This window comes from Mustela putorius, unplaced genomic scaffold (assembly GCF_011764305.1).
Source record: "Mustela putorius furo isolate JIRA1106 unplaced genomic scaffold, ASM1176430v1.1 tig00000224_pilon_pilon_pilon, whole genome shotgun sequence".
NCBI lineage: Eukaryota > Metazoa > Chordata > Mammalia > Carnivora > Mustelidae > Mustela > Mustela putorius.
Genome location: NW_025421321.1, coordinates 35,882,241 through 35,954,329, shown reverse-complemented (window position 1 = coordinate 35,954,329; position 72,089 = coordinate 35,882,241). Strand labels below are relative to the sequence as shown.

Sequence of the window (72,089 nt, the reverse complement as noted above, 5' to 3'; positions counted from 1 at the left end):
ACAGGCAATGGTGGGGGGGGCAGCAAAAAAAATGCCCAGACTGAGCAATCCAAACTGATTCAGGATGGGCTAGCGTGAGGGACTTCACAGGCCTAAACTTCGCTGAGTTTATTACATCTTAGGATATAAGGAATTATCTTGCAGAAACACTTTTTGACTTACGATAATACTGGGATCTCTGTAATGAAAGTCAATGTGTATTTTGTTTCATTTTAGGGAGTCTCAACAATAGTAGCCCAAAACACTTTAGAATACTCATTGTGCCATTAAGTCAGCAGCTGCCATAGACCTTAGATTTTCAGTAACTCAGCTAAGGGAGCTTTGGAACTGTGATGAGGCAAGTCACAAAGGAACCATTGGCAAGACTGTTAGGTCTAAGTGGCTCCTTGATTTAATAGCTCCTTGCTCAGATTCTAGGCTTTTCCCACCCTCAATTGTGAAACTGCTCTGAGTATAGTTTGCATACTACCTTTAACTATTTGGTTTTCTTTTCTTCTTTGACTTTGCCTGTTGCTGCTTGTGAAAGCAATGCCCTCATTAGTTTCTTTTGCCTGGGGCTTCAGTTAAATAAGAGATTTCAAACTCACATAATTGTTTTCTGACCAGGATAGAATCCTAAAAGAACTCCCTCTTGCCTGAAAAGCCATGTCATAGGCCTCGTGTAGTTGGTTTGTGTTTCTGGGCTCATTCTTTGAATTCTTAGTATGGAAAACCAATAAACAAGAACAATGATTTTTATGCTAACTAGGTTGAAATGGATTTCCAGCCCACTGTTAAAAATCAGAAATCAGTCAGACCAGAACACAGAGGCCAGCAAATTGTTAGGTGATCAGGGTTATTTACTAATGTTTTGACATCTCCACTTAGCATAAAGGTGAACTGGAGGCAATTCTGACCACATAGGCCCCCCCCCATGATGTTTTATTGGCTTGGCCAATTTATAAATCCTATATCCATGAGATAATTGGCAACTCACTGCTTCACAGATGTGGATTATGCAATCAGGGTGGGAAAAAGATCCACTGAAGCTGACCTGCGGGAAATCTTTACTTTTAATCTATAAAATATAATGAGGTTATGAATATAAAAGTATGGCCAAATACTAGTGTTTTGTATTATTAAAAAGTATACAAATTTAAGGAGATATTGTGAGCATTATTAAGATCTGTCTACTATTAAATATTAAGATATTTAATTTTATGACTCTATATTTTACTTTTTTGCAAATAGTTCTCCAGACCTTCATAGTGCAGTCCAACTTCAGTTTCAAATACTGTTTGTAAGGATTTTTTTAATGAGTAATTTTCTTCTGTTTACTCATTCTTTATTTTGATAGTGGGTCTTATAGATCCGTACTTATTCATCAACTGGAAGAGTAAATGTGATACCATACACAGATGAAGGGTCAGATTGCCAGCTGGCAGCAACTGTGAAAAGTGGAGTGTGGATATGTGTATGTGTCATAAACTGCTCTGCATGATGATCTAGCCATTGTTATTTGCAGAAAACTTTCTATTTTTGTTAGGTCAAGAAACCTGTAATTCTCCAAGTGATCCCTGAACCTTATTTAATGCAGCCAACCACAAAAGGAGCTGGGTTGAACTTTGGTGTCCGCAAGTTAGAAAGTAATAACTTTCTCATCTCTTCTGTAAGTGACTTATGCCATGTGATGAATGCAGACCCTTCCCTCACAAGGGTTTCTTGATATTATACACTTGTCGCAAATAAGGTTAGAACCTTTAAAATATAGCATTTAGTAATGTGCTGGAAATAGCTTCTTCTTGATTCCTTTAAAGGTCACCGCATTTGCTTTCCAGGCGTCCTTTTAGCTCCAGCCTCTACAGAGTGGAACTGAGAACATGCTTGCCTTCACGCCTTCAATTTTCCCAAGCTTAAGAGTAAAATGGCAAGATCTTTCACGTAAAATGGAGCGCCTGTGTGTGCCTCTGTATGCGTGTGTGTGTTCTTGTGAGTTCAGACGTATAAATGCATTAACAAGAGAATCTTAACGTTGGTTATATACATGGACACTGTTTTTTCAGTTGGAGGTAAGGTTATTGGCTTGTATTATCCTCAGTTTCGAAGCCAAGTCAGTGGGATGAAATTGAGGCAACATCTAAAGGAAAGCAAACTCTGGGGAAAGCTGTCAATTATTTGTGCTTTTCCTGAGCACTCCATGGACCATACTTCACCAAATCTAAGTATATTAACAAGACCCTCTCCAGATAAATTAGCATCAGCCCACAAACTTTTCTCCTATTCCATTGAAAAAAAAACAAATTCATTAAGCCATTGATATAAAGCAAGAAAAAAATAGCCCATTGCAGCATTGCTATCAAAATTAGATTGGGATGGCAGATTGAAATGAGAGACTATTTCACACTAACTGATACAAATCAAGTCCAGACTGGCAGAAAGAAAATGGCTTCTCTTGTAAGGCCTATTTCACTAGAATCATCATTGTCATTTGTTAGTGCTGTCAGGATCCTTACCTCCTTCACAACTCCATCGTTAGCATCATTGTTAACATTATGATTGTCCTGTATATAGTCAGCAGTTGTGCTTTTTTAAGAAGTACACTAAAGATTAAAAATGGTCCATATCTGCTAATTACCTGCACTATGTGTTCACCATGCCCTAGCTAATTCTGACCCTCTCCCCACCCACTAAAATCTCAAATAAAGCCAGTCTAAATTCTTTCTTCTTCCAGGACCTCCCTTCTGAATTCCCCATAGCAGCCATTATTAGGCTACTACTGATTGTTCATTTAAGATTATCTGCTTTGGTTATTAGCAATCTTTTCAAATGTGCATATTTTGTTGGTCCAGCTAGAATATAAGGGTCTTTGTACATTGGGGTAAACACCATACTATTTAGATTAGTGCCTCCTATGTAGTATTATGTAGTATTTAATAAATACTCAAAAAATATTTATCAGTAGATTGCAATTGTATGGAGAAGTTGGAGAATGTGTTCACAGTCAGAATGTTCCTATAAGTGGTGTTAATTTAGCCAGAGGAGTTTGTATGTGGAGATAACACAGTATGTACTTATGGTGGAAAATATCATGAATGAGACGTCAAGGACGTTGGGATTTGTACAAAGTGGAGATGTCTCAGAAGAAAGAGCAGTTGGCCTATTTTTTAAAATGTTCTCTGCATGAAATCTATAGGTTTGGCAAAGTGTTTTGAGAGGGTTGGAGAAGATTCTATGAGAGGATGGAAACATGAAATCAGAGGGTTAAGCCAGCAGCACAAAAAGTGAGAGAGATTAAGTATGGGACAACTGACTGGTGAAACAGCACTGAAAATCCGGGTCAGGAGCTTGCATTTGGGCTACATGGATGACAACTGTCCTTAGAAGATTTTGAATAACTGGAGTATCCCAGCCATGCAGCACCGTGTTCATGTCTGTTTTAGTGGGAACAGAAAGTGAGCAGGGAGAAGAGATTGCCATAACTCATGGATCGAGTAACCTGGATCTGAGCAGGTGCATGAGAGACGAATGGCGAGAGATGAATGACACACAGAACTGCTTAGACTTGCAACCTGGTATGTATAAGTAGCAATAGAGGAAGAAATTGACATTGTTGATGATATTGAAGCCTTGGGAGAAAAGAAAGAATTTGCTTTTTTCTATCCCAAGGTAGGAAAGGTGAACAGTGAAATAGTATAATCCCAGTTAATATAGAGAGTGGGTAGATAGAAGATCATTCATTCCCTCATTCCAGAGAGATCTTTCCTTAGGCTTCAGCTCAAGGACAATAATGGGAAGGCTTAGGGTTATACAGACTTTGGACTTGTGAGCTGAGATATCTTTAGCCTTTTAGCAGAACGGAGGGGATGCGGTGCAGAAAGCCACTGATTAGAACTCAGGAGTACTGGGTTCTAGACTCACCATGTCTTTTAACTGGAAGTCTAGATTCTCTGAGCTTTTGAGAAACAAGAGGAACAGACTAAATAGTTTCTAAGCAAGCCTTCATATTTTGTCTTTACACTCCATTTCAGCTCTCCATTGCCTGAAATTTGACGGCACGGTGTTGGTTGAAAGTATAACTTTTGTGGATTCAGCCCAGATGGCTGTACAGAACTCCTATTTGTCAGAGTCAGAGAATCAAAGAATATCTACCCAGCATCTGCATTTTGTAATATATATTGATTTACATCAACTTTTGTTCCAGGGATGTTTCTTTCAAAATCATTTGTAGTTGACTTTGCTGCCAGGGAGCTAGTCAAATATGACAAAGATGGGAAAGATGAGGGTATTAGAAGGCGAGCAGGGGAGAAAACAGACACCTTGAAGGGAGAACTACATTTTTAGCCTGCTTTGTTCATGCGGGGCTTTCAGGAGTGTGCTATGATGTAGGTTGATCAATGAATCACCAAGAAATGTGTTTACATCCTTACAAATGAGTCAACAGTACCTGTGCTTGCAGCCCCAAATTCATGCAGTTTCTTTTCCTTTGACTTGGAAATGTTAGCTTGTGTGAGTTTTAGAATAACATCCTGCCATGTGAACTCTCTCTGTTTAAGTTATTTATTTGCTGTAAGTGAATGGCACCTTACTGCAGCCTGGAATTTCCTAGGCACCTTATATCTAAGACATTATAAGATACATGAATATATATCCTTGACTAATGGTTCACAATGCCATCCACACCTGAATCTGATGAAGCTTTTCGCTCCAAATACCAGTTTACAGGAGGGGAGAGAGGAAAGTGTTAAACAGTACCATGGGGATGCAATAAGCTACATCGGACTATGGAAAAATCTTTAGGGATTATTACTTGATTTTTTTTTAGCAAACATATTACATGAACGACAAAAGAGAAATTAGATGGAACCCATAAATCAAAGGATATTAAATATTTACAAATAAATTGCAATATGTGGATTTCATTTGCCTCCTAGTACAGGCATACAAATTTTAAAATTGTGACAATTACAAGACAGTTGTAGATGTGAACATTGACTAGATATTTGAAAATTATTTAGAAAATATTGCTAATTTTAAGAGCTGTGATAATGGTATTATGATTTCTTAAAGATTCATTATCTTTTGGTGGTACATGCATTACTTACTGAAATATTTGCAGATGAAATGATATGATGTATAAGTTGCTTCAAAATAACATGGGAAGGGAGAATAGCTGAAATCAGGATTGGCTATGAGTTTATTGTTGAACCTGAGTGATGGATACACAGTAGTTCATTGTACTATTCTGTGTTTGAAATTCACCACAATAAGAACATATTTTTTAAAGCCATCAATTTGCATTGAGCAATGTTTTTGATTCTTGGAGCTTTCTCAGTACTTTTTCAAGTGACAGGTTAGAGTATCCCTAAAAGAATAGGATATAGATATTGTTGCCCTTTGGGTAGAAGGTGTTGTTAAGACTAAAGAGGGGAAAGCATTCTTAACAAAAATATTTTTTCATTTTTTAAATTTGTACTGTACTAATGGATTCCTCTCCTATCCCCTCAGTTTCTAAACTGGGATTGGAAGGGGAAACAAAGAAGCTGATCAGGAGGAAAAGAGAACCTTAATTTTTCTGGCATTGCTGTTTGTATCAGTCAGTCCTTTTGGCCTTTTTAAAAAGGCAAATTCCTGATGAAAAGGACTCCTATTCGCTGACCAGTCCCAGCATTTAGACTCAGACCGAATTCTTCTGGATTCCATGTGATTTCCAAACAATAAATATACTTTAGAGAGGCAAAGGACGTTGGGAATCCGAATCAAACAGCTGTGGCTATGGGTTTCTCGAACCTTCACTTTCTGGAGCCCACAGAAAGATGGCGTAAGCAGTTCTTTGCATCTCCCTCCTGGTGCTAACTGTAGTGGACATTTGTACTAAGAATAACTTTTGTTGATATATTCCTTTCTCTCCTCCATCCTACCAATGGATTTTAGAGTCAGCTGACCTCACTTCCTGCTCTAGGGTTGAGCTCAGATTGGTTTAACCCACTCAGTACATTCTGTTCCTTCGGTTTGGGCTGTTGGTTTTGGGGAGAACATTCCCCCATGTGAGTTCATCCAGTATATTTCTCAGCACTGTTGTAATACAGGGGTAAAAGGAGTCTCTCCTACTGGACTTGAACAAAGACAACTGTATCTCTGACTTTGTTAAGCAGTTATCCTGCTACCACAGGAGAGTGGGTATTAAAATGGGGCTCAGATTGAGGATTGTTGAGCAGAAATATGAAAAGATATTTGGTCTTTGGGAATATGACTATTATGCTAGACTAGTTAACCATGACTATGCCTTTCCTTTAGGCTATATTTATTCTAAGGGTCAGTAAGTCTTGATTATTATTTAATCCAAATGAAATGTGTTTTATCTTATTTGTAACTAGGAGCATCTTAGTACAAATGGAACTTTCTTACCCATTGACATAGAAATGATGGAGATATAATATTTTGATGAAGATCCTGGGATAAGAATATACTGCTCACTTTGCCTCTTGAATTGGCCCCCTATCAGATATATTCAGGCAAGGTTAGTTGGAGACATCAAATAAACATGTCATGTGATTAGACAAACCTAAAGCATAATTTTGCTGAGTCTAATCCTGTCTGGGGAACCTAGGAAATTCTGAAGAGTGCCAAGTGAAAAGGTAGAGGTAATACTTAAAGATCTGCGCAGTAACCTGTATGAAATCATTAGGTGTTGGGGGCTAGGAGAGAAGAAAAGCTGAGTTTAGCCTTACCATTTCTGTTCCATCTTTGGAAAAAAACCATGTCAGCTGTACAGATCAGTATGCATGCCCCAAATGGCACTAGATTGCTCCATGGGGATGAGCTATGTTTGCTTTATTTACCTTCGTATTTATTAACTATATTGATTGACTACCAGATGTATGTTGGACACTGGTTGAAATATTCTAGTGTGAGAAGATCAGACAGTAAGCAACTAAACAAGTAAATCTGTCATTTCTCAGGTAGCAATAAGTGCTCAGGAGAAAAAGAAAGTAGAATAAAGCAGTCTAGAAAGTACTAAGGAGGAGTAACATGATATATAGTGTTCAAGAAGATGACACTTGAACAGAAATCTGAATGGCATGAAGGATCCTTCCAGAACAAGTTAAATTGGGGTTATCAACCATTTTTCACACACTTTTTAGTTTGGAAAGGGAATTCAGTGTATTTTGTAATTGCTTATAAAACAGGCAAAACAAAACAAAAGTGACCAAAAAAAAGACAAAATCTCCTTCCTAATTTATTTATTTAAAAAAAGAGGAAGAGGGAGAAAGAGAATCTTAAGTAGGCCTCTGTGCCCAGCTCAGAGTCAGATGTGGGGCTTGATCTCACAACCCCAAGATTATGACCTGAACCAAAATCAAGATTTGGTTGCTTAACTGACTGAGCCACCCATGTGCCCCCCAAATTTCCTCCCTTTTATAACTCCCTTTCATTCTCCCCACTTTAAACATTTGTCCATCACCCTGTCCATGGAAACAGAAGTTAAAATTTGTTGGGTAGTCAACTATACCTTTTTTCTAAGCTTATTCAAATTTATACTCCCCGAAACACACATGGGATATGTATGTATGTTTATAATTATTTCTATTTCTTATAAAATTAAGATTATATAACGGACTATTCTCTGCAGTCTGCTGTATTTATGTAACAATATTTTGTTCACCATGACAATACACATTAACAGACATCTAACATAGTCCTCTCTGTCTTGCCATTTGGTTGTTCCTCCTTTTCTTACATTTCTCATGCTAGATAATGGAAAATAATAAAACCTGCAATGTAAGTAGGTTCTCCTAAAATTTTCTCATACTATGTATTCCAGATGATGAAAGTCAATGGAAACAAGAAATTATTTCATATAAGCACTTTCAGTGCTAAATTCAATTTTATATTTGTCTATCCATCGTAGGTTTGCACAGGCCTCTAAAGTAATTTTGCCAAGAAATTTAGGATAAAAGTTGGGACTCCTGGGTGGCTCAGTTGGTTAAGCAGCTGCCTTCGGCTCAGGTCATGATCCCAGCGTCCTGGGATCGAGTCCCACATCGGGCTCCTTGCTTGTCAGGGAGTCTGCTTCTCCCTCTGCCTCTGCCTGCCATTCTGTCTGCCTGTGCTCGCTCTCTCTCTCTCTCTGATAAATAAATAAAATCTTTAAAAAAAAAAAAAAGAAATTTAGGATAAAAGCACAAAAGGTAAATATTATAGAGAACCATGAAATTTTAACATTGAAGTGTACTTAAAGTACTTAAGTATGTTGAAATGTACTTAAAATATCATCTAATCTAATCTTGTTCTATTAATTTAGTAAGTATAATAGTAAGTGTCTAACATTCAGTAGGCACCGTGAAAGAAAGAGTTGTCTAGGACATAATCATAGTCTTCATCTTTTTTTTAGAAAAGATTTTTTTAAAGATTTTATTTATTTATTTGACAGACAGAGATCACAGGTAGGCAGAGAGGTAGGCAGAGAGAGGGGGAGAAGCAGTCTCCCTGCTGAGCAGAGAGCCCGATTAGAGATGGAGAGAGCTCCATCCCAGGAATCTGAGATCATGACCTGAGCTGAAGGTAGAGGCTTAACCCACTGAGCCACCCAGGCACCCCAATTATAGTCTTCATCTTAACAGAAGGTCAAGCAAAGGCTCAAAGAGACTGGAAACCTTTCCAAGGCACAATAGGGAAGTGACAGATGTAATTTGAACACAGACCATTTGGCTCTGAGTCAGGGCTCTTTTCCATTGTATCTCATGGTCTACAACAGTTTCTTTAATAGTAAATAATTGAAAGGCCAGTCCTGAGTGTTCTCATTTGCAAAAAGTTTATCCATTAGAGGTCTACGCAATGAAATAAAATACTAGTTAGACAGCTCTCATCCATCCAAGCTGGTAATTTACTCTGAAAAATTTTAGCTTAAAAAATCTAATTTCAATCCATTTTCTCAGAGGGTAAATTTTATTCCATTTCCTTTTCTCAAAGCTCTGTCATTAGTATATTAGACTAATGACTGAATCAATTATTTAAAACTGGCAATATTTTTTATTATGTCTAATGAAGTGTTTAATCAGAGCATTCTGGTCTTTAATCCTCTGAAAACAGCATTTGCCAGAGGATTAATGATATGGATGGGTGAAACATTACTAACAAACCCTTTTACTCAGAGGACTAAGGAGGGAGCTAGAGGCTTAAAGGTGAAGGTGAACAGGAAGTTGTCACAGAAGAGACAGAAAATGGCAATAAACCTAATAGTTGAAAACCATGTTTCTGAACAGATTCTGACTGGGGAAAAGTAACTAACCTCAACTTGTGAAAAAAATATAAAATTTGTTAAAATGCTAAAGAATGATTAACAAAATTGAGTTGAATCTTGGTTTTGGATATGAAGTATAAGTACAATAATGTTATCAGTTGTCCTTAAACTATAAATTCAGTGCAATCATGTCAAAAATCCCTGTGGCTTTTTTGGTGGAATTTAATAAACTAATTTTGAATATTATGTGGAAGAGCAAAGCCCAAGGATAGTCAAGACATTTTTGGAGATGAACAAGATGTGAAGTAAGGAGAGACAAATCTTAAGACACATATAAACACAAAGAACGTGCCTTATAGTTTTGACCTAGGAATAGACAAAGAGATAAAAGAAAGAGAACAGAGTAGAAACAGATCCACTTATGTGGAGCTTTGGGGGCACTATAAATAAATGAAGTAATTATGGATTATTCAGTAAATAGTGCTAGGACATCCACTTTCCCTATGGAAAAATGAAATATTTTTATATATTGTGTAGATACCTACACAATATCATACACAGAAATCAGTTTCAGGTAGAGCAATGGCTGAAATGAGAATGACAAAAATAAATAATTTAGGAAACTGTTATTTTGGTTTTTTGGTAGGTATTTTTTTGTAAGTAAAAGCAAAAATAAATGCCCTAACTAGGACAAAATTTGATAAATTCAGCTGCATTAAAATGAAGAAATGCATGCAGAAATCTCATAGAGAGAGAAAAGACAAGGCCCACACTTACGGAAGATACTTGGAGTACATTAACTGTAAAAAAAGATTAATATGTAGATAATACAGATAATTTTTACAAATCAATAGAAAAGGGTACCTGGGCGGTTCAGTCAATCGAACATGTGACTCCTCACTAGGTGTAGAGATTACTTAAAAATAAAATCTCTAGGGGTGCCTGGGTAGCTCAGTCAGTTAAGTGTCTGCCTTCGGCTCAAGTCCTGATCCCAGGGTATTGGGATCAAGCCCCTCATTAGGCTCCCTGCTAGGTGAGAAGCCTGCTTTTCCCTCTCCTACTCGCCCTGCTTGTGTTCCCTTTTTCACTGTGTCTCTCTCTGTCAAATAAATATATAAAATCTTAAAAAACAAAAACAAAAAAACAACTGGTGTGGGTATTAAAGAGGGCACATATTACATGGAGCACTGGGTGTGGTACATAAATAATGAATCTTGGAACACTGATAAATAAAATAAAATTATTTAAAGAAATAACAAAACAAAACCAAATCCATTAGAAAATGGCCAACAATTCTATAGAAAAAGAAGCAAAAGATGTGAACAGGTATTTCACAGAAAATGTGACTGGCCTGTAAACATATAAAACTATGTTTAATATCATTAACAATAATAAGATTATAAAATAAAACTTCAATAAAATATCATATTCCACAGACTTGTGAAGCAAAAATTTTTAAGCTGTTAACAATAGGAAGTGCTATCAAGAATATGAAACCATAGGAATTTCACATTCATTACTGATGGAAATAAATGTGGTAAAACCACCTGGGGGGCGGGGGATTGTTCAGTCATGGCCAGTAAAGTTGAATATATCCATTCTCTATGAATCAAGAAATTCATACCCAGGAATGGTCTCTTGGACAGGTCTACCAGGAAACTCATTCGAAAATGTTTATAATAGAAATGTTTTTAAGAGCCGAAACCTGGGGAAAATGGTTCAATAAATAACAGTCCATTCACACAATAGAATATGATGTAGCCATGAATAGACAAGAGCTATATACATCAACAGAATCCACACTGTGGATGGGCTTACTGAGGACATTAAGCGACAGTGGTACTATAAAATGCCTTGTCACAGACGACAAAGGGAAAGCTGTGAAACCTGCCAGCATATCTACAACATGGAAATGGCTTGCACGTTCCGCTTCTGGATATGTAAGAATCAGGTAGATGCATGGCAGGGCTGCTGAGGCCTGTGGATAGTAGGCCCAGTAGGAAAATCCCTACCCAGCTGTCTCCTTTCTTCTTCCAATGCCATTTCTCCTACCTTTGTTATAAAAATGACCTGACTCCCCTAACCACCCCACAAAAAAGAATTATATAAGCTATATTATTTATTCAATTTAACAAACGTAATGCTCCTGATAAAGGAACTTCAACTCTGTCTACATTCACAAGGGACACTGGCTGTCATGCATAGCCATGTTAAGTCTGAATTTTCAGGATGTTCTGGTGTGTGTGCTAATGGTTGAAGTACTATCATTGATGCACACACACACACACATAAATAGATACCATATATTCATTCATATATACAACCACACATATGTACACACAAGTATATTTATGTCACATACACATATATGTGAATTTTATATATGTGTCACATACCCATATATGTGAACTTTTTAAATATGCAAGAAGAGAAACAATGCGGTCAACATCAAGAACCCTCTTATAAAAGCAGAAAGGTGTACAAATGGATTGTTTGTGATCTACTGAACTTAAAAACAAGAGAATTTATGAACAACCTTCCTGAATTAACCTATTTGTAAGTAGAAGATATTGACTACACAGATTTTTATTTAGGTGTAGTCCATAAATAAAGAAATAAATAAATTTTATTCACAGAATAAATAATGACTATGGAAAATAATATCTTATAAACAAAGCCTCAGCAGGACATAATTTCTAGTTAATGTCTATAAGGTGTTTATCCTGAATTGATTGGCTCTTGTACCACACACAGCCAGGTTGACTAGCCATTCTAAGCAACGGAATTGTTTAGAAAGCTCACTGTGATAATCCTTTTACAATACTCTGATGGACCATTTGTAAAGGGATAAATTTTGCTAGAACTAATGTGTCCTAAACCACAATGGCCTCTGCCCAATAAGATCACAATGTGGGCTGCTTGATAATTTCAGATTTATTTTTTCACCTTGAACTCTTAGGTATGGTTAACAGCTAATTTATCCAATGTCAGAAGATCTGTTGACTGTCATGTTTCCAGAAAAAAAAACAAAAATTCCCTGTCCAGTGAAAAGACCTATATGCTTTCCCTATAGTCCTTCAGGTCTTTCAGAACTGAGGCTCTGTAGAAAACACAAGACTTGTACGCATATGCAAGCTGGCACGCTAGCTCCAGATGTAATTGAAGACACATTTCTCCATGGATTGAAGTGTTTTGTTTAGAAATACATTTCCCATTATACTCTTTTGCACATTTAAGTTTTTTTTTTTTTTTAAGAAATGGTTTCTTTCATGGTTTCCTTTTTAAAAAAATATTTAATAGTTTGAGAAGAGGTCTGTTGTGGTTTGGGTGTGGCTAAACCAGTAGTGGCCCTTTGAATATTAATGTATTGGAATAATCACACCCTCTTTTACTGGAAGCCATTCTGTTTTTCTCACAAAAATTCACAAGACCTGCTTCTTCCTTTTTCCCTAAAGTTGGGTTGATCGGGAATATAAATTTCAGTCAGATTCTTGGCTTATACAACCCTTGAAGCAAAGTGGCCACATATTGTTTAAGAACCTCTTCCATGAGTCTGGCAATTTTGTGATGGAGTGTTACCACCTTTTCTCATTGTTCTCATCTAGGGTAGCCACTCCCATGTTGGGGAATGGGAAGAGTTGAATGTCTCCTTGAGAAAAGAAGCAATCAGCAAGTGGATGTCTAGTTCATTGTTCAGTCCTTCTCTGGTGAACAGTGCTTTTACGTTGCTGGTGGAAATTCAAGCGTGAAGCCAATTTTTATGCTCTAGATGGCAAAAAAATGCAGCTAATTCCAAAGGGTTTCTCCTTCTTCCCCTGGCAGCTGGTATGTTTGTATAGTGAAGATGAAAGGCTTGACATCTGTGTTTACATTTCTACGTAGCAGGATCCCCCAAACCCACAGTTAGGAATCATTTATATCCAAGCACCTCTGCCCCAGAATTACAACAGCAAAGTCTTTCAACTTCTTCTCGGCAAGGGCCTTTGATCTCCCTGTGCAAAATGCTCTCTTGATGAATTGTGATTGGAAGAGGAGGGCAGGGAAGGTTTTTCCTTTGACAGTTTCCTCCTCTCTCTCCACCCCCAATCATATCGGAGCATTACCCGGAACTTTAAGTACCCAAACCTCCTATAAATTCCACTGAATCATCAGAGTAAAATTAAAATAGATTAGTGCAACAAAGCAGTGGGTCTCTAAGAATTTGCATTTTTAATAAGTACTCCAGTTAATTTTGATTTCCGATTCCAGGTAGATCAGAATCACCTGAGTTGTTTTTCAGACATGGAAATTCTAGAACCCTCTGCAATTCTACTCGATGTGATCTCTAGGTGTGGTTGTAGGAATCTGGATTTTTCACATCTTGAGATGAGTCTTATCTGTATCTTTGCTTAGGAACCCTTAGACTAGTTGGTCATGGGGACAGAACCTTTAGTTTGAGGGCTAGGGTATGTTTGTTTTTGTTGCAAGACAGCATCTCAACCTCTGACCCTTTCAGTGAAATGACAATGATCTTCTCAAGTCAAATCAGTGTAAGTTGATAAAATCATCCTCTTTGAGTGTTTAAATGTCTTAATTTTTCCTGATCACATTATACTACTTTCTATTAATAATTTTTTGACTTGTAAATTGAGGCAAAGTAGCTTAGCAAGTCAAGAAATATTTGTGGAATCAGGACTTCTGAAATTTGGTCTTGGACCTGATCTAAGTTTTCATTGCTTGGATTGTACCATCATCTGTACCCCATCATCTGAAATGATAAGTTGCTTTTTTTAATAAAAATTTTCTATTGAAGCTTATAAATCAGAGATAGTAGATTCACATGCATTTGTAAGAAACAATACAGAGAGATCCTTTGTACCCTTTATCTCGTTACCCCCAATGGTAACATTTTGTAAAACTGTAGTACAGTATCACAAGCAGGATACTGACATGGATAAAAATCCACAGATCTTATTCAAATTTCCCCAGTTTTACTTATACTCATTTGTGTGCATGTGTGTGTATTTAATACAATATAATTTTATCTCCTCTGTAGGTTTGTGTATCTCCCACCACAGTCAAGATACTGAACTGTTCCATTACCACAAGGATTCTTGAGTTTCCCTCTTATAACCATACCCATCTCTCTCTTGTTCCCTCTCTGAACTCTTGGTAACTACTACTATGTTCTCAACTTCTAAGTTTTTGCCATTTAGAAAGTGTTATGTAAATGAAATCATACAGTATATAATCTAATAGGATTGGCTTCTTTTTATTATGTATGATTCCCTGGAGATTCATCCAAGTTGTCATATGTATTAATAGCTCTTTCATTTCTATTGCTGACTACTATTCCATGCTTTTCACGTACACAGTTTATTTAAATGTTCACTCATTGAAGGACACCTGGACTGTTTCCAGCTTCGGGCTGTTATGAAAAAAGCTTATGTGAACATTTGTGTACAGGTTTTTGTATGAATATAACTATGATAGTATCTTCCCAGCCTCTTCAACTTTTTTACTTTTTTAGGCTAATCACAAACCCTATCATATATTCCCAGTTAATTTCAGTTAATCTTTTATTATCCCCTTCTTGGATGTCAAAGCAACACCTACCTGTACCAAGCATTTTAGCATCTCCCTATAGTCAAATTATTTCATGTCATGTTTATTGACTTCTCAATGAGATTGTGAGCTCTTTGAGGGCAGGGACCATATCATATTTCACTTTTGTATAACCTTTACTACCTACTATAGCTTTAGACATACCAGCAAATGAGCCAACCAGGCAGATAATATATATATTTTTTTCATTTAATCTGACTTCCTGTTGTGCCTCCGGGACCACTAGAGTATATCATGCCAAATACTGTGTGGATATGAGAATGCATATTTAGGAAGGACATGGAACTTCCCCTTGGTGGATTTAAAATTTTGCTAGAAAACTAAAGCCAACACTAATGCATGTGAGGTTCTAGAACAATGAGTTTCTATGATTTTGATGCCAAATACATGGACAGAGAAGAGAAAGATGAATGTGGGCTGGACAAATTAAGAATGTTTCACAGAGAAAGTGGATTTTAAATCAGTACTTAAAGAAAGAGAGGAGTCATATAATAATTGGTAGAGAAGGAAAAGATTCTAAGTAGAAAGACTATCCCGGTGTTACAGGGGTGCTCTGTGGTGAGTTGCTCAAGAAAAGATGATCAGAATAGGTAAGTGAGGTGTGACCTGACTATGGCAGGTCTTGGAAGGTATGTATGATATATTGTGCTGGTTCCATCTTCTGGAATATAAAATTGGTGACAGGAACCCATAGGAACTAAACATGTTGAGGTAGATCCAGGCTGTTAGGCTGTATGCTAACTCTGTCAGACTTAGGACCTACTGTCCTCTAGATGTTCTGGGAATTTCTGTCCTTTCAAGAAATATTATGAAGCAATGATATTTATGTCTTGGTATACCCTTGACTTGCATGTGGTACCTGTTAGAAGGTATTTTAATTGGGTTCACAGACTTGTCCAATGCTCTAGTAGTTGCTAAGGAAGTCTGCTTAGGAGATAAAACAGCGATGCACTCTCTCTACCAGAGGAAGCATCAGGTGCTTCAAGGGCTAGGTGATGAACATAAACAGCTGAAGAGAGAGCATGGGTCCTAGGTATGGAATGAAGGTGCACCTCATCAGCTCCTGTCACTCTCAATTCCCTTTCCCCCTCCTCATAACATCTGGGCAATTCTGCTATGAGAAAGTCCTATGAAAAAGCTGATCAGAAGGAGCTAAAGGAGCTTGCCTGTCAGTACAGTGGTTGAAAGTGTCAAGAGGTCAGAAGCCCAAGGGAAGAACACTAGATTTACAGCCAGTGGTCCTGGGTTCATCCAGGGTCCACAGAGCCAAAGATCACAAAAGCAGTGGGCATCCAAATAAAGCTGTGTTTGTCACCATTATACCACCACCAGGACTCCTAGAAAAAATCATTTGGAAGGGAGATTCTGCATAGGGCTCAGAGGCTTAAGATATGTGCTATTGTTATAAAGGTAATATGGTAGTACTCATTGAATGGTGAAGCCTGGGAAGGGATGGTTCCTGCAGCTTCTGGTATCCAGTGAAAACTGAGTAGTGAATGTCAATCATACCTTAGATACTGGCTATGCTAATTTGTGGCCAGCTGCAGAGGACATTGCCTGTACCAACAGCAAAAAGAAGTTGATATGTAAAGGGTGTTCTTGATGGTTCCATCCCTTGCACTTCTGTGTTTGTTTCATTTCCATTTTCAATTGTGAAGGCAAGTCATTTATTAATAAATGCCTAAAGAGCTCTATTTGTAGCTTTGGAGGTCTGCAATAGGAAAATGTTCATAGCCTAGAGGTCTTACAGTAAAAAACAAAATATGTGTAATTCCTAAATACTTATGGAATTTCAAGCCCACATTCACTTAGAATATTAATGACTTTAGTGAAGACAGACATCTAACTTAAAATCAACAAATCATTAGATTTGCAGTAAAAGTGTAAGCAGTGCCTAATTAATATACTTGTTGATTGTTTTGCTTGACAAAAACATTAGTTGTTAAGTCTAATTATGCCTTAAAGATCAACTGAATAGTGAGAAAGGAAACCAGCCAATAACTTCAAATCATTTAACCAAAAGAGTATTTTTTTCCTAATCTCCTCCATCAGAATAATATCCATTGTTATTATTATCATTATTTTTGTATTATTATCATTTGATCTAGCTTTGTTTATCTGAATAAATTAAAACAGTCTGGAATACAGACATAGTCTCTAAGTACTTTATAAAATAAAGTGAAAGACAGGGTTATATTAGAAATACTACTTGTTTTCTATTGTTCTTGAATAAACCCCTTTGGGTTCAAGTTGTACTCTCAAAGGAACCTTCTTTTCATATTAGCTCTGGCCCACAGAGAAACAGGTGACTACCTTACCATTGTTGTGGGAAAGATTGGCCCCATTAGCTCTGCTTTACACACGAGGAGTTTATATAAATTATCCGAAGGTAGTGTATGGTAGAACTGAAATTAGAAGCTAGGTCTGTGTGACTCCAAAAACTCCCATTATTTTTCCTGTACCATGCTGAAGAAAGATAATCAGGATATATGATTCACTAGTCTTAGCCCTCTTAGCCCCCACCAAGCATTTTCCATATTCTTAGAGTAACTCTCTCCCTTGAGAAATAAGTAAGCAAGCAAATTCCTTGAGGAACACAAAATATTTCATTGCTATTCGTCACTTCTCTTATTCAGGACAAGATTAATTAACTCTGATCTTTTCATTTGCATGGGTCCAATGTAGATGGCTTAATAATTACTTCTTTAAAAAGAGACTCTTCTGAGAAAATACCATGTGAGTAAATCTAAACCTTTTTTACTCCTTCCTACTGCCTGAACTTGTTTTAGACAAAAGAAGTCTGTGACTTTAAAAAAAAAAAAAAAAAAAGCCAAACATTTCAAATCTGGTGGTGAAAACCCTTTTCACCATGCTCACAGATACCATCAAAGTCCAAGAAATACTGCAGTGTATTAAGATGTATATTTTTGAGCTTAAAGTAAATGACAGGATCTCAAGCTGCAGTGTGATTTCAGGCCAAAACTAAAGACAGTTCCCAAATTCCTTAAAGTTACACCCTGGAAGAGGCATTGCACTTGGGCTGTTGATTTGTCAAAAACTCAATTTTCCATGACAACCTCCATTGAGGACTTAGGAAAGTCAATATCCTGGGGTTCACATCACCTTGGACAGCGGCTAGAAGATGCTACAATAAAAAAGGAGCCTATAAACTCTGATAAGCAGTAATTTACCAATTAGATGTGAGAAAAATAATCATTAAAATGACAAAATACCATGAGTCATTAAGGGTTAGCCTAATTAAATAATAGCCCAGTGTAACCAGAGATTTATGATCTACCAGCTGCACAATGTGGATTTATCAAAATAATGAAAATTGACATATACTATATACACAGCCTATCTTTAGCTGCCTTTTTCAACAGTTCTCTGGAGGTCACCTAGGAAAATAAGCCTCCGACCTTAACTAGTTACTATATTCTTCCTGTTGTAACCTAGTCCTCAGTACAGCATTTATTGCCGCCTCCTACGTGATGGACAGAACAGTGATTTTTCTAGTCTAGTCTTATGGCTTTCCTCTACTGCAGGCTGCCTTTATGTGTTTGGCTTTGCTCATTCATGTTCCCCAACAGCATTAACGTCTGAATGCTTCTTTTGGCAAAATACTGAGAGCAGCAAGGCTCCGAGTGTTGCCCTTTAGGGACCTTTGGAAGGGCGTGGATTGGGTGGGATCCCTGCATGTCACTGGTACTGCACACTCTTGGCACTTTACATATGCCAGATGGAGCTGTGGACACATGATCATGACCGTGTCAGTTGGTGACTTGAGTGAGGGGATAGCAGCTTCAACATGTGTTATGCTTTCTTCCAAAAACAGACTCTGTGTACTGCTTCCTTTGTCCTCCTAGACTTCTGATTTCCCAAGGCCTAAAGGTACATGGGTTTGCATGCAATATGACCACTATCAGTATAGCCTGAATATCCACCATTTGAGGTGTAGTTCTGTTTATTCATTATTCAACCTATATGGTTTAAACTATCTATTTCCATATCAGCTTCACCCCTAGCCCCTGTGCTAGCCCAGGCACCAGCAACTTCAGGTCTTTTCGACAGTGTTGGCTGTTCCATACTTTTTATCCCATCCAACTGCCTGGTAAGCTGATTAATAATGTGTAGCTGTGGTCCCTTCCAGGGTATTTAAATCACTCTAGGTGGTGGTAACACTTTTGAGAAGACTGCTACCTCCAGTCATTCTGATCAATTTCTGAAATAATAATGTGATAATGAGTGCCAGGCCCCTGTCTGACAAATCTCATCCTATCCTTGAGTCTAGCACAAATCATACCCATCCCTTGGCTCTCCCTTTGGGACCTGCATGCAGGTGAAGGACCAGACAGTATCACTTGACTGGTGTGTTCTATTTGAAGTGCTACGGAATTTGGTAGCCAGAAATGTAAACTCCCCAGCAATACCACCCATGTGCGTTAGTGGTTAGACTGTTCTGATCAGTCATTAAAAACTGGATAGCAAACTATGAAGGTGGATTTGACCAACTGGTTCCTACCTAGACACAGCCTCAATAGCTCTGTTTTCCAAAAACTTTGTAAATATTATCTTGTTCATCCAAGTGGTTGGATTGAGCCTGCACTCCTCTTAATTCTAATTCCTTTTTGGCCCCGAACTTTTCAAGGTTTTTATTATTCCTCTGTGATGGGGAAAAAAAAAAAAAAAACTGATGAAATTTTAGTAAAGAAAAGCAACCTAATAGCAGGATACTATAACATGTCTATTAATATGCTATACATTGTGATAGACTCTTGTTATAGTCTGGTGAATAAGACATAATCACTTCTTTTTTTTTTTTTTATTTGACATAATCACTTCTGATAGTCTATTGGGTAAGATAGACAAGGAATAGATAAATAAACAAATACATAGTTAAAATTATTAAAAGTATGTGGGTAAAGCACATAAAATAGTCCCTGGAACATAGTTAATGTCCAGTAAGTGAAAGTATTCTTTTTGTTGATAATAGTTATTATATAAAAATTATATAATCATTATACATAAATAATATTATAATGTGTTATTATTATACAATATAGTGGATATTCTGGTTATCTATTATTGAATAACAATCACTTTAAAATTTAGTGACTTTAAAAAAAAACTAACACCATTTATTTTACTCATGAGTCAGCAATTTGGGTAGAGGTCAGTGGTATCGGTTGGGACATCTCAATTAGAAATTGGAAGATTCTCTTCTAGATGGCTCAGTCACATGGCTATCAAGCTGTGTTAGCATTTAGCTAGGCTGCTAGCTAGAGGCCCATGCTTCTCTCCGTATAGGTTTCATTGTGGCGCTGCTTGAGTTTCCTAACTGTATGGAGACTGGGTTCTAAGAGTATTTCAAGTGACAGAAATTAGAATCCATCCCTAACATCTTGGACCTGGAAACGAGCCGTGTTACTTCCACCATTTTCTATCAGTCAGGCAGTCACAGAGTCTGTCCAGTTCCAAGAGGAAAAGCTACAGAAGCTTCTTCTCAATTGGAGGAGGGTCAAAGAATTTGCAGCATCTTTAATGCAGCACACTGGGTTAAAAATGTAAGCGCTAAAATGTGTCCATTCTTTTTTACAGAATACGAGCTTATTTGACTATAGCATTTTTACACTTAAAAGCAATTTCTTTTTTCATTTTGGATCTTTGTATGAGATACATGGAATAGATGGTGTTGCCACCCCTACATAGGGAATTGAGACAGAGGGATTTTGACTTGCTTAAGGTAATAGTCATACTGTAGAAAACCTAGGGAGCTTTGTTTCCTTGCAAACCCCAGAAGTTTCCCACAGTTTTGTCCGGCAAGTGATAGGGCTTTGACTGGTCATACACACTGGCTTGTGGCTTTAAAAGAATATAGGTTTAGTGTTCATAGCAGTGCACCACTGGTACCTAAGTTTTATGATATCCAGCTGCAGAATGCATCATTTTGTCTCTGAGGCCTCACTTATTGAGATCATTGTTCAATTCTGCTGTACCATCTGTTGTCCGGGTCTTCCTAAGTGATTTTCTGGGCTGTCTTCCCCTTTCACTGGGAATGGAAAGAGTTGTCAAAAGCCCAATACATTCTTTACTGCATTGTAAAGCCATCAGGACTTAATTAGGGAAAAATTCTTCAGCAACAATTGATTTGTTCAACTATCATTCAATTTGTAGTACTCTCTTTTTATTAAAAAATGCTTGAAAGTTAATGGATGCCCAGCTTTGCATTTTTTTGAGTATGTCTCCATCTTTTTTACATTCTGTCCTCAGCAAGTTTTTAATAATTAGATTGTAGTTTGAAAACTACTTCTGGTTAGAATTTGTTTGAGACTTTCATTTGACTCTGATTCTTCTTAGATATCTGTAAATTCTGATAGCTAAGCTAAAAAGAGTTGATAAAACCTGGTAACTTAGAGTTTTCAGAAAGTGTTCTAAACCACTGCCCAGCAGCTAGGCCTTTGGAAAATTAACTCCACGTTTGTCTCTAGCTCCTTTCCCCTGAATTTTTAGTCTATTTTGTATGTAGAGAAAAGTTGCAACCATATGTTTCTGATTCATTTATAGCTAACATTTAGAGTTAGCTCATGAAGCTTTGTAAGAACATGTACTTTAAAGTGTTTGTAATGCATTTTAAGTCCTTTGTCTTCTTTAAACAAGGAAACAATTCTTTGTCAGACTTTACCTCAAAAATCAAAAATTGGTTTGTTTCAAGATGCTGGAACCACTAACAGCATTTAGGACATTGCCCCAAACTCTGCCTCTGTATTTGCCTCAGAATCAGTTCACAAAAGGGTACCTAGGTGGCTCCGTTGGTTGAGCATCCAGTTCTTGATTTGGCTCAAGCCATGATCTCAGGATCGTGAGCCTGAGCCCCATGTTGGGCTCCACACTCACCAGAAAGTCTGCTTGAGGATTCTCTCTTCCTCTCCTTCTGCCCCTCCCACTGCTCTCCCTCTCTCTCAAATAAATAAATAAATCTTCTTTAAAAAAAAAAAAAAAGAATCCGTTCCAATAAAGATGTGTAATCCTTTAATTGGATCATTGGACAGTGCTTGACCAGTTTGCAGTTGAGGATTCCCCAGGAACTATAGAACATTAGTTTACCTGGCTATACACCTATCTGGTTATTGCAAAATTTCAGAAGCTAGAAGAATAATGATTGCCCATGGAAAGAGGAGCACCTAAAAGAGAGCCAGCAGAGAAGTGGTGAGAGTGGGGTGAGGAATGGATATTAGAACAGTGGTTCTAACCAGAATTAATAATCAGTCACTTGGATGAACACCTGTTTTACAAGTACAGATTCCTGGGTCTCAGGGTGGGTAAGTTTGGGCATCTGTATTTTTAAAAGCTCCTTAAGTGATTCTGATAATCAGCCTCGTTATTGGATATAATTTGTGAAGTCTTCAAACACATGTACGCATGCACACACACACACATGAATGCATAATTATCAAGGGGAAATTGAAGTCCAGTCTGGACCACAACACTCTAATATCCCCTGAAACCTGACTCTGCTCAACCTCAGACTATAGGAATAGATCTTAGGTAAATCAGCAGCTTTACGTCTGTGTTCTTCTACGCGTATTTCTTCCACGAGGTCTCAAACCAGGACCTAGGTCGGAGAACAAAACAACACAGATAGCTGTAAGATTTGTAATTATGAAGAGGTGTTTCCCTGGCATTCATTTAGTCTTTTATTTCCAGCTCGCAACTTTGCCAAATACTTAACCTTGAAAGTCCCGTGTCCTAACTGGGGCATTGACAGATGCTTAAATCCTTTATATTAGGATTATATTATGTACTTGTTATTGTCATTTGGAATTGAGTCTGTGCCCTCAATGGAATTTATCCATTGCCCAAATGGAGTTGAATAAACAAGTTGATGGCTTCTCCAAGTTCAGGGAGTGAAGCAGAACCCTAAGATGTTAATGTTGTAATACCAAATTATGTCCAGTTAGAATAGTGCCTTCCCAACATCTGCCTTGAGGAACACCTAGCACCAGGATTGATTGCTTATCTCAAATAATGTTGGGGAACAGGTCCAGTTTGGTTTCAGCAATTAAATACCCCAGATAAAAACTCTTTTCATGGTTTTACTAGACTAGCATTTTCAACAGCCATTAATGAGCCAAGCACTATGCAATTTTATAAGTGAAGGGATTCAGGCTATCATTATGTATAAGCCCTCCCCAAATAACCTGCTCTAGTCAGAAGGCATGATCTGAAAAAAGAAACGATAATGTTTTGGAAAATGATGACATTCTGTAAATACAATCTGGCAGCAAAAGTTCTTGGAAAAACTAATACTCGAGTCAACATGCCTCACTCTATTGCTACATGAATCAGAAATTAATTTTTCCACAATCATTCTTACATTTCTGAACTGTGACATTGTTAACAGAGTCTGAACACTCAAAGGTACCTAGACTCTTAATACAATAAGCCAAAATGAATATAAATGGTTGAAGAGGGTAGTAAACTAGTTTTCTTGAAATTTTCTAGAAAATTGAGTTTACAGTGACTAGAATGTATGAGGCTGCCAAAGGGTATGGAGGTTGGGGGATGGGAGAGGTGGAATTATAATGACTTTCACATCCATAGGGGCATTTGTGTTCCCTGGGTAATAACATTAAAAACTGAAAATACATATTGGCAAGGAAACATTATTGCTTTAGCTGTTTTGCATATAGCTTCTTTCATCACCTTTTTCATCTTTAAGGGGTAGTTCATGCTCTGAATCCGCTTCTGAAGTCCTTTCCAGGCCATCTCCCCTTTGTTTACTAACTTTCCAACTAAGTGTCAGAGAAGTGTAAAAACATCCAAGTCTCCTGCTTCAGAAAATACAGTGGCTATTGATATTGTTTGGCAAAACACCTTAATAGAGGTATTTGGGCTGTGAAAAGTTAAGCCTCAAATCAGGATCTAAAGGAAGGAAGCAAAATAAAGGAGTTGCCAAATTGCTCTTCGGTAAAAAGATGTGGAATGTTAGTGTGAGTGGCCTGAAAGAGGAAATGAGGGACACAAAATCTGGAAGCATTGAACTTCAAGGAGATCAAAGAAGAGAGAGTGGTAAGACAACATGTTGGATATTGGGGCTGGTAGGGGTTAATGGGTAGGGCTTTTCAGAACAGCAATTTGATATTACATTTTAAATTTTGCTGCACTGTCCAGTGCTAGAACATAAGCCCCATGAGGTACCACTGGACTTAAGTAGAGTCAGCCACACATAGCTCCTTATGTTGGTGATTGCTTGGTAAAAGAATTAGAAGGATTTGGGGCTGCATTCCACATCAGGATCCACCTAGGCTCATGAAAAGATTGTCATAGGAGATGGACTCTCTTGGTAGAGAGTCAGTATTCAGGTGAAGCAGAATCTAGAGGAGGAGGAAATTAAGAGACAGCTAAGCCCCTGAGACTTCTCTACTCATGTCAGAGCTGCCATGTATCTCATAGGCCCCACTAAAATAATCTCTCAGCTGGTGTTGCTGTTCTCCCTCTTGCCCTGTTACAGTCTATGCTCTATAACAGCAATTGGGGGAACTTTTAAAAATGTAAATTAGCAGGTGGTGAAATAAGAGTTTTCTAAAACATTCATTTTGACAACCACCTACAGATGAGAGTACTATTGTGGGAGTCCAGTAGTCTAGAGGAAGAACTAGAGAAAAAAAAATCCAAGAATAGATGCATTGAGGATGGTAAGAAGAAAATATAATGGAAAAGATAAAGTTTTACTTTATCCATGCTGCCCCTTCCCCAAAGCACCACAGTTTCGTGCCAACAGAAACTCCCACAGCCTCTGATTTCTCCCACAGAGGAAAGTCAGAGCACAGTAAATGAATGCCCATATTCCCCAGCCAGGCAAGAGTCTGCTCAAGAGACCCACTTTTTTCTTGCCCCACTCAGAATACTTAAGTGATGGGCACTTCTAAAGGTAGGGAGACACAGGGAACAAAGCACCCAGGACTCAGAACTCATCAAAGGGTTACAGATATTACTAACCTGCTTTGTGGATGCCATTGGGAAGTTCCTCACAGCTGCTTGGGACTCAGCTCCTGTGGACCTCTCTCAACTGGTTCACAGTCACCCCTTATTCTCTGCATGATTCACCCACCTCGCAAGGTTGTTTCCTCAAGTGCAACCCTGCAAACAGTAAGTGCAAGTCTTTATAGATCGTTCATGAGCACATACAGAAATCCAATTCTGCAGGATTGGGAGAAGACACAAAAACTTGAACAATTCAGGAAACTTCCCTTGGGAGGGTCTTAGTACAAGAATGGCTTTGCAGGATTGAAAGAAGACATATAAGTCTTGGGAATTTCCCTTCAAAGACAGAACAGAAGGTATGGACACTATAAAAACAAAGAAACAAATGAACTATAGGCCACTATCACTAATGAATATAGTTACAAAAATCCTCAACAAAATACCAGCAATTGGGGGAACTTTTAAAAATGTAATTTTCAGCATCACAGTAAATGGATTATATACCATGATCAACTGGGACTTATCCTTGGGATATAAAGATGGTTCAACATATGCACATTGATAAATGTAGTACACCATATTAATAGAATGAAGAAACCATGTAGTTATCTCAACAAGTACAGAGAAAGCATTTGTCACAATGCGGTATTCTTTCATGATAACTACTCTCAATGATTTAAATATAAAAGCAATGGGTGCCTGCGTGGTTCAGTGGGTTAAGCCGCTGCCTTCCGCACAGGTTGTGATCTCAGGGTCCTGGGATCGAGTCCCGCATCGGGCTCTTTGCTCAGCAGGGATCCTGCTTCCCTTCCTCTCTCTCTGCCTGCCTCTCTGCCTACTTGTGATCTCTGTCTGTAAAATAAATAAATAAAATCTTTAAAAAATACATATAAAAGCAATGTCCTCAACATAATAAAATATACAACAGGCTCACTCCTGGCATCATAATCAACGGTGAAAAGCTGAAGGCTTTACCTCTAAGATCAAGAACAAGGTAACACTCAACTCAGAAGAGTGACCCACTCTTTTTTTTTTTTTTTAACATTAGTAATAAAACCCTTTTTACTTGATAGCCTGTTAAGTTGAACAGATAGGGAATTTTAAGATTAAACGGTTTCTGTGTATTCTTTTCAGAGAAGATCTGTATTTATTTATCTAATAAAAGTGTCATATTTAATTATTTGAATAGATAGATACTTGTTAGTAATATCACCAAATCAAACTATACTTGAAATGTAGTTGAGGGAATTCTTTTTGATCCCTAGCCTCCAAATAATGAAACAAGATGGGATTGGGAGGGAGACAAACCATAAGTGACTCTTAATCTCACAAAACAAACTGAGGGTTGCTGGGGGGAGGGGGGTTGGGAGAAGGGGGGGTGGGGTTATGGACATTGGGGAGGGTATATGCTTTGGTGAGTGCTGATTCACAGACCTGTACCCCTGGGGATAAAAATACATGTTTATAAAAAATAAAAAATTTAAAAAAATAAATAAAATAAAATATTCAACATTATTAAGAGTGACCCACTCTTACCACCTCTACTCCACATGGTACTGGAAGACCAACCACAGCAATTAGTTAAGGGAGAAAAATAAAATAAAAGATATCCAAATTGAAAATGAAGTAAAATTTTCTCTTTGCAGAAAACCCTAAGGACTTCACCCAAAAAACTATTAGAACTAATGAATGAATTCAGAAAAGTTGCAGGATACAAAAACAACACATAAAAGTCAGTGGCATTTCTGTACACCAACAACAGACTACCCAAAAAAGAATTAAGAAAACAATTCCTTTTATAATAGCATCAAAAAAATAAAATACTTAGGAATAATTTAATCAAGGAAGTGAAAGATCTGTACACTGGAAACTATAAAATGTTGAGGAAAGAAACAGGAAAAAAAGCCCACAAATAAATAGACAGATATCCCGTGTTCATGGATCAGAAGAGTTAATATTGTGGTGAAGTTAATATTGTGAAGATCTACCCAAAGCAATCTCTATCAAAATTCCAGTGATGTTTTCTCTGAAATAGAAAACAAACAAACAAACAATCCTGGAATTCATATGAAACTACAAAAGATCCTGAATAGCTGGAGCAATCTTGCTCAACTAATCTTCAACAAAAGCACTAAGAATATGCAATGGGCAAAGGATAGTCTCTAATAAATGGTGCCAAAAAATGGATATCCACATGCAAAAGAATGAAACTGGACCCTTATCTTACACCATAAAGAAAAAAATCAACTCAAAATGAATTAAAGAATTAAAGGTAAGACCTGAAACTATAAAACTCCTGGAAGAAAACAGAGGGAAAATTTCCTTACCAGTACTTGACAACAAGCATCTTGGCAGTGATTTATGTTTTTTTTAATTTTTTTTTTTTTTTTTTTTTTGGCATTTGACACTGAAAGCACAGGAAATGAAAGCAAAAATAAAGAAGTGGGACTATGTCAAACTAAAAAGTCTGCACAGCAAAGGAAACCATCAACAAAATGCAAAAAAGAAAAAAATTCTTCAGAATGGGAGAAAATATTTGCATACCGTGTATCTGACAAGGGATTAATACCCCAAATACAGTGCAATATAAACTCACTATAGAACTCATATAACTCAATAGCAAAACCAATAAATAACCTAATTTTTTTAAATTAGCAAAAAGCCTGACTAGATATTTTTGCAAAGAAGACATTCAGATGACCAACAGGTGTATGTAAATGTGTTCAACATCGCTAATCATCAGGGAAATACAAATTAAAACCGCAGTGAGATATCACCTCACACCCATTAGGCTGGCTGCTATCAAAAAGTGAAAAGGTAACAAATGTTGGTAAAGATGCAGAGAAAAGGGAACCTTTATACACTGCTGATGAGACTGTAAAAAGATACAGCTATTATGGAAAATACTATCTATGTTTCTTTAAAAAAATTAAGAATTGAACTTCTCTTGGTCCAGCAATCTCATTCGTGGGTTTGTATCCAAAAGAAATGAAATTGGTATCTCTGGGAGGTATCTGCATGCCCCTGTTGATTAAAGCATTACTAGCAGTAGCCAAGATATGGAAACAATCTGAATGTCTGTCTAAGGATGAATGGACAAAGAAAACGTGGTGTATATTACACAATGGAATAGTATTCAGCCTTAAAAAAGAAGGAAATATTGCCATTTGAGATGATGTGGATGGACCTTGAGGGGATTATGCTAAGTAAACTGGCCACAAAAAGACAAATACTACATGTTCTCAATTATATGTGAAATCTAAAAATGTTGAACTTAGAGTAACAGAGAGTAGAATGATGGTATTGCAGGGCTGGGAGCTGGGAGACATGGGGAGATGCTGATAAAAATATACAAACTTCCCATTATAAGAGGAATATGTGATGTAAACCTAGTATAAATCATGGTAAGTATAGTTAATAATAATCTATTATATACTTGAAATTTACTAAGAGAGTAGAGCTCAAGTTCCCTAACACAGACAGAAATAAATTGTAGCTGTGTCAGGTGAGGTGATGGATATGTGAGTTAGCCAATCACAATAATAAATTCACAATGTATACATATATCAAAAACATATACAAGATTTTCATTTGTCAATCATACCTCAATAAAGCTGGTGAAGTACTATAACTCAGATCATGATGATTTCCCATTCTTTTTAGAATAAAGTCCAAATTCTCTGCTTTGGTCAAAATGACCCCATGTGCCCTGGCTCATGGCTGCCCCTCTGGCCTTGTCTCTTATACCCTCCACCTCCCTCCTGATTTGCCCACACTGGCCTCCTTGTCACTTGTCCAACATGTGAAGGCCCATACTATCTCAGGGTTATATACATTGTTATGTCCCCTCTGCCTGCTATGCTCTTTGTCCAGATTCTGGCATAGCTGGTTCCCAAATATCTTCAAGATCTTAGCTTTTATGTCACCCATGTATGATCCTTTGACCATGCTTCTTCCTCAACCCCTGACTTCCTTTTCCTGCTTCATTTTTCTTCATCGCACTTTTCATCGCCTTCAGTTTTTATTTATTTGTATACTTCTTATCTGCCTCTCTGTGCTTGGCAGCCTCAATGATCCCTGTCTTCTGGTTTATGCTCTTATGCAAATTCCTACTATCTTGACTTTCAGCTGGAGCTGGACCTAGTAATTTCTTTCTAATGACTATAATTCAGCAAAAGTGATGGGATTAGGTTCCAAAAGGACTGTGACTTCCATTGTGCCTTCTCTTACCCTCTCTCTCCTTCACTGTCTGTCGGCAGCCAGCAAGGACCTAGACCTATAAACTGCCACATGAATGAGCCTGGAACCACATTGTCTTCCAGCTGGGCCTTGAGAAGGCTACAAGCTCCAGTTGACGCTTTGTAGCTTTATGACCCTGAGTCAGAGGCCCCCAGCTAATCCATACCCTGAGTCAGGCCCCCAGCTAACCCTTAGAAACTATGAGCTGATACACGAGTGTTGTTCAGAGTTACTAAGTTTGGGGGTAATGGGGGTAATTTCTTACACCACAATTGGTAACTAACAGCTCCAGTGGCATGTAAGCTTGATGGGGGAAGGGACTTACTCTGGCTTGTTTGGCACTGTCTCTCAGAGAGGTAGAATGCTGGGCACCCAGAGACATTCAATAAACTTTGGGCTAAAATGACTAATGAATATTGGGATGGTGTGGAGGACACTAGTTTTCTCAAAATAAATGGGATGGAAACCTGAGCCAATGTTGATATTTAAAGCTAAAGCAGTTTGCAAGGTCAAAGGTGACTGCAGAGTTCTCAGGAGTGCTGCAGTAACAGACATTCTGGTAATACTAGGCTCAGAGTAGTAATCTCTTGATGAAAATTATCAATGCTGGTCTGTGTTGCTTAGTAAAACTTCAGAGTGCCTGGACAATCTCAAGCACAGGGTTGGGGGCAGAGGGTGGGAAACATTACTTGGTCACTGTGTGCATTTGGAAGAATGACTCAAACCTCCCACACTTTCCTCATCTCTAATGACCTCACAGTGCTGTTGGTAATATGTAGAATACAGTACATAGTGGGCTGTGGCTTGTTCTCAATAAATGGTGGTCTCTTTCTCCTCAGGGAGCTTATTATATGAGGAGATAAGATTCACACGTAAGAAAGATAACTAACATGGGGTGTAATGTTTGTAATGTTATGTTAAGTACCTGGTATTTTTGAGGCAGGAGTTATAATGAAATAATTATTTTCTGTTTCTTCCTTCTGTAGTGTGAGGTCTTGGGTATATATTTTTGTCACTTGGGAATACCATCAGAAAACTCCTCAATTTTTCCTCATTAATGCTAGAAAAAAAAAAAATCTGCTGAAAATGACGAAGAAATCCCAACTTTGCTGGTGAAGACCTACAAAAATGTAGTAGAGAGAAATGACAAAAGTTTAACAGATTTACTCCCACTGCTGATTACATAAAAGTGGTAATTTCTGTGGTTGGAGGAAAAGTCACTGTTCTTAGAGTCTAGCACCCATTTCCAGGAAAGACAGAGCAAGATCTCTCAATCCATACCTTCACAGGAACAATCACATTGAAAATAATTATTTCATCCTAATGGTTTACTCTAGATTGTGTGAGGAATTCCTTGGGATTCTAAGGAAATGAATAGTAATAACAATAATAATAAGGATTTTTTTCCTTTTGCTATGTACTGATTAATATTCACATTATGAGCAGCTCTGTGGAAGGTGAGGGCAAAGAGTAGATGTGAAATCATTTCAGAAATTTCCAGCCTTCCAAAAGAAATTTTACTTTTAAAGGAAAATAACAGCGTAATAGGAACCACATTGAAGTCAGCACAACCAATATATGGGGAAAAGGTGACCATCGCTGTCTACACATATAGGCAGGTCATTCAGGGTAGTTCAAAAATTCCATTTTCCATAGTGGTCTGTGTGTGTCCACGTGGTAATAAATGGCCCAAGCATGGCTTCTGAGGTGTTGGCACGACCAGTGAGTGCCAGATGGAATGTGGTGAAAGTTCTGATTTGTACCTTTCAGACCAGAGGTACTTGCCAAAATGGATGGGTCCTCCTGGCCACCTTTTGTAAGTATAGCCACAGGTATTCGGTTGAAACCTGTGGGTGAGAAAGACATAAACAGGTGCCGTAAATTTGTCAGACCAGGAAGCCACAGACCATTTAGTAAATGGTAAACCCAGTGGCCCAAAAGAACAAAGGAGTCTCTTTTCATCAGAATGATCAGGCTCATTCAACAAATATTTATTGAGTATCTACTCTCTGCCAGACATAATAGAGACGGACAAGTTCTCTTATTTAAAGAGTACCTGAAGTGAGGGAACAAAACCCCAAATCACCTGGGATGGTGTGGGCCTAACTGCACTGCAACCTGATGGAAAGGAAGAGCCAGGGTCCTGGACCTACAACCTGACTGCTGTGGCACCCATTCTGCCCACCAGTTCTTGAGGGTACAGCTTTTCAGGGTAAGTTTTCTGTCTCTACTCAGGCCAAGACCTTTCTTGTTGTAAAGGAAATGCAAATTTTGCTGTGGCATTTCACAAACAAACCAGTGGTCTCAATAACATCACTTCTAAAATCTGAATTTCATCTCCTTGAGTTTATATTTTTGGGTAGCAACTGTTAAGTCATAAAGCTAAAAGGATATTGAGAGTTAACTTACTCACCGTGCTCATGACCTATACTATTCTAGAAAGATGAAAACATCTCCTACTACAGCAGACCTTCTTAGGAGGAGAGGCCGTTGTGTCCTATAGCAACGCATTGTCATGTTTTGTTACCTTCATGGTTAACTATTTTCATCATATTTAACCTAAGTCCCTCCAGCAGCATTTTGTATCTATTCTAAAATATCTTGCTTCCAGGTAGTTGAATAGTAGGTGGTCAGATCTCATTATGAAAGAGTTATTTGTCACCTCAGTGTTTTTCAAATCCGATTCCTCCTAATTCTTTCTTGGTAACACTAATGCTTGTAAATGAGCATGCTGATTGGATTCCCCAAAACAATGATGGTATTGAGCTGTTACTATATGCCAGACATGAACTAAGTGCTTCATTCAGTTCATCTCAGTAACTCCTCAAAACAAGCCTTTTGAGTTAGGTTCAATCATTTCCCCCATTCTGTAAGTGGGAAAACTGAGGTTTTCAGAGAAGTCTGTAGTTTGCACAAGACCACAGCTACGAAGTGGTGAGCTAAGATGTAAATATATAACAGTGACAGAGTTTTCCATTAATCATAGAAATAAGACTGCCTACCTTTTATGCTAATAGTTCCAAGTATTAAATTGAGTGTTAATTCATTAATATACCACTTTCAAAAATAAACTTCTTCATGTTCTAATATCCATTTATCACTCGAGTGTTTGTAAAATCAGGGTGTTTTTTTTTTTTTTTTCCAGATTCTTACTCTTTTTCTAGCTATAAGCACTTTTTTGAAATCTTTGTTTAATCTTCAACTTCAAATCCACAAAAATAATGGCGGATGATTCATTTAATACTTTTGCTATTTTCTTTGGACATACAGGTCTTTATAGTTATCTGCATAAGCCAGAAGCTCTCACTCAACCTTGGCTGAACATTGGAATCACTTAATGGAAATTTTAAAGATCCTGATTGTAGGGAGAGTGTGGGAAGGGGGGCACACCTAAACCCAATTAAATTAGAATCTCTGTGGGTGATATCCAGGTGATTACAATGAACATCCAAAGCTGAAACCACTAATTAAAAAATTCTTCCCTGGACATTCCCTATCTACTCATTTCACCTACAGCTTGCTCCGGCTTTTGCTCGTCTAGCTAGAACTATGAGTTGGCCAATTCAGAATTCATTCCCACATGCCATCTCATTACTTACGTCTTATGTAGAGACTGAAGAGGCTGACCAGTCTCTTTCCCAGACTGCCTTGAAGGAGGAGGAGCTATATGATGCAACTTTGGCCAATGACAAGAAAGTGACTTGTGGAGGACTTCTGGAAAGCCCATACATCCACATGTTTCCAATAATAAGTTAGTCAGTTTAAGTAGTTGACTTTTCCCCTTTCTGTTTGGATGTTTGTTTTTTATCTGAATGTTTCATAGACATGGATTGAGCATGTGATTTGAATCAAAGGTAATTCAAATGGGAAATCAAGGAAGAATTTGATCTCTTCTTATTGATGCCTCAGTCTCTGTTTCCTCACAAAGACCCTGGAGTTCATGATGAAAGTTTCCTACAGAGAAGGTAAAGGCTAAAGAATTTGAGAACCCTAAGGTTTACTTTGAAATTCTGTTGAGGTTAAGGGGTAGTAGTGAAATGATCACTTCTAAAATGCTTGTCAGACATATTTTCCATGTTTGACATATGATATTTATAGGAAGAAACTGAAGGGATTATAAGTGATATAGAGTTTCAAGGTAGGGAATACTGAATCTGAGCCTGCATATGTATAGTATGTGTGTGCATGTATATAAGCGGTATGTTTGCTATTTTTTGTGCAACTTTTTATTTTATTTTATTTTATTTTTTTAGTCACCATACGGTACATCATTAGTTCCTGATGTAGTGTTCCAAGATTCATTGTGTACGTGTAACACCCAGTGCTCCATGCAATACGTGCAACTTTCTAGTAAAGTACAATGTAACCAAAAAAGAACATATTGAAGAGAAAAAGCCCAAAGAGTTTTCATAAAATAATGCATTTTTGTACCCAACAGGGAGGTCAAGAAACAGATCATTACCAGAGCCCTAAGAGCTTCTCCTTCTAATGGCTACTCCCTTGACCAAGGATAGCCATAAGGCTGCCATTTCTTTCCTTTTTAAAAAAAAACAAACCAATTTGTGGAAGTGCAAGTTCACCTCCTCTGTTTTCACATGCTCTCTATTGAGATGGGGAAGTCAAACCTGTTCCATGGCATATTTAACTATGGGAAAATGAAAAGAGAGAAAGAAAATCCAGACCAACAAAGCAAAGATTTAAGTTGGTATCACTTTCCATGTAATTGTGATGCCAGCAGACACTCAATAAACATATCAGCATTGTTAAAATGATTTATCAGCGAAATAGTTGAATGTAAAATATTATCAATACAGGTGTCATCATTGATCTTTCTTGGGTCTTACTGCTGAAGAATGGGGCTGCTAGATGATTTCAACAAACAATCCTTGACAGGAAACCAAAGGCAACAAGGCACAGGGACAGACAGCTGACAAATGCAGTATGGGGCCATTAAAGCATGTGATGAATTTGCCAGGAAAGTATATATTTGTGCAAAAGGTGAGCTCATATCTCCCATAAATTTGTCAGCCGTGACACAGTGTTCTCTGGCTTGGCATGAGTAATGCCTTGCTATTTGCTGCCTTTGTCTGGCAAAAGCTCTATCAGTCACTCCAGGGTTATTTACAAAGAAACGTGTCTATCAGTTACAAGGACATGACTTTGCTGCTAAAAGATAACAAAAGAGGAAATCAGGCAGTGGCCTCTCAGCGAGGGATGCGTCTTTTCCAGACGAGCTCTGGACTGGAATGAATCAGATGGACGGCAATTGGCCAGGCTGGCCCAGTGCCTGGCATGACCAGCCTTAGTACATTTATCCACACTGATTAGATTAGAAATTATTAATAGGGGGCTACGGAGTAGAGCAAAAGGTCATTTAGAGTTTAATTCTGTTCTCAGATAACTTCATTTCGGCTGATGGGATTGTTATTGTAGGGGTTTTATATGTTTATAGGAAACAATATACTCAATAATGAAGTCGTGCCTCCTTCTGCAAGGTCAGGAAAGCTATTGTGTAGCTAGATTGAAGTCTTCACAATTGTGTTAATTAAGTAACAGTGATTGGGCTTGGTCTCCTCTTGAAATGCATTTAAGGGCCTAAAAGCTGCTGAGAATGTATTCTTTCAATATAAATATATAGGAAAGCAAGTGAGACCAGAAAGCAGCCTGCGAGCGAGTCAACAGAAGAGCTGACACAAAGCTTTTACTTAAGAAAGACAGGAGCCTGTTTGGCACATGTAACTTCTCGCCACATAAATACAAATGTCTTGTCAGTTTAGGATTAAACGTAACAGGTCCCTTTTTCTTTACTCAGTTCCTGATGAATCTGAAAGATGAAGTTATAGAGTTTGATGTTGATGGCACATTATCTCTTATTGGTTATTTTACTCTCTCCCAAGCCTGCCTGTTCGGGGTAGATCGGTATGTAGTAGTAATAGCCACATCCTTCTTGAGTAAAGGGCCATTTCCCTGGTCTTGCTTTATATACTCAGGGACCTTAGTGACAGGGAGCTCAGCTCTGTCCTCCACTATGAGTCACCTTTGGGAGACTTATGACTCAGACATTGAAATTAGCTGGAGGTGGTTGCAATTTTTGTTGTCGTTGTTCCAAGAGACAAGATCCTTTCTAAACAGCTAAAAAGACACTTGATTTTAAGTGAAAAGTGAGTTCATGGAAAGCAGTTTGTTGTCATATGTTTCTTAAAGACCACAGAAGGCCTTTGGGTCCTATCTGTAAGCAAATAACCTTTCATTTCATTCCTGATGTAGTGACATCCCATTAAAGGGAACTCAGAGGTGGACTTGATAGCTGGTGATTGAGTCTTATCTTCCCGACTTCCTGCACGTCTCTCCAGATGTAAGAACACCGCCTTACTGGAGCAAAACTTGGTTTTCTCAATAGAAGGATTGTTAAATGGAAATATCTTCATTAATACAAGTCTTTAAAAAAATATCTCAAAGGCAGTGGTTCTTGACTAGGAATGACTTTGGAAACATTTTTTATTGTAATAACTAGAGTGGGGACTGCTATCAGCATCAGTGGGTAGAGGTCAGGGATGTTGCTACATGTTCTACAGTATATAGGTGAAGACATACAACAAAGAATTATCTGGCTCAAAGTGTCAATAATGGCAAGGTTGAGGAACCCTGCTCTAAAGAACCTTTAGATTCAATGAAGAATAGGAACTTAGAAGAGATTACTCTGTCCAGGGAATGAGGCACCACACAGTTTCTGTTGAGAAAAAAAAATCCATAATTATGACATTATGAATAATCATACTAGGATTTGAAAAATAAAAATTTAAAAAGCTACTCGTTTCAATTCAAACTTGAGAGCTAGAAAAAATCTGCTTTATTTTTGCTATTGTTATAAGATGTGCCACATGGTTTTAGAGTTATTATGATATGGAATAATGCGAAGACTCAAAACACTTTGTATGAAACATGCATGAAGTAGCATGATGTACTAGAAGAAAGGCTGAGCTGAGATTTCAAATAGTTAAGTGTTACCCTGCCATTGATTAAACATGAGTGATTTAACCCATCTGGGCCTCCGTTGCTATTTCTGGCCAGACACTGAAATTGAAAAGCTTGACATCTTTATTTGGCTATTCCTTCTCCTTCAGGTACAGTCATAGCCAAAACAGGGCTTTTTCCTTAGTTTCCCTGCTCACAGGCATCCCTTCCTTTAGATTCCTGCTGGCCTGATTTTTGTTTGAGTCCTTGTTACTTCTCATCGGGTCTGTTACAGTAGTTTCCCAGATGATATTCTCTCCTCAAATATACCCTGCCATCTCGTCTTCTTACAACATTACTTTGTTTATGTCTTTCCTCTCAGATTCTTTAATGCCTATAAAGTCAAAGTCACCCTTGGTGTGACATGACAACCCATCCTTTTCTGATCTGCTCACGAATACTTCTCTATAGCTTGCCCTCCATGTTTTTCCTGCTTCCATCTTTGCTGCCCATCACATTACTGTAGTTAATACCTTCTTCATAAAGGCACATACTAGATCAATAGTGTTCCTGCTAAGCCCTGTTCAGAAGCACCCCCCTGCTGGCATGTTCCCTCCCCGCATTTATCTCTCAACTTTCCTCAAATCTGAAGTCCCATAGCCTCTCAGAAGGTTTACTAAGTTTCCCAGTGATATCTCTCGTATGTACTTAGGGTATCAACCATATTTGACCTTGCATGTATACTTTTCTTCTCCCTCCCTTGATATCTCTCACCTCACTTCAACTATTCCAGGGGTAAGAGACACAAACTGCCTTACTGTAGTAGGCTTTACCTTGGGTTCCATGGGAAGAATAAGGAAATGCTTGGCACCGACCTCTGGATTCAGTGCATATTTATGATTGTCTAAAACAAAGACACTCTGGGAGATAGAGACATAGTCATACATGTAAGTAAAAGCATAAAGTCTCTCCAGTTAGGCTGTAAACCTCATACAATCGTAAGGCCCAATCCCTTTGTGTCCTCTGAACTTTGTCATGGAAAGCATCCAAATAATGAGTGTGTGGCCGATTTTATTTTGCGTATGTTTTTGTATGTGAAAACTACCAGTAGAGGCAAATAAAAACAGTTACCCAGACTTGGGAGATATTTTGATTACTATAGGAAATACTTGACATTACGAAAAAACTTTTGCTCTATATGTTGTGTTTGTGTGTGTGTGTATGTGTGTGTGCACACATGTGGAGAGTAAAAAAATTTTTTACTTTTATATATCTGATATAGAAGATACATGTTAATATATAGATTTAAGAGAAACATCTCAGTTTAAATATGACTCTTGAGGTCCAAGAATGAGTTTTCTTGAGGGTCCCAGTTGACTTTTGTAATGCATTTCAAAGGCAACGGGTTTCACTGGATCTCTAAACTTAAATGAAATTCTCAGATTTTGACATGGAGTTGGAGATTATCCATGTTGCTTCATCATTTTTTTGTTTTGTTTTGTTTTTGTTTTAGCAAGCTGGCTGAGAAATAGATACAGTGTATTGTTTTATGGCCACACATGCATCACAGTGTTCTTTTCATTTTTTCCCTTTTGACATAAGCATACTTAGAGTTAAATACATGCCAAAAGATTTTACTGGTACAGCCGTCTGCCTTGCTTTACCTATAAAAGTTTGTATGCTCTTACCTCATTTGTAGGCCCCCAAAGTTTTATTTTTTAAGTATATAAAGGCCAGCATTTCTGTCTATATCCTGCAGCATTCACTACAATGTTTCTAAGTTTCGACTGCAACATTTTTGGAAAAGTAGATTGCTAGAGCTACAGTATGTTTCTTCATTGTATCCCACCTTGATCTCTTTTCTTTAATCTACTCATTTAAATGTGTTATAATTTTCCTCAAACTAGAATCTCACCTGTTAAAAGGGTAACATAGCTTAGTGCAGTGGTTCTCAAAGTGTGGTCCCTGGGTCAAGAGCATCAGCAGTATCTGGGAACTTACTTGAAAGGAGATTCTCAGATCTCACCTATTAATTCAGGAACTCTGGGGCTGGGACCAGCAACCTGGGTTTAAACAAGGTGTCCAGGGATTTCTGGTGCAAGAGTAAGTTTGAATGCTATTGGCTTAGGTGTTAACAGTATGAACTCTGGGGCAGATGGCCTGAATTTAAATATTTAACCTTCAAGTCACATATCCTTCCCGTGCCTCAGTTTCCTCATCAATGAATGTGACAATAATAGTACCATCCATATATTGTTCTGGTGAGTTTAAATTGAGATACTACATGGGAAAAGTTTAGCGAGGCCTAGCACTTCATAAAGTTTGCTGTTATTGTTCAAAGTTGTCCCATTCTCAGATCTTAGAGTCCCTCTTCCTCTTGGTCATCTTTCCTGCTTTTGCTGAGCTGGCTCCTTCCTCTCTCTTGAATGCCCTTGCCATTTCTCTTTACCTCTTCAGATGTTGCCGAGCTAGGGGTAGGGAATGCATATATTTTTCTGCACTCAAATACTGATCTTCCCTTCACAAACTTTTTTTTTCTTGATAAGCCAAGCCTAGTGATGAGCAAACATAGAGAAGAATACAACACATTTAATTTTTTCTTAGCTCTGTTTTATATTTTAACTATTATATAATTTCCTTATGGCCCACCTGATTTTTTTTCAGGCCTTGGGAATGTGAACCAGTATTTATTTTCATAGCTGGTATAATTGATATGTGGATGGACGGGAGTGTGTTTTTGCCCTGTCTTCAGTGATGAATCATTCTTGTTTGTTCTAGATGCTTCTGGACTTGTTATCCTGTGTCATTTCTAACTGGTGCCAGTTTTTGACAAATTATAGCAGCAAGGCATGGTGTGCTACCTCAGGTTCTTATTTTCCCTGAGTGTTTGGATGTAATAATTTTAGAGGTGGCCACATGGCTAATGAGTCTTGCCCTCCGGATCTCAGCACAGAGGGAACCCTCACTAGCCTATCAGACACCTTCTTCGAAAATGGTGGAAGTGTGAGAAAGCAAGATGAATGGACATTTGTGTATCATATTCTTTGAGAATTGAATAGAGGATTTATGGTGTTCCCTGACTTGACACACTTCACACTTGTCATGTTGGCACATTGCATTATATTCTGCTGCCCATGGGGCTTTTGATGATGTTTCAGAAACAGGTAATAGATGTCTCTGTGCTGTATCCATACATTTGCAGAGAAAGATCCGATATTAAAAACAAAGGTACAGTAAAAATCATCCCCATCGACCAAACACAAAAGCCTACCTCTGCTCTCTGTTGCCTTGTTAGCCCCAATTCCTTAGCTAGATATATTTAGCCTTTCTCCAGCTAGAGATGATCCATCTGAAGTCAGTGTTATTTCTATAGGCACGTTTTAAACCTATTTGGGGGTATAACAATGAATGACTATTATAAGTACCATATAAAGTCAGTGCAATATAAAGAACACTGGATTAAGTATCATAAACTCTTAATTCCAACCCTGACTTGGCTAAGGCCTGCTGTATCGAGCTTGCCTGAATCGCTTATGGCAATCTCCCAATCGCCTCATCTGTCACAGGAGCACAGGAATTCCTGGCTAGCTGACCTCCCAGACAGAGTACATAAGAACTTATTTTGAAAAGTATGGAAATGAGAGAAAGCGCCTGTGTGACTCCTGATGAAGCAGTTAGAATATAAATATATTTTCCCTTAGTTTTATAGAAAGAGAAATAGAGCCTTTAAAAGGATGAGTGAGTTTTTTCAAGGAACACTGTAAGTGATGGACAGAGAAGGTCTAGATTCCCGTCTTCTGGTCCTTAGTTGAGGTACCTTGAGATTCCTACCCACACTCTTTATGTTCAAGGGAGCATGCAGGCTTAGAAAGTAAGGAATCAGCAACAGCTGCACTGCATTCAAGTTTAGAGGCCTGTTGTCCTCCTTTTGGGTGGAATTCCGTAGCAATCCTTAAAATAGAAGGGCCTCAAATAATGGCTGTTATCAGATTTCCCACTACCCAGGTAGAAGAGAGAGCACAAATGGATTTATTCTTAAGGAAAAGTTTTAATTGGTTATTTCTTGGAGAACTGAGTTAGTGAACTGAGAGTCTCACTGAATGCATGTAAATGATGAACAACTACTTCTGTGAAATTAGGACTCCCTACTTCATATTTATAGATTTTCCTTATATGTGTCCTGCTTTCACCATTATAATGCCATCAAAAGCAGAAACTTTGATTTTTACTTTTTTGTCATCCTCTCTAGCCCTAGGTGAATGCTTTTTAAATAGAGGTTTATCCGTTTCAAGTGAAGACAGATTGAAAACATCTGGAAGAAGAGGAAGAGAAAAATCTCTGCGTCTACAGTATCTCATCTCATCTTACCTTCCAAATAGATTAGGATCCTTTTAAGACATTATCTGTTGGAAATGACTGTACCTATTCCCCAATTCCAATATTATTGTTCTGATTTCACACTTCTGTGGAACTAAGCTTCTTGTGAGCCCTCATGTTTAATCCAGTGATGCTGGAGTTACTGACAGCTTTGCCTTTGCATAATACACCTATAGATATGCAGTCTAGTATCTTTTCTTCCCTGTTTGTGTCATAGAGGGAACACCAGCTTCCCCAGAACCCTCCTCAAAGGATCTTGAGTCAAGGGGCCTGTCTTGAAAACTCAGCTAAGGGAGCATCACAGGAAGCAGTGATAGTGAAGACAGGACTGAAATTTTAGACCCATTGATATCTAAGTCTCAATCAAGTATGCACTCTGGTTAGTATCTGGGTCACTAATTATACTGTTGCGTTCATGAGAACATATACATACATAAACATATAATGTTTAACAGAATAGTGTCAGTCTATGTAAATAAATCAAAGTGATTCCATTTTTGAATATGTGGCAAGGCCTTTATATTACTTATATATTGCTGTGTAACAAACTATGCCAAAATTTAGAAGCTTAAAACAGTAGACATTTATTATCTAGGTCTTTATGGTTCAGGATTCCAGATACAGCTGAGCTGGATCAACTGCTTCAGTATCTCTTATAAAGGTTGCATGTGAGCCCAGGGGCTACATTCTCTTCTGAAGGCTGAACTGAGGAAGGATCTGCTCCCTTATGTGGCTGGTGGTGGGATTCCATTCCTTTCATGGTATTGAACTGAAGGCTTCAGTTCCTTGCTGGCTATTAGTTGAAGGACATCCTTAGTTCCTTGTGTAGGACTCTGCAGCATGGCAGCTTGCTTTACCAAAGCATGCAAGCCTAGAAGATGATTAAGAGAATCTGCCAGCAAGATGGAAGTCACAGCCTTTCATAATCTAATCACAGGAGTGACATCCTATCTCTTTCACCTTAATCTATTTATTAGAAAACAAGTCACTAGTTTCTGTCTGCCCTCATGAGCAGCGAATTCCACAGGACATGAACACCATGAGATGGGTCATTGGAGGCCATCGCAGAAGTCTGCCTAACAAAACCTTTCATGTCTACCTCTTAAGAAGAGAATCCATCATGGGTATTGAATGTACTCTGAGCACTAGGTTTAGATGATATTAAATATAATCAAGTTAGTTGTCCAGAGAACTCTTAAAGGGAGACCCTGACCAATGTCTAATTCCTTTGCTTCTAAAAATAATTATTTGGAATTTTGGTTGCTTAATAATACTTTCTATTACCCCAGAGTCCTTAAAGGATTTTTATGCATTAGGATAAAAAATCCTCCTCCATTTTCTAAGAACTTTTAAATCATTACTTTACTTTGCTGGTGTAGCAAATGACTCTCATGGTTCTTGGTGAAGGTTACTCTGCATTGTGCCAGTGATCTGGGACCACCAACAGCCTAGAATTAGGATATTCAAGGGAGAGATTATTAGACTCGGAATTTGGGTGTCCTGAACTTACTTGTCTATGTATCTTGTGTCTTCAATCTTCAAACTGTAAGCTCAGTGTCTTTTCTCAGCTGGCCACAATATAGTTTGGAGACTGGATGAAGATGCTCTGAGCTCTTTGTAAGAAAAGCAATATTAAGAAATGAAATGAATATTGGAGGTTATTATTTGATGAAAAAGGCTAGTTCTAAGGTCTTTTTCTTTCCATTATATTGTTACTATCTTAAGTCAAGATACTGTTGTTTCTTGCCCTGTTCCCCTCCCTGTCTATGCTGCACACTACGGTTATAGTAATATTTATAATATTTATAAGATGCTAATCTTATAATGCTAGTCTGATCATATCCCTTCTCTACTTAAAACTCTGCAATAATATGCAAGGATCATCATGATAAAGGGTCAGGTGAACAAAATGGAGTTATATATACATATTGTCTATATATGCAAAGCATATTTCTTGAGGAATACTCAGGAAAGTTATATCAGTAGTTCTCATGGCAGGGGAAAGGCAGGAGAGAGACTCTCTTTTTAAATTAAAAGTGTTTTGTACTTTTAGATTTTGTACCATGTGACTATATGACCTAATTACAAATCGAAACAAAACTCTTCCATGGCCCTGAATACCTTTAAAAGTTCAGATCCTTAGCCTGGACGACTCTTATGATGGTCTGTTTGCCAACTTTGTATCATCTTAAGCTGCTCTCCCCTCTCCCATCCTCTTCCCTGCATATACCCTGTGGTCCAAGCACCTTCCAAATATACCTATTTGTGGCCACATGCTACAGCTTTTGCTAAAGACCTACTGAGCTAGGTGCAGGCTCCCACACATTGTGACTTCTGCACCTTTTTCTTTACTATCCTTTCTTCTTAACATGGCTTTCACCTCTTTCCACCCAGCTAATTTCTGTTCATCCTCCAGGGACTTCTTTCTGATTCCTCCACAAGGAACCTTGTGCCACTTCTTTGTGTGAATTTGATTGTAGTACTTACTGCATTATGGTTTCAGCAGATATAGTCTCAGGCTATAAATTCAGGGATGCAAGAAGTAAAGATTGTATTTTTTCTATAAGTGAGTTTAATTTCTAGCACAACTCTTATCTTAGGCCAGGTTCCTCAGAAGCAAACCTTGAGAAACAAATTTTCAGGAAGGTATGTCTGCAAGCAACTTATTAAGAAAGTGCTTTCAGAAGAAACCAAGAAGAGGGTGGGGAGCAGGAAAAATAAGGAGAAGACCTGAGGCAGGGATTCCGTTTCAAGCCAAGTCCCGGAGGGGCTGATTTCAGCCTGATCCTGCACGGAAACATACTCTACAGTAAACTCATAATTCTGGTTCAGTGTTTAATATCTATCTCCCCTAATAAAATATGAACTCCAAGAGGGTGGGAACTGTAATTTTTTGTTGTTGTTCATGGATGTACTCTAAGCAATTAGAACAGTATCTGCAAATAGTAGTCATTTGCTGAATGAGTGAATGAACTGCAGGCTTCTCCTTATTGTTTCAACAAAGGAAAGCATATTCATTTGTTCATTACACAGGTTATGGGCATCTACTCTGTCCCAGACACTATTTTAGGCTCTGGGAATATAATAGTGAACAAAACAGTTGATATCCCTCTTCTCAAGGAGTAGTTAAGAGCATGAACTCCAAACACAGACATCCTGGATTAAAATCCTGGTTCTGCTCATTATTTGCTATTTTATCTTGATCAGATTATTACTGTCTTCCTGCCCCACTTTCTTTATCTGCAAAACAGGAATGTGGATAATGATTTGGTGTCTCTGATATGGTTGTACAGTTAAGTGAGTTAATACACGTAAAGTGGTAGGTCAGTTCTCGGTAGAGACTGTATATGTGTTAGCTATGATTATCCCCTCTTCTTCTTCTTCTTCTTCTTTTTTTTAACCTACCAAATTTGCAAATGCTTTTATTTATTTATTTATTTATTTATTTATTTATTTTAAATTTTATTAACATATAATGTATTATTTGCTTCAGGGGTACAGGTCTGCATATCATCAGTCTTACACAATTCAGAGCACTCACCATTGCACATGCCTTCCCCATAAGCCAGCCACCCCACCCTTCTTCCCTCAACCCCCCAGCAACCCTCAGTTTGTTTCCTGAGATTAAGAGTCTCTTATGGTTTGTCTCCCTCCCCAGTCCCATCTTGTTTCATTTTGTTCCCTCCTTTTCCCCCCACAACCCCCCGCCCTGCCTCTCAAATTCCTCATATCAGAGAGATCATATGGATTATCCCCTCTTCTTAAAACCCCCCTGTCTTTGTCAGCCTGGTTAACTTCTGCTTCCGCATCTCCTTCAAATGTCCTTTCAAAAGGCTTATTATGCTCTTTGTCCGGAAAGTATCCCTTTTCTCCAGGTTAAACTGAGTGCTGCTCCTTTATGCTCTCTCTCTTAGCTATGTGTTCTTCAACCTTTTGTAAGTCACATCCCATTCTATTATAAAGGGAATAGTTGTATATCCTGACCTATACCTTGTTACTCATCTTATATCCCTAGCACTTATCACACTGCCTGGCACATAGCTGATACCAAAGGGATGCCATCACAAAAGTGAGTAAGATTCCCCTGCTCTGATTACTGCTTCTTACAGCTAGCTTGAAGTCCTATCTTTGCATCTACCCAATGCCTCCATTTTCTATACCTGGGATCAGTCTTGCTCACAATAAATGGGATTCTGGGTTCCTTCAATAAACTCAGAGAATATGACTCACTGGGGTCAGAATGCCTTTGAAGGAGATATGTGTGCTGGTCCCCTCTTTGAACTATATTATAGAATGATTCATCTTCCATGAGCCACATAACCTCAAATCAGGGCTCTCATGCACACTCATCTTTCATTCCTTCTTCAGTTGCCCATTTTTTCTGCCCTCTTCCTGTTTCATCCATCTCACCTCCTGCCAGGCCTGTGCAGACACAGACACGCACACACACCTTTGATCCTGCTGACACCAATGGCACTAAGGAAAGAAGTTCAATATGTCCACTGGCGTCAAAATATAGTAATAACAATCCTTCAAAATGACAATCACAGGCAGCCTAGGGGCACTCAGGGGCTCTCCTTCTTTGTGCTTTCTGTAGTCTTTAGTGTTTTCTTTGGTGTTTGAAAGCAGAGGTAACTGTAGTTTACTCTGCCTGAGAAGTGCGAGTGAGCTGGCATTCAACAAACAGATAGTTATGGCACTCCCGTGGTGAGGAACAGGATGAGTGGGGGGTTGTTTTGTGCCCCATCTCACAGACTCCAGCAAACATGATCTCCATTTGCAACCAGTTACTCACTGTATTTCATGTTTGTGATTGTGTTGACAAGGAAAAAGGCACCATTTCTGGCAGCATCTCTTAGTTTCCTGAGTTGCCTCGGGCACTAAGAGAATGCAGGAGGCACATACTGACTTGGTTGCCACCTGACACCTCTTCTGCTTATCTAAGCCCAGAGTACCCACTGGGACTCCGCAAGCAGCGTCCTACAGCATTCGAACTAGGCAGCTGCTCACTGGATCTCTGTTCATCTTCCTATAGCTCCTGTTCCTCTCCTCCTGCCAAGTAGAATCCAACAGCCAGTGGCCAAGGAAACAGACTGTCTGCCCTACTGACACCCAGGACAAACCATGTCCAACTTTCCTAGTGGAGAACCAAGACAGACCGTCAGTTTTATTTGTTTGTTTGTTTGTTTGTTTTCTATTTATTTATTTATTTTCTATTGCTATTTATTTATTTTCTATTTATTTCATTCTTATTTATTTATTTTCTATTTCTTTCTTTCATTCTTTTCTACTTTATTTATTTTCTATTTGTTTATTTATTTTCTATTTTATTTATTTATTTGCTATTTTTCTCCTGTATCGGCAGGAGCAAGGAAAACCTAGAACCTCAAAATCAGCTATTATCCTGAGAGCTGCACTGAGGTGGCAGCTTCTAGCCCTGTTTCAAAATTTAATGTTCTGTTTTGCTTATGGAAGGCAAAATATAGTTTCCTATTTTGGTGTGATGGCTGGTTAAAGGAATCATACAACAAATTAGATGTTTCTTGGTGATCCACCAGCCATCTTAAATCAATATTTGATGATTTATAAATGAATGAGACACATACAGATTAGATTTTCTCCTGAATACATTCCCGCATGGACCACAATGGCAGTGGTAGTCTTGATTTAGTGTTGTCTAGAACACTTGAAATACAGATTGCCAGATCTGAAAATGGGCATTTCTAGATGTGCTGGTAAATAGCCTGGTATAATTATGTTGATTGACATTTTTTTCCTTGCTCTTTTATTTAGGTGTGGGAGTGAAGCTTGTTTTATGTATTTTCATCACATTTTCAAAGATGAACATTGAATCATCTTGTTACAGTAGTCAAACAAAGGGAAAAAACCAAGAGCATGAGTCTGGAGATTATGAAACTCAGCTTTTATATAAGATCTAGATACTTTTTCCTAAATTTCTTTTAATGAAAACATACATTGTAGCCTTGGAGTGAGGGGAAGCTCATGTAAAAGCTGGCAGACATTTTTAGCAAAGTAAGGCAAAAAAATAAATTTTTTAAAGATTTTATTTATTTATTTGATAGACCGAGTTCACAAGCAGACAGAGAGAGGAGGAAGCAGGCTCCCCGCTGATCAGAGACCCAACGTAGGTCTCGATCCCAGGACCTTGGGATCATGACTAGAGCTGAAGGCAAAGGCTTTAAGCCACTGAGCCACCCAGGCACCCCGTAAAAAAATAATTTAACTTTCAAAGCTGCCTTACCAATCAGTAGTTCAAGTGAGATGAACTTAGCAATACATTTGAGCTTAAAATTGTCCAAAATAGTTGGGGAAAAAAAAACTACCAAAGGACATGTATTGGGCATTTTTTGACAATTATCTTTAATACATGATTTGTGGGTATGGCAGTCCCCTGACCTAGGGGATATTTGGGAAGCTAAACAAAAACTAAAAATGATCTATGTTTGTCATGTGAAAATCAATCCTGAACGATTGTTTTAAATAGCCATTTAACTGATCTGTGGCTATCCACTTCTGCTGTAGAAGGGCTCAAGGGTTTTGGCTCCATAACTATATAGAATATAAGATTAGGTAACACAGGGCTGCCTGAGTGGCTCAGTCGGCTGTCTGCCTTTGGCTCAGGTCATGATCCCATGATCCTGGGATCAAGCACTGAGTCAGGCTCCCTGCTCAGTGGGGATCCTGCTTCTCTCTCTCCTTGCCTCCCACTTGTGCTTTCTCTTGTTATCTCTCTCTCTCTCTCTCTCTCAAATAAATGAATGAAATCTTAAAAAAAAAAAAAAAAAAGAATAGCTAACACATATTGAATGCTTGTCATGGGCCAAATGTTCTCCTAAGCCCTTCAAATTATTTTTCCAATTAATCCTCATAAGAACCCTATGAAGTTACTATTGCTATCCCCATTTTATGGATAAGGAAACTAAGATGCAGAGAAGTTAAATAACTTGCTCCAATGGCAGATAGGAAATTTGAACTCACCACTATATTAAAGCAAGTATCAGAGCTGAATGATATCTTGGAAATAATTGTCCCAGTGATGAAAGAATTGGCTCCAAGCTGAAAGTATCTTGCTTTGGTTGATATAGCTATCATGGAAAGACATGGAGTGTGGTGAGAAGAGCATCCAAAACAGATTCTAAGCAAGAGTGGGATTTTACCTCATGTGGCCATGTTTCTTGTTGTGTGACCAGGGAAAGTCAATCCTCCTATTGATACTCAGTGTCTGTACATGCAAATATGAGATCATTCAATATTCAACCCGGTAGGGAGCAAATACCAGCATGTGCTATATACGGGAGTAGAATAAAACTCCTGCCTGCCATTCCCCCAGAGGCATGCACATTCTAGTGGGAGAGCACATGGAAACATGGAATTATGCAAGGGCTATGCACAAGGTATAAGATTCCTTCCCAAAGACATAGTTCAGTGTTGGAGCTGGACTTGGGAAATATAAGTTAATTCAGTATGTTGAACAATAGGTAGGTCACTTGCATGTGGGTAAGTGGTAAGAGATGATTTCAGAGAGGTAGGTGGGTCAGGCCCTCCATGTCATTCTAAGTAATTTAAACTTGGACATACAGGTCACAGGAATTTATTGTTTTAAATTTAAAATCCAGTATATTTAATATATAGTGTTATATTAGTTTCATGTGTACAATATACTGATTCAACAATTCTGTTCATTACTCAGTGCTCATCATGATAAGTGTACTCTTAATCCTATTTACCTATTTCATCTGTCCCCTGTCCCCCATGTTCTCTCTGGTAACCACCAGTTTGTTATTTATAGTTAAGAGTCTGTTTTTTGGTTTGCCTCTTTCTCCCCGCCTCTTGTTTTATTTCTTAAATTCCACATAAGAGTGAAAACATATATATGGAGGTGCCTGGGTGGCTCAGTTGGTTAAAGCATCTGCCTTTGGCTCAGATCATGGTCAGAATGTCCTGGGATCGAGCCCCACATTGGGCTCCCTGCTCAGTGGGGATTCTGCTTCTCCCTCTCACTCTTCCTCTGCCTCTCTCTCTCAAATAAAAAAATAAAAAATCTTTTTTAAAAAGAGTGAAATCATATGGCATTTGTCTTTTTCTGACTGATTTATTTTGCTTAGCATTATACTCTTCAGCTCCATTCATGTTGCAAATGGTAAGATTTCATTCTTCTTTATAGCTGAGCAGTATTCCATTGTATATATACCACCCTTTCTTTATCCATTCATCTATCAAGGAACACAAGGGCTGTTTCCATAATTTGGCTATTGTAAATACTGCTGCAATAAACATAGGGGTATATATTTTTGAATTACTGTTTTCATATTCTCTGGGTAAATACCAAGTAATGGAATTACTGGAACATAGGGTGATTCTATTTTTTGTTTTTTTGAGGAACCTCCATATTGTTTTCCACAGTGGCTGTACCAGCTTGCATTTATACCAACAGTGCATTAGGTTCCTTTTTTCTCCATATCCTCACCAGCACTTGTTGTTTCTTATGCTTTTGATTTTAGCCATTCTTACAAGTGGGAAGCAGTAGTATTTCATTGTGGTTTTGATTTCAATGATCACGAGTCATATTGAACATATTTTCATGTGTGGATTGACCATCTGTGTGTCTTCTTCAGTAAAATGTCTATTCATCTCTTCTGCCCATTTTGTAATGGATTATTTGTTTTTCAGGTGTTGAGTTGTGTAAGTTCTCTATATGTTTCAAATACTAACCCTTTATTGGATGCATCATTTGCAAATATCTTTTCCCATTCGGTAGCTTGTCTTTTAGTTTGTTTCCTTCACTGTGCAAAAGCTTTTTATTTTAATGTAGTCCCAATAGTTTATTTTTGCTTTTGTTTCTCTTGCCTCAGGAGACATATCTAGAAAAAATGTTGAGGTGGCTGTGCTCAGAGAAATTACTCTCTTGCTCTCTTCCAGGAATTTTATGATTACAGATGTCACATTTATGTCCTTATCTCTGGGACAATTTTGAGTTTATTTTTATGTATATTATAAGAAAGTGGTCCAGTTTCATTCTTTTGCATATAGCTGTCCAGTTTTCCCAACACCATTTGTGGAAGATGTTTTCCCTTGCATATTCTTGCCTCCTTTCTTGAAGATTAGCTGACCATCTAATCATGCGTTTATTTCTGGGCTCTCTATTCTGTTCTGTTGATCTATGCACCTGTTTTTGTGCCAGTGCCATAACGTTTTGATTATGATAGCTTCGTAGTGTATCTTGAAACCTGGAATTGTGATACATCCATTATTGTTCTCCTTTTTCAAGGCTTCTTTGGCTATTTGGGGTCTTTTGTGGTTTCATAAAAATTTTAGGATTGTTTGTTCTAGTTCTGTGAAAAATGCTGTTGGTGTTTTAGTAGGGATGGTGTTAAATGTATAGATTGCTTTGAGTAGTATGGACTTTTTAAAAACAATATTGTTTCTTCCTATCCATGAGCATGGATTATCTTTCCATTTGTATGTGAAATCTTCACTTTCTTTTGTCAGTGCTTTGTAGTTTTTAGAGTACCGGTCTTTCACCTCTCTGGTCAAATTTATTGCTAGGTATTTTATTATTCTTGATACAATTGTAAATGGGATTGTTTTCTTAATTTATTTTTCTGCTTCCTCATTATTATGTATAGAAATACAATGGATTTCTGTATATTGATTTTGTATCCTATGACCTTACTGAATTCATTTATCATTTCTAGTAGTTATTTGGTGGAGTCTTTAGGGTTTTCTATATATAGTTTCATGTCATATGCAAACAGTAAAAGTTTTACTTCTTCTTTACCAGTTTGGATAACTTTTATTTCTTTTCCTTGTCTAACTGCTGTGGCTAGGACCTCCAATATTGTGTTGAATAGAAATGGTGAAAACTGACATTCTTGTCTTGGTCTTGATCTTAGGGGAAAAACTTGGTTTTTCAGCATTGAGTATGATGTTAGCTGTGGTTTTTTCATTAATGGTCTTTATTATGTCAAATCATGTTCCCTCTAAGCCAATTTTGTTGAGGTTTTTTTATGATAAATAGATGTACTTTGTTAAATGCATTTTTCTGCATATATTGAAATGATCATATGGTTTTTATCCTTTCCCTTGTGATGTGATGAATCATGTTGATTGATTTGCAAATATTGAACTACTCTTGCATCCCAGGAATAAATCCCCCTTGATTATGGTGAATGATTTTTTAAAATGTATTATTAGATTTGGTTTGTTAATATTTTGTTGAGGACTTTCACATCTGTGTTCATCAGAGATATCATCCTGTAATTCTCTTATTTTGCAGTGTCTTTATCTGATTTTGGCATCAGGGTAATGCTGGACTCATAGAATGAATTTGGAAGCTTTCCTTCCTCTTCTATTTTTTGGAATGCTTTAAGAAGAATAAGTGTTAATGATTTAAATGTTTGGTAGAATTCACCTGTGATGCTTTCCTGGGCTTTTGTTGTTGTGAGTTTTTTTATTACTGATGTAATTTCATTGCTGGTAATTGGTCTGTTCAAATTTTCTATTTCTTCCAACTTCAGTTTTGGTAGGTTGTGTATTTCTCAGAATTTATCAATTCTTCTAGGTTGTCCAATTTGTTGGCATATAGTTTTTTTTATAATATTCTTATATAATCCTTTGTATTTCTGTAGTGTTGTTTGTTATTGTTCTTCTTTCATTTTGATTTTGTTTGAGTCCCCTCCCCCCTTTTTCTTGTCTCTGGCTAAAAGTTGAGCTCTTCAAAGAACCAGTTCCTGGTATCCTTGATCTTTTCTATTGTTTTTAATCTTCTATATCATTCATTTCTGCTGTAATCTTTATTATTTTATTCCTTATACTAGTTTCAGGATTAATTTGTTCTTCTTTTTCTAGCTCCTTTAGCTGTAAGGTTAAGGTTAAATATAAGGTTATTTGAGATTTTTCTTGCTTCTTGAGGTAGGTTTGTATTGTTATAAACTTCTGTATTAGAACAGCTTTTCCTGCATCCCAAAGATTTTGGACTGTTGTGTTTTTGTCTCCAGGTATTTTATTTCCTTTTTGATTTCTTGGTTGATCCCTTCATTGTTTAATAGCATGTTGTTTAACCTCTATGTTTTTGTATTCTTTCCAGATATTTTTTTCTTAGGGTTGATTTCTAGTTAAGTAGGATTACAGTCAGAAAAGATACATGACATGACTTCAGTCATATTTAGTTTCTTGAGATTTGTTTCATGGTCCAATATATGATCGATTTTGGAGAATCTTCCATATATACTTAAAAAATATGTATTCTGCTGTTTTAGGATGGAATGTTCTGAATATGTCTGTTAGATCCATCTCGTTCAATGTGTCATTTGAAGACATGGTTTCTTTGTTGACTTTCTGTTTGGATAATCTATCCATTGATAAGTGGGATGTTAAAGTCACCTACTGTTATTATACTATTATCACCTACTATTATTATACTATTATACTATTATCAATTGCTTCCTTTTTGTTTGGTATTAGTTACTTTATGTGTTTGGGTGCTCCCATATTGGATGCATAAATTTACAATTGTTATATCTTCTTGTTGGACTATTCCCTTTATAATTTTGTAGTGTCCTTCTTTGTCTCTTATTACAGTCTTTGCTTTAAGGTCTATTTTGTCCAACATAAATATTGTTACCCTGGTTTTCTTTTCACTTCCAGCTGCATAATAAATGCTTTTCTGTCCCATCACTCTCAATCACATCACTCTCTAGTCTGAAATTAATCTCTTGTAGGCAGAATATAGATGGGTCTTGCCTTTTTACCATTCCATCACCCTATGCCTTTTGATTGGTGTTTAGTTCCTTTATAATCAAAATAATTATTGATAGGTATTTACTTATTGCCATTTTGTTACTTGTTTTATACTTATTTTATGCTTTGTTTTGTTCTTCTCTGTTCCTTTCTTCTCCTGCTCTCTTCCTTCATGATTTGTTGGGTATCTTTAGTGATATATTTGTTGTATTCCTTTCTCTTTATTTTTTTTCATATCTATTATTGTTTTTTGTTTTGTGGTTACCATTATGTTTGTATTTAACATTTTATACATATAGCAGTCCATATTAAGTTGCTGGTTGCTTAAATTTGAACCCATTCTTTATTCCTTCTCTCCCCTCCCCCCATACTTTAGGTATAAGTGTCATACTTTATATCATTTTATTTTGTGAATTCCTTGGCTGATTTTTGTAAATATACTTATTTTTACTGCTTTTGTGCTTCCTACTTTTCTTATTCCTACTTATGACCTTTTCTTTCCACTCAGAGTGCCTTTTAACATTTCTTATAGGGCTTGTTTAGTTGTCATGAATTCTTTTAACTTGTGTTTGTCTAGAAAACTTTCTCTCTACTTCTGTTCTGAATGATAGCCTTGCAGGGTTTTTGTTTGCTTGGCTGGTCTGGTTTGTTTTAGCACTTTGAATAGATCATGCCACTTTCTTCTGGCCTGCAAAGTTTTAGCTAAAAAATTAGCTGATAGTTTTATGGGGTTTCCCTAGGTATGCAATTGTTTTCTTTTCTCTTGATGCTTTTAAAATTCTCTTTATCATGACTTTTTCCCATTTTAATTACTATGTGTTTTTGTGTAGACCTCCTTAGGTTGATTTTGTTGTGAAATGTCCGTGCCTCCTGGATCTGGATTTCTGTTTCCTTCCCTAGATTCAGGAAATTTCCAGCTATTATATCTTCAAATAAATTGTCCCTTTTTCTCTCTCCTTCTTCTGGGATCCCTATAATGTGAATATTATTATGCTTGGTGGTGTTGCTGAGTTCCCTAAGTCTATTTTTATTTTTATTTTATTTTTCTCTCCATTATTCTGTCCTCCAGGTTTCCATTGTTCTGTCTTCCAGGTTGCCAATCCATTCTGCTTAGTCAACTATTTATTCCATCCAGTATATTTTTAATTTGAGTTATCAAATTCTTCATCTCTGATTGGTTCTTTTGTGTGTTTTCTACCTCTTTGTTAAGGGTCTCACTGAAGTCTTCCATTTTTTTCCTCAAGTCCAGTGAGTGTCTTTATGATCATTACTGCAAATTCTTTCAGAGCTGAGCCCACTGATTTTTAAAGTTCCAGGTGTTAAGCTGCACTGATTATAAGAACTTGCAAAATTATACCCCTCTGGTTTTCCAAACCAAATGTTATAGGGATTCATCTTTCCTATATGAATTTCCCATGCCTGGGGTGGTTGGTGTGAGAGTATGTTTCTCTCATCTCTGTGTCCACAGCATCCCTCCCTCCTGAGGATGGTCCTGTGGGTCTGTCTAACTCATGATTTTGTGTCTACTCTTGTTACCCCTTTGCTGTGACCTCTTCTCTACATTTAGCTGTGAAGAGCCTTTTCTACCAGTGTTTGGGTCATTTTCTGGGTTATTTACACTTATGTGGGTGTTATCTAGTTTCATCTGTGGGACAAGGCAAGTTTTGGATTCTCCTTCTCTGCTTCTTTCCCAGGAAGTCATTATTTAAAATTTTTAAACATGAGAATGATCTATTCCATTTTACATTTAAGAAAATTCACACTGATGATGACATGAAGGATGGTTTGAAGGTGGTGCCATTAGAGATAAAAGATTATAAGTGTTCAAATGAGGAGCAGTAGGCTGAACTAAGACATAGGTGGAGGCCAGGGAGTGACTAGAATGATTTGAGAGGTGTTTAGGAGGTGGAATCAAAAGAATAATAACCCTGGTTATTATTATGCTGAGTCAATGGTATATGATTGCTTCATAGTTCAAGTTCCCTCTTGTGGGCTCATAGATAGTGACACCCTAGTGACAAGCTGTGGAACACAGACTGATAATTGGCATGGGGATATTTTGAAGGGAAGACAAAGTTTCTATCCTTCACATGCATAGTTTGGTGAACAAGTGAGATATCTAGAACTTTTCCATGAGGCTTTTAAAATGCAGGTCAGGATCTCTGGAGAGATCCATGCCATAAATGCTGAAGTCATGAGCATCAACTCTATGGAAAGTGAATCGAGTGAGAAAGAAAAGAGGTAGTACCTTGAGAGACACTGCCAATTTGAGGAAAAGCAGATGAGGGGCTAGCTGAAGTTCCAGAGAAAATTCATACAAAATATCGGGAAGAGAATGGGGGGAGAATGATATCCTGTAAACAAGTAGATGAAAGAGCTTTAAGAAGATGGCTGTTTAGAAGGGTTAAATGCTCCTGAAATAACAGGATGACTGGAGCTGGCAATTAGAAGGGCATAGTAGCCCTGTTGGGGGAGTTCCATGGAAGCATATGTTGAGGTAAAAGCTATAATAGGTGAAGAGTGGCAAATGAGATATGAGACAGTAAGCGTAAGCAACTCTTTTGCGTTCTTTCTCATGGCAACAAATCAAAGCTCTGATATGAGGCCATAGTATTATGGGAAGATCTTTTTTTTTTTTTTTTAAGATTTTATTTATTTATTTATTTGACAGAAACACAGTGAGAGAGAGAGAGAACACAAGCAGGTCCAGGCCAAGTGGGAGAAGGAGAAGCAGGCCTCCCATGGAGTAGGAAGCCCCATGTGGGGCTAGATCCCAGGACCCTAGGATCGCGACCTGAGCTGAAGGCAGACGCCCAATAACTGAGCCACCCAAGCACCCCTGAGGGAAGATCTTATGAGGTAGGAAATGGATAAGGTTTCTCTAACCTCCAGAGAAGGATTCAAGAGAGAATGGTTGATTCTGTAGGAGAAAAGTTTAATTAATGGAGTGAGGAGGTAAAACTGGGTGAGCTTCAGAGAACATGTGTAATAATCAACCTTAGCCCAAACAAGGATATTTCATTTGCTAACTAAAAAAATTATTCCTTTATTCATTTATCAAAGTTATATACACACACACACTCATACATACATGTGTACATGTACACACACAAGATAGCAAATCTAATGGAAGTGAATGATGAAAAACAATAACCCTCTCAACCATTCCTCTTTCCCCAGTTCCATTAGAAAGAAGGGATATTTTCACACTAAAATGTGTTTTTATACTGATGATATAAATAATATACATCTGTTATAATTTTAGTAGTGCATACAAATATAAATAAATACAGCATATAAATTTATTTATAAACAAATAGCACATACAAATACAAATATAAAGAAAGTAAAGGTTGCTTAAAATCCTGACCTCTTATAATAATCACACTGAAGGGACTGTCTTAATATATGTACCCACTCTTCTTCGTTGCCCTACTTTAGCTTTATATTACTTTCTTAACCATATGATAAACCTTGTGAATATCCTAATGGACAGCCCATGTAGTTTCTATATTTATGTAACCATATATATGTTTTGTTGCCCATTGTTTTACCAAAAAAATGAGATTGTGTAATATGCACCTTCTTGCATCTTGTTTTTCTCACTCAGTATTGTGCTGTGGAATCACTCCAAGTCATCTAATATTACTCTAATTCATTCTTTTACTATGTAATATTCCAATATGTGGCCATATTTCAATATATTTTAAATATTCTTTTTTCAAGAACATTTACTTTTAATTCACTACAAACTGTTCTGCAATATATGTCAATGTATCTTTGCTCTTTTATATTAGTACTTTTATTTCTATGGACTAGATTACCAGAGTAAAGTTGCAAGATCTAAGTGTATGTGTATTTTTAATTTTCATAGCTGTTGCTTGGTTGGCTAATGAGTTAAGTATGGTGCTTCTTCAGTGTCTCTTCCTGTCCTGCAGAGACCAGAAGGCTAGAGCTTATGCTCTGAGAATCTACCACAGCTAGAATGTGACTTAGGTTGGCCAAATTTATGCAAGACTTGAAATACAAAAGTGAGGTGAAGACCTCATTTCTACTGATATGAAATTTTTAGATAGAATGTGTGGACATGGAAATTTTTGTTTGTGTGCTTGTTTCCCTGAAGTAGCATTAACAAAAGTCTCTATGTCAAGAAATAAACCAAATTTCCATTTGTTTTATTTCCATTCCAACAATAGAATGGAAATGAAATTGTAGAATAGTCAGACACTGGAGTACTGTGCACCAGTGCAATTAATTAGCTAAAACTACTAAAACTACCAGAATATCTCAAAGCCATACTCTAGAGGTAAAGAAGAATCACAAAAGTATATGTAGAGTGTAGCCAACATTTGAGGTGCCCCTCACTCCATCTCATTAGCTCACTTGATTTCAGATAGTTGCAACGGACACTAGCAGTGACTAGTATACCAACTCAAGGTCACAGAAAGGGGCCTGTGCTTTTCTGCCTTGGGCCTTTCTCAGAACCATGGGAAGCCACTCAGCTTGAAAATGTAAAGGAGTTAAACCCCTGAAAGCAACTCTTAAAATGGAGGTGAAGTCAGTGACTAATACTGTCTCCTTTTCTTTGGTCTGGTGGGCCACTTCTGAAATGTGGTTTATATGTTTTCATAGAGGGTACACAACAGGCCTATGCTTCAGTTGCCCATAGCAATAACTGCAAGTCATGTTTTCTCTCTGCTCTAGTCTTTACTCCCACTCCCACACTTTTGCTTCCTGGGCTCACATCCAAAATATACTACCTACATTCAACTTCTTTTCTTGGGCATTGGTTTCAAGGAAATTCATTATGATTTTATATATAATAATATGTCATATTATGACATAGTATGGTCCCATTTGTATGCAGTTCAAAACAGGCAAGATGGTTTTGTGTTTTACATATAGGTCTATGATCCATTTTAAGTTACTTTTTGTGAAGGTGTAAAGTCTTTGTTTCTTTTTTTAATGTGGATGTCCATTTGTTCCAGCACCATTTGTTGTAAAGACCATCTTTGATCCTTTGTAGTGACTCTACTTCTTTGTCAAAGATTGTTTGACTATAGTCATATGGGTCTATTTCTGGACTCCATTCTGTTCCATTAATCTATTTGTTTATTCTTTTACCAATACCACACTGTCTTGATCACTGGGGTTTTACAGTAAGTCTTGAAGTAGAGTGGTGTCAGCCCTCCAACTTTGTTCTTGTCCTTCAGTAATGAACGACTATTCTGGACTTTTGCCTCTGCATGTAAATTTTACACTTAGTTTCTCAATAGTCACAAGATAACTTGCTGTTTTTTTTAAATTGGGATTGCATATTGCATTGAACATATAGATGAAATTAATGAGAACTGATATCTCAACAATATTTAATTTTCTTATCCATGACCATGGAACATCTGTAATTCTTTAGTTCTTCTTTGACATCAAAGTTGTAGTTTTCTTCATAGAGACATCATATAAATTTTGTTAGATACCATTTGGCTTTTATACTCCTAAAAAGTTTATAAATTTTAACCCAGGAAGTTTGATGACACATTTTTGTCTTGGGAGAATGTGACAATGGTTAAAAGCCAAGTTAGTTATTAAACTCTAAGTTTTATATTACCAAATGGAAGTTTTTAACTGGTACCTTCATGACATATTTACCAAGAAAGTGTCAAAAAAAAGTCTAGATAGTCATCTTACAAAATGGGGTAAGGAATGAGATATTGGTCAGGGATATCTACTGAGGGCATAACTATTTTAACCTAACCACTTTAAAGTTTGGTAACTACATGATCCATGATAAAAGAACTGCACCAAAATGTCCTGTTGGGGTTACTATTGCTATGAAAATGCAAGTTGGCATCTACAATCTAGTCTGACAGCAAAATCCAATGTAACTCAAGTATTCCAGTTGGTAAGCCCCAAAACATGTAAATATGATTCCTGGATTCCCTAAATAGGAGGATTTCATTCTATTTTGTGCCATAAACCATAAGCTGCAGTAATTTGTACTTTTGCTTCTCTTTTCTCTGGGGTTGTGTGACTCTTAAATAATTATGCCACTATTTATGCTCTTCCAGCTCATGCATTTCATATCTCCCATTTGTTTCTAAAGTGAATATTTCATGTGGGTTTCTAGTATCATTTTTAGTGATTCATAATCACATTCTACAAGCCAACATTTTCTGTGCTTGGTTTCAGCTCCAGCATAGTATTTTTGGAGAGCTTGTTCATCTAGTTTTGGCTTTTCATGAGGCCAAAAAATAATCCAGCGACCCACAAACAAAAGCAGTAATAAATCGGTGGATAGATGCTATGATTTAACCATGTGTTTTGTTCTCACTGAGAAAAATCTCTTGGGTAATTTTGGAAAACAAATTAAAAAGTAATGAATTTCTAAGTGATAAAGGATTGCATTTGTATAAACAGCTATTCTTTTTACCATGATATTTCCACTATATTTAGGCATTTTAGCCTCAATATTTTAAATGTAAAATCTCATAGTATTATATACAATAGGAATGTATTTCTGTGATCAATTTATGATAAAGGAGCTAAGAATATATAATGGAGAAAGAACAGTGTTCTCAATATATAGTGTTGGGAAAACTGGACAACCACATACAAAAGAATTAAACTGGACCACTATCTTATACAATACATAAAAACTAACTCAAAATGGATTAAAGACTTGAATGTAAGATTTGAAATCATAAAATTCCTAGTAGAAAACAAGCAAAGACAGCAAAAATAGACAAGTAGAACTACATCAAACTAAAAAGCTCCTGCACAACAAAGGAAACTGACAAAAAAAATGAAAAGGCAACCCACTGAATGGGAGAAAATATTTGCAGATTATATTGCTTATAAGGGGTTGATTTCCAAACTATATCAGGAACACATGTAACTTAACAGCAAAAATGCCAAACAATCAGATTAAAAAGTGGGCAGAGAATTTGAATAGATATTTTTCTAAAGAAAACATATAGATGGCCAATAGGTACATGAAAAATGCTCAACATCCGTGATCATCAGGGAAATGCAAATCAAAACCACAATGAGATGACACCTCACACCTGTCAGAATGGCTATTATCAAACACGAGAAAGCAGAAGTGTTAGTGAGGCTGTGGAGAAAAGAGAACTCTTGTACATTGTTGATGAGAATGTAAGTCAGTACTGCCACTATGGAAAATAGAATGGAGGTTCCTCAAATAATCAAAAATAGAACTGCTCTATGATCCAGCAATTCCACTCCTAGGTATTTATCTGTAGAAAGTGAGAACACTAACTTGAAAAGATGTATGTATCTCCATGTCTATTAAAGCATCACTTACACTTGCCAAGATATGGAAAAACCTATGTGTCTCTTGATATGGATTTAAAAAATAAGAAATATATGTACAATGGAATATTATTCAGCCATAAAAAGAAAGAAATCTTGCCTTTTGTGACAACATGGATGGACCTTAAAAGCATTATGATAAATGAAATAAGTCAGAGAAAGAAATATCATATGATCTCACTTACATGCGGAATCTAAACAAAAATTAAATTAATGAAGAAAAACAAGTTAATAAATACATAGATTTTTGATTGCCTAAGGCAGAGTTTGGGGGTGGGCAAAATGGGTGAAGGGAGTCAAAAGGAACAAACTTCCAGTTATTAAATAAATCAGTCCCGGGAATGAAATGCACATCATAGTAACTATAGTTATAATACTGTTTTACATATTTGAAAGTTTCTAAGAGAGTAAATCTGTAAAATTCTTATCACAAAAACTTTATAGCTATGTATGGTTATGGACGTGAACTAGAATTATTGTGGTGATCAAATATTGAATCATTATATTGTACATCTGAAACTAATGTTGTATGTCATTTATACCTCAACAACAACAAAACAATAAAAGGATGTACTCCTATAAATTTATTTTTATAACTATAATATTTTTAAATAAATGTGGTCATATTTTAGCCCAGGGTATTCATTGCAGATAATTGTGCCTAGCTGGCTTTTAATATATTTAATATTTAATTTTAGAGTTGCAAAATTGTGGTTTAATGTACCTACTTATTTTATCATCATTTTGTTTGTGGACTATGCCCATTTTTGTGGCCCCTTCTTTTTTTATAGTGATCCCTCACCGTTTTAAAAAACACATCTGGAAATCTTAAAAAAAAAAAAAAATCCCAGTTAATGGACATTGACATTCATGATTTGTTTTCAATGAATTCTGCAATGATGTTGTGGTTTAATACTGGCTAACTAACAGTTCTCAGAATAATCTGATCCTGTAGGAACTCAGCAAAGTATCAAGGCTACATCCTTCTGATATTTTGACACCTGTGTCAAAGAACACACAAGTCAGTGAAACCAGCAATTTTTTTCAAAGAGATATTTCACTCTTCAAACTTGTTTTATTGAATTTGAGTGCTTAAAGATAATTATTTCACCTTTTAAACGTTATGGCAAGTAGATTGTAGAGATGACCAGGTTCTGTGGCTCTCATACCTTTCAATAAAAATCCAAGAGTTTACAACACTGAAAGGTAGCAAAGTATAGTGGGAAGAGCTCAGTTTTAAATGAGAAGTCCCAACTTCAAATTCCATTTCTGCAACCTATTAGCTATTTCACCGTGAACAAATTATTTACCTTATGCTTCAACTTCTGTCAAATGGGATTCTTTGGTTTACATGGCAATTGTGAAGATCAGGTATTAGTTACCAGGTGGTAGCATTAGTGCTGACACTAATCTTGGCATATGAATCACAGTGCAAGACCATCTAATCCTAAGAGCTTCTTGCATCTTCTTCCCGATGAGGTTTACAAATTCCCATGAGCAGGTACTGTATGATATGTCTCCAGGAGTTCCACAGTGCCCAAACCAAGGTTTGCGTACATAAGATGGTCAGTAAATATTTCCTGAACTTTACTGAGGCAATCCCATGAAGAGGAAGCACCCAAGGAGGGAGGGAGCATTGTGTGTTCTAGATTCTTGCCATTGTTATGTCACAAATTTTGAATGTGTTCATTTGTCCTTCAAGGCCTGTGTTTTCCTGTTTGTAAAGCAATATTGGGTCAGCTGGCTAGAGGACGAATAAGAATATATTTTATACTGAACTTACATGAAGCCTGATGTGCTTTCTCTGGATATCTCCAAGTAGGTCACCTCCCGTTGCTGAAGTAGAAAAAACTTGTTTCAAAGGAAGTAATGTGCCTATGAACCTTCTAGTCCTCTACTTCTTGTAGGGAATATCAGCATCTGGAGGTGACAGTTCTTTATTCTTATTTATCAAATCCTAAAATCTGATTTTCTTGCCAAATTAAAGATAATTACCAATTCTTTTTTCCACTTAAGCTATAGCTTTGCAAAGGGCAGGGAAGGAACTTGCCTCTGACCCTATGTGAATTCTCATGCGAGCTCTCAAGAGAGTAATTGAATACAAATCAGATCCTTTTTTTCTGTTAAACTGAGAATTTTACTTGATCTTGCCTATTTCAAGGTTGCAATTATGCTGTCTCCTTATAAGTATAAATCAAATCCATTCGAATTCTGTCTTGGAAAAATGGCAAATGCTCAATACCAAATTCTCTCTTTTCTATAGTCATGTGTATTAAAATTCTGGCAAGTGCCTATTTCTCATAGTGTGATCAGCTTCTCAGGTGTTCATCCTTTCCTATAATTTCTTATTTATTTATTTATTTATTTATTTATTTTATTTATTTATTTGACAGACAGAGATCACAAGTAGGCAGAGAGGCAGGCAGAGAGAAGGGGGGGAAACAGGCTCCCTGCTGAGCAGAGAGCTGGATGTGGGACTCGATCCCAAGACCCTGAGATCATGACCTGAGCCGAAGGCAGAGGCTTTAACCCACTGAGCCACCCAGGTGCCCCTGACTTCTTATTTAAAAAGCTATTCAGATGTTCCTTTCTACCAGATTCTGGTGCCCCTGATGTGATACACCAGGAGGGGGAACAGAAGCAGTATGAGGGGTTTCCAGTAGAAGTAGACTCTTACCATCTCTGATTTCTCTACTCCCTGTCCATACTTCTGACACTGGACATGTGTTAGGGTCACTGTCTTCATCAGGAAAAGTTTCCAAGGTGTTCAGATACAAAACTCGAAGAACAGTTATTGCCAATCACAGTTGCATAAGGATTGACATCTCATGCTTAGCATCCACCCATTCATTCACTCAACAAATGTTCATTGAATGGTTACAGTATCTTAGGCCCTGTGTAAAACACTTGTTTCCTTTGTTTAATTTCTTGTACTTGTTTCACTGTATCTTAAAGCTCCTCAGCTCCTCCTCAGGCAGGGTATCATCTTTCCAAGTTTGACAAGATGCTAACAATTAATGTTAGGAATGAACAGAAGGGGCTGGACCTTGGCCGTAGACTTGCTGGAAAGGGAGAGGACTGGAATGAAATGGCCAAGCTGCTTTGGGCAATGTATAAGCGCAGAGTTGTCTATAGAGAATGCCCGAGAGCCATGGTGATTTCTGTCCTTAAACCAGATAAACCAAGATTTGCCACTCTGGCTCTGAAGTTCTCAAAACAACTTCACGTCTGCTCTTCACAATAGAGAGAAAGGAAAGCGCCCTTACATGTTCCTGAAGGTTTTTATTTTGGTAATAACACCTAGCATGAGAACTGCCCTCTTAACTGATTTTTAAGTGTACAGTATAATATAGTTATCTGCAGGCACAATGTTGTTCAGAAGACCTCTAGAACTTACTAATCTTGCATAACTGAAATTTTATGCCCATTGATTCACCTGTTCTCCTCATCTTCGATCTTGACCTTTCGTCCCCAGTCTGCCAGATCATCCGTTTGCCATAATTTTGACTACTCTCCTGTTGGCCTTGATGATCACTGGAGTCCCAGGAGTTTCAAACCCTGCCTCAAGAAAAATTTGGATGTATTAGAAAAAAATGACAGACTTCCTTGGTTAAGTTTATCCCCTTCAGAATGCCAACAAGTGCTGAGAATGCACACAAGAGCTCTCAACCATTTCATGCTCTCCTATACACCAAAAGCCCAAGATAAAAAACAGAAATCACTGGTAAGTTGTCCTTGGGTGCCAGCCAGTTAACACAACAAGAGTACAGCTTCTCATTCTGTCAGGAGGAGTTTTGTGCTATATAGCACCTGCCAGAAGCCTTTGCCCACAGGTGGCAAAGCTCCTGCCATCCTGAGCAGCACATGGCAGAGGGGAGGCTGCGGCTGACCTCCTTGGTAACCAGCTATGACAGCCTGACAGCAGACCGGCTGGACACTCCAGACTGTCACCAGATATGTCACAGAGTGGTTCCCAGACTCAAGCACTTAATTTACTTTACCTAAAATAAAAAAATTAGACTCTAGTTCTTTCTTTCCTTTTATTTATTTATTTTTTGAGGGTCTATCTGAGAGAAAGCATGCACACCTCCTCTGAGGGAGGGGCAGAGGGAGAGGGAGAAGGTAAGGGAGAGAGTCTTAGGCAGCCTTCCTGCTGAGCGTGGGAACCCAAACTGAACTGGGGCTCAGTCTCACAACCTTAGATCGTGACCTGAGCTGAAATCAAGAGTTTCAACAACTAACAACTAACCAACTGAGGCACAAGGGCGCCCCTCTTTTCTTTCCCTTAAAAGAAAAACTCCTTTTCTTTAAAGGAGGAAATCTAATGGGGAATCCCAATATATAAAACACAGCAAAGTAGAAGCCCTTTGGGTGACATTGAGGGTGGGTGATAGAGATGGCCTGGAATGTATCTGCTTAGCTTTCTCTCATCATCCAACCCATTCAAAGACCTTCAAATAGCGCCCTGGAATTCAGTTTGACAAACAGAAAAACTTTGGGCTAGAAAATCTCCAGTGTATCTCCATTTCACTCAAGCTCCATGAAGGTGAGGCTCTGCCTTGGTTATTCCTGAACCCTGAGGGCCTAGCGTGGTATTGACACATCGTTAGTGTACACACACACACACACACACACACACACACACGTATTTGATGGGAAGATAAATGCAAGATTTTTTTACATGTCAGGAGTTCCAGTTATTTAAATTATACCTCCATGTGACCAGTAGAGCTGGTTTTCAGCATTCACCTCTCCTTCTGACTATACACCCTATACTACCGTCCCCCCAGCTTTTCTCTGCACACATGTAAGAGCTCAGTTTTAGCTTCCTTGGGATTGCATCTAAAACACCGAATGTAAATGTCTCCCAAATGGGGAGACAGCTTGTTTATACAGGAATAATTGCTTCAGCACAGTGTCCTCTTTTACTGCAAAACTTGAAAATGCTGAGTAGTCAGATTCCTTGCCTTTGCATTAGGAAAGAATTTAAAACCTATTTCAGTCTTTTCTTTGGCCTCATGTAAAAGTAAAGCTTTTTTTCTCCCCATGGTAAGGGCAAAGCGGAGAAATCTAACCCTGACTTTTACTTTCCCTGAGCCCCCAAAATGAGCCCAGGTCATTTTGAAATGGATTTTTCCCTTGTTTTGTTAAATTGGAGCCAGTCAGAGATGAATGGATATTCCTGCGCCAGTTTGAAACTGTGTAAAGGGTATAAGCAATGCTTCTCTTTGTTGTCCCCCACCCCTCCAGCCCTCCCCTGGAGAGGGAGGTGTGAATCCTGCCGCCTAAGAGAAGGCTGGAGGCTTCACCTGGACCCTGGGGCAAGCCATCAGGCGGCTGATTCACCAAGGAACCCGCCAGCTGGCTTGACTTCAGTACTGTTTATCATTATGTCTACTTCTTCTAAAATTTCTCTTTATTTAATCACCTAATACTATTTTTATTGGCCTGTCAGAATGTGGGGGAGAGTAGAAGGGAATTCATTTCATGTGTTGTGGAACATTATTATGGTAAAATATTAGGACAAGTCTATACCTTCCTCCTTTGAAAAATAAGATACAAAACCAATTAAAGTTAAGTGATTACTGAAATGCATCTAATTAGTTATTAACTTACACACATCAAGCTATGATGGCAGCTTTCACAGCAAAAATCCTGTTGGTGTTGATACAGAAGATAATTGATATCACAGAGGCCTCCGCTTCTCAGGCAATTGCTTAAGAAAGCACCTTCACAGCTCAGAGCCTTCTCTCCCTTTGGGTTGGGGTACATTTTCGTCAATCTGACAAGATCTGTCACATATTATCAGACAATTGATCACCAACTGCTTGCAAGTCTTAATCCATCGTTTGATCACACATCAAGAAAAATTGCTTTTTATGTCTTACATCTTGGCCATGAGAAAGGGGAAGAAAGCAGAGACTTAGGCTTCTGGCTCCAGCTCATTACTTTTTTGCAAATGATAGATGGGTTCACTAGGCAATTTAACTTTAAAATGATCTTTTCCCCTTTCTCAAATAAGCAAATAGAAGGAGCTTTGCAGCACAAGCTGAGTGGAAAGGGAGTCTGCCTGCTGTTCCTTTTGTGTCTCTATAATAGGCGCCCATGTGTGGATGGAGGCACGGCACGTGTGCTTAGTAAATATGTATTTACTCAGTATTACTGCATCTACTTCTAAATAATAGGATTTAAAGTGGACACACACAGAGAGACTAACTTTCACTCTCCAGGACATAGCTATAATCATTTTACACATTTCTTCTAGAGCACTTATGTTATACATAAACTAATTTGAAATGACTTCAGTTTACAAAAAAAAAAGAAAAAAAAGTATTATATAATGACACAGTAAAAAGCAATTCTAAAATAAATCGCTTCCCCCTACCATGAATCCAGTTATGTTATTGTCAAAATCCTGACCTTATGTATCTAGCAATGTATCTTCTAGCTTTCTTAGAATGGGGCACAGCCTATTAATGAAGGAATTAGTCCTGTTTCTAATTCCTGATGGCTACTTAATATCAAAAAGAGAAAGTATCTGTAATTACCAATAAAGGAATAGCTAAAACCTCAAAGTTTTTGAGGGATTCCATTTAAATTGTCAACATATACACAAATACCCTGGTGATCTATAAATAGTATTTCCAAAGTTCACAGTGTTCAGACATTACAGTTGTGTTCTTTGAGGCCAGGAAGGAAAACTCCCAACTCCCCATCGCTTGTTTTCCCACCTTCCCCACACTAAAAACCTCCCTGGGACTCCCTCACTATCATGCCCTCTGTAATTTAAAGACAAAGAATTGGGGTGCCTGGGTGGTTCAGTAGTTAAGCGACTGCCTTTAGCTCAGGTCATGATCCTGGAGTCCCAGGATCGAGTCCCACATCAGGCTCCCTGATAAGCAGGGAGTCTGCTTCTCTCTCTGACCCTCTCCCCTCTCATGTTCTCTCTCTCAAGTAAATAAATAAAATCTTTAAAAAAAAAAAAAGATAAAGAATTTAGAGTCAGTTTTTGCATGCTTAAGTAAAATGAAAGGTACTGAGAGGTGTATAATTAGTGCTTTTTCTGTGTCTTGGCAACTCAAGATTGACAGTGTTTCCAAATACTAGCCACTGAATTCTATAGTCAAGCAGTGTGCTGCTGGCCTGCAAGCTTTTGTTAACAAACAGAAAACACCATAAGGCCAGGGACTGAACCCCAGCCCCTAGCACAGTTTGTGTCAGGCCCAAAGAGAGTGCTCCAAAAAAAATATTTGTTCTGATGAAATGCAGATAAAATATCTAGCTTAGTTTAAACTATTGTATCAAAGTCACTTTCCTAGTTTTGATCATGTGCTTATGTAAGATGTTATCATTGGGGGAAAGTAGAGGAAGGATCCATGGGAACTCTGTTCTTTTTTGCAACATGTAGGTGAGTCTAAAATTATTTCAAAATGCAATTTAAAAAAATATTTATTGAAAAGCAAATACATCTCTAATTCTTTAAGCCCACTGAATGTCCTATGCATTTGAGGCACTGATGTCTCTGGGTTGCAGTCTGGGACCTTTTTTTTTCTTGTTTTTGTTGCATCTCTTCCCACTCTTTTCTTTTGTCCCATGCCCTGATTCTGGTTCTGCCTCTGGTCCTCTAGATGTGCTTCTTTTTTTTTTTTAAGATTTTATTTATTTATTTGACAAAGGTCACAAGTAGGCAGAAAGGCAGGCAGAGAGAGAGGAGGAAGTAAGCTCCCTGCTGAGCAGAAAGCGGGGCTCGATCCCAGGACCCTGAGATCATGACCCAAGCCGAAGGCAGAGGCTTTAACCCACTGAGCCACCCAGGCGCCCCTAGATATGCTTCTTATATTTGTTCTTTCCCAAAGTCTGGCTATTGGTCCTCCATGAAGAATTTTGGCTCAGACTTCCTCTGTCAAGATTTTCTTCTTTGGCCTAGATTTCGTCTTTGCACCACCACTGCATCTTTCTCGTTGGCCTACTCAGCATCCAGTTTCCCATTTGCCCAGCTAGTGTGTGTGTGTGGGGGGGGGGTGTTGGGGAAAGGTGATGTACAGAGAGGAAATGATGAGGGGTGAGGTTGAGCTTTAGTCTGTGGTAACCTGCATCTCTGAAATAGATTTCTGTGTATAAAGAACAATTTCCTGCTGGGGAGAGACTCTCCCCGGTTTATCAGATCCATCAAATTGAACTCTTCAGCTTCACTATATATTTTGTGAAAATGCTATCAGAGCCTTCAAAGTTTAGCTTTCTCCCTATCTGTTCTCACTGCTGAGTGGCAAGAGCACGATCCCTATCACCGTAAATGACAGAGAGAATGGACTTACTGAGACCACATCCTGAGGCCAAACAGCATGGTTTGTGCATTTGTCTCAAACGAGATTTGCCTTTGGAAAATCAGCTGGGACCCTCAATGACTTCCCCACTACTCTCTTCACATAGGGACAGTTGAATGCAATGGCATTCAACACAGTCACTAGGGCCGTATTATTCTGAATCCGGCTCTGTTCACTAGCAATGCAACTAGACAAGTTACTTAATCTGTCTGTATATTAGTTTTGCCATCTGTAAAGTGGCAATGATAATTATTCCTAGTTTATAGGGATCTTGTGAGAATAGTAAGTTATTATTTTGAGAAGCACTGGGCTCACCCATAGTTGGCACTCAGTGAATGTAACTGCTATTTTCTAATGCCTTTTCTACTCCTTTCCTATATTTCCCCCTCTACTGCCTCCTTATAAGGGTTCAGTATGGTGGCTTATGCTTAGAAATAAGAATTATTATTATTATTAATTATTATTATGCTTTCAGCACTTCCCTAAACTTCTGGAAATTATAGAAGACAATCAATAGAGTCTCCAAAATAAGGTTGGAAATTTATCAGTATCAAAAAAGAAATAGAATACAGAGTCACTCACATTTCTGAATCTACCGACTGAATCCCTGTTGGGATGCAGGCTGTAATAGAAATGCTGGTGGGCTTTGTGGAAACATGACCACATACCTGAAACTGGTTGTATCTTACAATGCTCTAAACTGGGGGAGGCCAGGGTGGATTTGGATTGGACTAGAAGTCAGACCGCTGAGAAAGATAGCCTTAGAGGCATGGTCGAATATTGTCTTATCTTGTCTTTTCTTTTCATAACATTTTATATTTTATAAATATTTATATTTATATTTACATAGCAAATATAAGCTGAACATCGATACCTGGCTGACTGTAGCTCCCAAATGTTAAATGTGATGTTTAGAGGCATAAAACACTCTGATGTAACTATGACTATGGAATGGAATTGTGTTTCCAAAATCTTCTTGGTTTTCCCAGTTTTTGCTGCAGTGAGCGCTAGCAGCTAACACTTGAATTAATGGCGTCCCAATCCCAGGCAAATGGCATCCAATCCATTCTACCTCTTCCAACCAGCAATACAAAGTAATGAAAACTTGTTGCCTGAGTCCTTTCTCATTAGCTCTGGAGATGCAGATTGAAAATAATTCTTTGGTTGTATTTATTAAGTTTATATGATCCGCTTTCCAAGAAGCATTTAGAACAAACAATGAGTTATAGCGAAAACCAATGTGAGCGAGCAATAGACTCAAATTAGAAGAGGTAAAATTAAATTTTCATGTATCATAAATGAAATATCCATTAGGGACTTCTCAATGACCTTCAGGTTCAGCAAATTCTGTATTAAAACTTCCAGCCTGAAAGATAGGAATGCTGGGCTCGACAACATGCATGGCAGGTACTGTGGAGGAAAAGGCCCAGCCAGCCACAGTAAACAAATGTAACTAGTTTTGGAGAAATGCTATTGACAGTAAAATTCTAATTTTACTCCAGCTCCCAGAACAGATGTACCTCCGAGTCCATAGACTGCAATACTTAACTGCAGCTACTCAGCTGTGACCTTCAGCCCCAGGCTCACTGCAATAAAATTTTCATGCAACCATATGGAAGAATATTTTAATAGAGATTTACTGTCAGTAACTGTCCCAAAGGAGCAAATAAGGAAGCTGTAACATATTGCGTACAGTAAATCAAGGGGACTTCAATGGAAAAACGAAACCTCCCGGAGGCAAGCATCTTTAAAATTACAGGCAACACTTTGTACAAATATGTGTACAAAGGACTAGATATGCACTCAGTTAAGTAGCTCAAAATGGTTTCGATTTGCAGATATATTTATTTAGAATTTATTTATTGGATTTTATAAGTGGCAAGCACTTACCTGTCAGGGCCGAATGCCCATGTATCCCCCTTCCCTGGGGCAAAACGGAAGTGAGGGAGGGGTGACTTTAACTGAAATTCTTCCCCAACCAGGGACTATGGCAGGCAGCATAAATTGCACCCTCTCTATGGCCAGGTTTACTTCAATTTAGGATGAGGTATTAAGCACAGGGACAAAATATTCCCTTAGCCAGTATACAAACAACACTGAATGAGCTATTTGAACGGTTAAAAATTCAGCTTAAACAATAAATGGGGACACGTGTTGATTAAAACTCCCCGTGGGGCAGAATGCATTCAGAGTCCCTACATGAGTCCTTGATTATGCTTTACCCAACATTTTTGCGTGTAAAAATGTCTCCTTTTTTGTGAAGCTATAAAATGGCAATCTTCGTCTAAATGGGTCTTGGGCTCGTTGGATTCAGTAAATCAGATCTCGTACCCTTCTCCTGACCCTGTATTTATTTGGAGACAGGAGTCCATGGCACAGGGCCACAGGTGAGCCAAGAAGGAGGGAAGGAGCCTGAGCATGTCACCTACACGGCTCCACGCTTCAGTTCACTTAGTTACCACCACTGCACCATTTCCTTGCTCGGCTTCAGCCCTTACTGTTAAGAGCATTTCAGTTTCAGATATTGTTTCCTGAGGGCAAACAAGCAGCCATCTCCCCCTCTACTCAACTGATGGAAACTCTAATGCAAGGGGCAGTAATTCAGAGATAAATAGACCGAACACTGCCCGTGACAGTTCATATTTTATGGTGGAGAGAAAGCCTAAAACTAAAAAACCCTTGTGTGGGAGGCATAGCACAAATGCTTCATCCATGGTACATAATGAAGGAAGATGTCTTGGCATCAAACCGAAAATCAAAATATCCAAGTGACCGTGAATAGGAGAATCGGGTGATAAATCTTTATGTTTTGCTAAATGCCCGTGGGTTGTCACATTTGACAATGAGGAATAACAATAGAAGAATTGTCATATCTGATAAATGTGTCTTAGGCATTCAATTCTTCTGTGGAAGTGGTCCCAATTACTATAAAACACAGGTAACACGCTCACGAGTACAGATTCAAAAACAGGTTAGGTTACACACTGAAAGTGAATTATCTTGACTAATCAGAACCTGGTTGGAAATTGTCATACAATAGGAAAAAAGCTTGAGACGTTAGTTCATGCTATCAGATTAATGTATAAATCATGTTACATGGCTAACGATCAGTTGGTTACCCACCGATTTTCCCAGTGTTTCAATTACTGTACTTTTTCCGCAGTTGGATATTGTATTCTCTGGACCCTTTAATGATACTCTATTTCACATTGAAATTGAAGTTGAAACTAGAAATCCTCCTCAAAACATGTGGGTTTGGGGATACAAATGTATGCATGATATGTGCAGCTTGTTTCTTTGAGAGAAAGGCTGATTGGGATGAATCTCCAGAGTCCTTGCATTATTTGGCTGTAACCATGTTAGGAATTACTCTTTTTGTCTTTATAAGGGATAGAATGGGCATGTAAAGACAATTTTTGTCTGTATTTAATTTCGTGAATTTACTAAGAACGGTGAGTCATGTCTTACTTTTTTGATCCCATCTCTAAAACAAGTGATGTCAGAATGCTTACTCATTAAAGGCATATTTCCCTCCATCTCCCGGAAGGCTCAATGACCTTGGCTAACTCTGTACCCAAAGTTTTTGGTAATCTAGGGCAGTATAGCTTGTCCCTCTCCTCTTCAACCCACTCTCTATTCTGGCAAGTTGGTTTTCTCTTGACCTCCACAGATTCTATATTTAATTTGTCACACCCTCAGGTCACATGACTCCAGGATAAAATTATTTTCCTTCCTCTGTACCTCTCCAAAACTTAGCTTTTGTTTAAGACTGTTCAGAGCTCCACATACCCAAAGAATTCTATCAAACTGCTCTAAGCCCATCACAAAATGCTAAAGGCCAAGTCATTTTCTACTGCGTAGCTAATACATTCTGAGACTATTAATAATTGTTTAATAAATACCCATTGATAATTGATTTGTTGATCTTTTGACCTTCTTTTATTTCTTTTCACCACTTTGCCATTTACTTCAGACTTGGACTTCTCCCAGAGAACACAAAAGAATGTATTCTGAAGAAGTTTTTATTCTTGGGACGCCTGGGTGGCTCAGTGGGTTAAAGCCTCTGCCTTCGGCTCAGGTCATGATCTCAGGGTCCTGGGATCGAGTCCCACATCGGGTTCTCTGCTCAGCAGGGAGCCTGCTTCCCTCTCTCTCTCTGCCTGCCTCTCCATCTACTTGTGATTTCTCTCTGTCAAATAAATAAATAAAATCTTTAAAAAAAAAAAAAAAAAAAGAAGTTTTTATTCTTATTCCTTCCACTGGGAACATGGTAGAAAGTAATCATTACTTAATGT

General features: G+C 37.8%; 2 long non-coding RNA genes across 3 annotated transcripts; both read right to left on the bottom strand.

Annotated features, from left to right (window-relative positions):
• Window positions 1-21,857: 21,857 nt before the first annotated feature.
• Window positions 21,858-30,152, bottom strand: LOC123386934. Its single transcript, XR_198688.3, has 3 exons — window positions 29,973-30,152; window positions 24,824-24,964; window positions 21,858-22,436 (listed from the first exon to the last, which is right to left on the bottom strand). It is a non-coding gene; the product is annotated as an uncharacterized LOC123386934 (long non-coding RNA).
• Window positions 30,153-40,944: 10,792 nt separating this feature from the next.
• On the bottom strand, window positions 40,945-61,100 carry LOC101687181. Of its 2 annotated transcripts, XR_006606088.1 has the most exons (4): window positions 60,781-61,100; window positions 47,378-47,484; window positions 41,889-41,991; window positions 40,945-41,249 (listed from the first exon to the last, which is right to left on the bottom strand). It is a non-coding gene; the product is annotated as an uncharacterized LOC101687181 (long non-coding RNA). The 2 variants fall into 2 exon arrangements; XR_006606089.1 differs by lacking the exon at window positions 47,378-47,484.
• Between the last annotated feature and the right edge of the window lie 10,989 nt (window positions 61,101-72,089).